The sequence below is a fragment of the Wolffia australiana genome, chromosome 7 (genome assembly GCF_029677425.1).
Source record: "Wolffia australiana isolate 7733 chromosome 7, ASM2967742v1".
Lineage (NCBI taxonomy): Eukaryota > Viridiplantae > Streptophyta > Magnoliopsida > Alismatales > Araceae > Wolffia > Wolffia australiana.
Window position 1 is genome coordinate 18399303 of NC_135841.1, and position 69352 is coordinate 18468654.

At 40.2% G+C, this 69352-nt stretch overlaps 8 protein-coding genes, 1 long non-coding RNA gene and 1 other non-coding gene across 11 annotated transcripts; 5 read left to right on the top strand and 5 right to left on the bottom strand.

Annotated features, from left to right (window-relative positions):
- The first annotated feature begins 9370 nt into the window (after positions 1-9370).
- On the top strand, positions 9371-14117 carry LOC144705911 (putative sodium/metabolite cotransporter BASS2, chloroplastic). Of its 2 annotated transcripts, none has more exons than XM_078578778.1 (7): positions 9371-9781; positions 9886-10026; positions 10302-10457; positions 11971-12092; positions 12659-12796; positions 12875-12955; positions 13900-14117. In XM_078578778.1, the coding sequence occupies exons 1-7, from the start codon at positions 9404-9406 to the stop codon at positions 13991-13993; spliced, it is 1110 nt and encodes a 369-aa protein (XP_078434904.1). In that variant the 5' UTR covers positions 9371-9403; the 3' UTR covers positions 13994-14117. The 2 variants fall into 2 exon arrangements, with proteins under 2 accessions (XP_078434904.1, XP_078434903.1); XM_078578777.1 differs by having other exon boundaries at positions 9372-9781; positions 12895-12955.
- Positions 13775-15418, bottom strand: EMB2739 (embryo defective 2739). The gene has a single exon (XM_078578776.1). It carries the CDS (start codon positions 15416-15418, stop codon positions 14114-14116), a length of 1305 nt encoding a protein of 434 aa, XP_078434902.1. The 3' UTR covers positions 13775-14113.
- Positions 15419-15451: 33 nt separating this feature from the next.
- On the bottom strand, positions 15452-19529 carry LOC144705912 (serine/threonine-protein kinase SAPK7-like). Its single transcript, XM_078578779.1, has 10 exons — positions 19301-19529; positions 17201-17893; positions 17039-17113; positions 16855-16956; positions 16695-16748; positions 16536-16628; positions 16370-16462; positions 16135-16239; positions 15961-16059; positions 15452-15879 (listed from the first exon to the last, which is right to left on the bottom strand). The coding sequence occupies exons 2-10, from the start codon at positions 17318-17320 to the stop codon at positions 15511-15513; spliced, it is 1110 nt and encodes a 369-aa protein (XP_078434905.1). The 5' UTR covers positions 17321-17893; positions 19301-19529; the 3' UTR covers positions 15452-15510.
- Positions 19530-25369: 5840 nt separating this feature from the next.
- LOC144705934 (CBS / octicosapeptide/Phox/Bemp1 (PB1) domains-containing protein) lies at positions 25370-29267 on the top strand. Its single transcript, XM_078578802.1, has 14 exons — positions 25370-25610; positions 25686-25854; positions 25942-26074; positions 26514-26684; positions 26995-27073; positions 27168-27281; positions 27413-27479; positions 27909-28014; positions 28137-28195; positions 28260-28369; positions 28439-28569; positions 28648-28730; positions 28831-28920; positions 28989-29267. The coding sequence occupies exons 1-14, from the start codon at positions 25474-25476 to the stop codon at positions 29160-29162; spliced, it is 1623 nt and encodes a 540-aa protein (XP_078434928.1). The 5' UTR covers positions 25370-25473; the 3' UTR covers positions 29163-29267.
- On the bottom strand, positions 28035-28909 carry LOC144705939 (uncharacterized). The gene is made up of 3 exons (XR_013582150.1): positions 28799-28909; positions 28437-28710; positions 28035-28334 (listed from the first exon to the last, which is right to left on the bottom strand). It is a non-coding gene; the product is annotated as an uncharacterized LOC144705939 (long non-coding RNA).
- Positions 29268-29384: 117 nt separating the features above from the next.
- Positions 29385-30593, top strand: LOC144705936 (filament-like plant protein). The gene is made up of 3 exons (XM_078578804.1): positions 29385-29509; positions 29587-30236; positions 30485-30593. The coding sequence occupies exons 1-3, from the start codon at positions 29401-29403 to the stop codon at positions 30569-30571; spliced, it is 846 nt and encodes a 281-aa protein (XP_078434930.1). The 5' UTR covers positions 29385-29400; the 3' UTR covers positions 30572-30593.
- Positions 30594-30596: 3 nt separating this feature from the next.
- TRNAQ-UUG (transfer RNA glutamine (anticodon UUG)) lies at positions 30597-30668 on the top strand. Its single transcript has one exon. It is a non-coding gene; the product is annotated as a tRNA-Gln (tRNA).
- A 240-nt stretch (positions 30669-30908) lies between these two features.
- Positions 30909-39843, bottom strand: SAG18 (senescence associated gene 18). Its single transcript, XM_078578805.1, has 7 exons — positions 39656-39843; positions 39398-39497; positions 39176-39296; positions 32229-32350; positions 32040-32161; positions 31800-31959; positions 30909-31087 (listed from the first exon to the last, which is right to left on the bottom strand). The coding sequence occupies exons 1-7, from the start codon at positions 39783-39785 to the stop codon at positions 31000-31002; spliced, it is 843 nt and encodes a 280-aa protein (XP_078434931.1). The 5' UTR covers positions 39786-39843; the 3' UTR covers positions 30909-30999.
- Positions 36922-39168, bottom strand: LOC144705935 (uncharacterized). The gene is made up of 2 exons (XM_078578803.1): positions 37368-39168; positions 36922-37032 (listed from the first exon to the last, which is right to left on the bottom strand). The coding sequence occupies exons 1-2, from the start codon at positions 38449-38451 to the stop codon at positions 37004-37006; spliced, it is 1113 nt and encodes a 370-aa protein (XP_078434929.1). The 5' UTR covers positions 38452-39168; the 3' UTR covers positions 36922-37003.
- A 7683-nt stretch (positions 39844-47526) lies between the features above and the next one.
- On the top strand, positions 47527-52789 carry TIC110 (translocon at the inner envelope membrane of chloroplasts 110). Its single transcript, XM_078579144.1, has 15 exons — positions 47527-48231; positions 48326-48385; positions 48483-48606; positions 48746-48814; positions 48920-49018; positions 49205-49271; positions 49389-49453; positions 49542-49636; positions 49708-49835; positions 49921-50021; positions 50304-50520; positions 50596-50750; positions 50848-50973; positions 51361-52335; positions 52414-52789. The coding sequence occupies exons 1-15, from the start codon at positions 47732-47734 to the stop codon at positions 52660-52662; spliced, it is 3030 nt and encodes a 1009-aa protein (XP_078435270.1). The 5' UTR covers positions 47527-47731; the 3' UTR covers positions 52663-52789.
- Positions 52790-69352: the final 16563 nt, after the last annotated feature.

The window sequence follows — 69352 nt, forward strand, 5'->3', positions numbered from 1 at the left end:
CTTTTAAAATATTTTAAAGTATTAAAATAATATTTTAATACTTTTAAAAGTATTTTCAGAAAGTTTAAAAAACATTTTTCATTCTCCCAAGTACTTTAAGATTATTTTATTTTATTTTATAGTTTTAAAACAGTTTAAAAACATAATCTTAAAATATTTTTAAGCTCTAATTATAAATTAGTTTCTTAATTATAAATTCATGATATTAATGTAAGTGTACATTAAAACACAAAAACCTCAACAGGAAGGATAGAGAAGAAACGGGATAACAATTAGATAGATTAGGGAAGAGATTATCTAATTTTCTAAAGATTATTTGGGTGATGTAGATTATAGATATAGGATAAGAGCTTCAGATTAAGAGAGAGAGAGAGAATGTGAGCAATAGAGAGAGACACATATGGAGAGAGACACCCAGATAGAGAGAGAGAGACAGAGACAGAGACAGAGACAGAGAGAGAGTGAGATTTGAATTTCTGGAAGAGTATAAGAAATCACATAGAGAGAGAGTTAGAAGATAATGTAGAAGAATGACGATAGTTAAGAGATAAGTATATATATTATTAATGGATAATTCATTTATTATATTAATATATTACATTTCATATAATTTTTTATATTTAATTTGTCATTTGAATCTTTATAATACTATAAAATATGAATAAAATTATACGATATCAACATATGAAATGCCTCAGTGAGGCTGATCAATGAAAATAGATTCAAAATAGTATTTCTGCCTTAATTTCTACCAAATCTATGTAATGGATCCAATGGACGCGATCAAGTCACATCCATGGACCTCTCTTATTTTTTGTGCGCCCCTACTGCCCCATCATCCGTTCTTCTTTGTGTGTCGTATGATGAGGTATCCTACCGTCCTCGTTAGTGGTCATGACCAATCCAAAGCATGCAAGAAGAAACACGAGAAAGTACTGTAACTGTTTTGGTTAAGTGTGAATTATTGATTTTTGAAAATTAAAAAAAAATTAGGAAAATATTGCAAAAGTATATAATAAATTCTCCCCCATTTTTTGGTGCTTCAACATGGTTTGTGGAACCAATATATTTATATTATTAAATAAATTGCAGATTTTAACTAAGTACTTTACTTGTTTCGTTAAGTGTGAATTATTAATTTTGGGAATTTTCAACAATTTTTCAGGAGAATGTTGCAAAATTCAATAAATAAAAATATATTTTTATATAAATGGTTAAGTCTAAATTTACTAGGAATATGTAACTCTCAAAAACACGCCCTTTCCCTAGGAATTTCCCCACGGCTCTGTCAGAGTGTGTGCTTTCTTGGTCATCACCTGCCTAGCGAAAGATAATAAATAAATAATGATGGTTACATAAAAAACGGAAAAAATGTAGTTCATGTACTTGATGTGTACCTTGAGCACATGCGACTACCCCATCTTGTCCATCATTGCCATCTGAATCCAGCTCAACATCGGTGTACCATCATTTGTTGTCCGCACGGAGCCAACATTTCACAGTGATGAGTGTTTCGATGCTTATCAGTGACAGACGTGATCTCCTGTACGAGACAATAGCGTTGCCCACCGAGAACATGCGCTCGGCAGGAGCGCTTGTCACACATACAGACAACAGCTCCCTTGTAACAGCTGCAAGGGGAAACGCTTCGTCCCTGCGGTGGCCCACCAAGGTAGTGGAGTGAACACTTCCTCATTAGGCACGACCTCCGTTAAGTACTGGTTGAACTCGTCCCACGCCAATCTCATTGACGCACGTGTCGGTTGGACTTTCCACATAATGTTCTGTAGCTGAGAGTCCAACTCTTTACCTCTTGAGTGCTCCTTATTAGTGTCACCTCTCGGTCCATGCATCGACGAGTCACATGGTCACAAGGTCCGTATGTATGCGATGGTTGCTTCTCGGACGCCTGGACGGAGCACTGACCCTTTGTGGAATGGATCCATCAATGTCGTGGTGGTGATTGCCTCATTCGCCCACAAGATCTCTGCATATTGTGCAAGCTTGCAATGCATCGCCTTACACGCTTGCGCCATGTTGGAACGATCTCCTTCATGCAATCGTCATACGCATGTGAAGAAATTGCCATCTTCAATTTGCTGGACGACTTCCTCCATGTGTTCTTTGAGGCCATCTATGAGATATAATACATCACATATCGCCGGCTCACCGTCTTGAAAACATGATCGATGGATACGGCGAAACGTCCAAGGATGCAACAGAACTCTTTCACCAACTCCCACTCTTCCTTCAACATCTTTGTCGCCTTCCCCTTCTGGCCAAAAGCCTTCGATACTTCATCAATTATATCATGCTTCTTCACGGCGGCGGCTAACATAGCGTAACTGCTGCTCCATCGGGTCAGACAATCTAAGACGCCACGTTAGAGTCCTCGATTTCGGGGTCGTCTTCACATGCCTTTGCATAATGTTCTCTCCGTTGCGTAGAGCTCCGAATACTGCGCACTAGTGTCCGCACCTTTGCAGCTACATCATCCAAACATAACGGTTGGAGAGCTCCATCATTGTCGTCAGATGCTGAGAACATATCTCCAAGTTTGTTGTCCTGGTCAATGTCGTAGTGGTCTGCTGTCCTGGTCACGTCGCCTTCTTCGGGCTCTACAGCTTGGGCCAAAGGAATGCTGAAGTTTTTAATTTCTGCTTGCATGACAATGTTCAGAATGTGTGCAACACATGGGACATGCCTTCTGGCGCTAAACGTCGGGTTAACGATCTTTATCTTTCTCGCCATCAATGCCAACATCCTCTTATTTTCCATGGCATTGTCAGTAGTCACGGCGTACACCTGCATAAATACCAGCCACATGTAAAGTCATAAGTTTAATTAATAAGATAAGCTTGACGATGAATGCTGACCTTCCACCGCAGACAGAATTCTTCTAAGCCCCAGGGAACGATGGACGCCATGTTGTCCCCATCGTGCTTGCCAACGATTTCTCGGATGGCAAGAACCCTCTCTCGGTACACCCATTTATCGTCCACCCAATGGACGGTGTTGCCTAGTAGTCTAGTACTGTTCTCAATAGTCCACGCATCTACGGTGAGTGACACTCGGTCCACATTCTCCCATAGCTTCTTCACATCTTGTTTCATGCGACCATGCATTTGGATGGTCCATTGCTTAATGACCTTCTCATTGGGAGGATCCAAGTCGAGAAGTTTCGCGTAACGCCACATCTCCTTGAATGCAATGTTCTGAATAATGCTGCACACTGAATCAGTGATACATATAAACCATGCAATGATATTCTTCGTTTCCTCTGGCCTATGCCCTCTCATCAGCCCTCGTCGGCTTGGCTCTCGCTATTGTTTGCTTTGCAATTTGTCACATATATGCGGCTGATCAGGGTCTTCCAACACCTTGCCCTTAAGCTCCACGTGACGAGCAGGATGGCAAGCTTTGAAATGTCGCCAAAATACGTCGGTACTTTTGTCAGCCTGCCGCTTTATCACTTTTCTCTTATTATGCAGGTTCATCTCCCGGCACAATAAGCATGCATAGTATCCATCACCAATGTGTTTGAAGTAGTCAATGATGACTGAACGGTTTGAACAAGGGTGACTCTGTACAGCATGAGAAGCTCCCACGTCTGTGCGTTAAGGACCTATAGTTCCTGACCCAGATCTGTCTTGGGTTGGGGCATTGCCTCCGGGTGGATTCATGGTTATGAAGGCATGATTCGGTAAGCAGTTATTGTTTAATATGGCAACATAAGATGCTGAACTACGTAATAAACGCAATAAACAAAGAGAGATACAATTAAACAAACGCAATAAAGCAAGTAAGAGAATTAGAGAGTGGGTGAGAATGAATGAGAGGAAAGGAGAGAGGGAGAGTTAGAGAGTTAGAGAGAATGAGAGCAGAAAGGAGAGGAGAGGGAGAATTAGAGAGTAATCGGGGGTGAGAGAAGAGAAGGAGAGTTTGAAATATAAGTTAAAAAGTTACAGAGCATGAGAGAGAATGAGAGGACAGAGGGAGAATTAGAGACTAAGAGAGAATGAGAGGAGAGAGGGAGAATTAGAGAGTAAGAGAGAATGAGAGGAGAGAGGGGGGGAGTGAGGGAGAATTAGAGAGTAAGAGAGAATGAGAGGAGAGAGGAGAGGAACGAGGGAGAATTAGAGAGTAAGAGAGAATGAGAGGAGAGAGGAGAGGAGCGAGGGAGAATTAGACAGTAAGAGAGAATGAGAGGAGAGAGGGAGAATTAGAGGTAAAAAAGTGAAAAAGAATCAGAGAGTAGGAGAGAATGAGAGGAGAGAGGGAGAATTAGAGAGTAAGAGAAAATGAGAGAGGAGAGAGCGAGAATTACAGACTAAGAGAGAATGAGAGGAGAGAGGGAGAATTAGAGGAAAAAAATGAAAAGGAATAATCATTGAGCATTGGAGGCTTTTACCAATGTACATTTACTCTCAATCAACTGAATTCAGCATTGGAGGCTTTTAACGATATTCTGTTATTCAGAACATCTATAATTTCCACATGCAAGAAACAAAGGACATCATTTATGAAATCTAACAAAGAACATCTTTTAATTTAACTATAGAATTGGGATGCAAAGCTATAGTCAATTTAACTATAGAACTGACTACTGAGAATTAGCGAATGAAGTAGGAACAAAAAAAATAAAATTTAGAAGAACCATGCGGCATAGAATATGAGCGTTAGAGGCAAAATAAAAAAAAATAAACCGACGACCCAGACGAATATGACCTAATGTACCCGCAAGTCCGCCGTCCACCGATTCCACCGACGCCGCCTTCCACCGTCCGTCGATTCCGCTGTCTGCTGTCTACAGCTCTCTTTCCGTCTTTCGTGTATTTTGGATTCAAATTTTTGAATCCAAAATACACAAAATTAACTTAAGAATGTAATTCGATGTGGATATCGAAATCCGATATCCACACCCGATATCTCATGTCGTCATCCTCCCCCCTGAGACAGAGACTAATGACGACATCGAGACGGATATCAGTATCAGATATCGGCATTGTAGCAACCGACATACGATACCGATATCCGATATTTGGATATCGAAAAGAACAGATACATAAATTGCCATTCTGGTATCCGATACAGCATACGTCTCGATACCATCATCCGGTACCGGTATTGGGACGGGCGAACACTACACTCTGCCCAGCTATTCTTGATTACTATGTTATTAAATGCAATGATAACACACTACACGCTGCCCAGCTATTCTTGATTACTATGCTATCAAAAAATTCATCTCTTTTTCTCATAATAATTGTGGTGCAAGTTACTCGAAGATGTTAAAATCATAAAGGTACTATTTTTTATTTAAAATTTCCTCTTTTTAATATGGCCCAATAGTGTGGCAGTTTTTAGCTACCCTAAATGGCTGCCTTTCTAGTGCTCAAATCAGTGCCACAAGGAAGATACATTTGTAACGATTGCCCTTATTTTTTTAACCCAGTAAACCTTGTTTCAGGTCATTGTTCAGTAGACAAAATGAGTAAAGGTTCCAAGGAATCAAATTACAAAATTCAAAAAAGCTAGCACATGTGTGGAGGAGAGATAAATGAGATCCGATGACTCACATGGCCCCAAATTAAAGACGTGATATATGGAGATCTAATGGTCAGATCGAGTACAAATTTTGAGGGCAATATCCTCTGTTGACCCTCTATCCATCTGTATCATTAGATTATAAAAGATAAATAGAAAAAATAAATAAAATGAACAAGGAATCTCGCCCTTACCCTAGTTTACAAAGAATCAACTGTTTCAACCCTGATCATCTAATAAATCTTCTAAGACAGAAAAATAAAAATTTGGAAATGTATCATTAGGAAGGCTGGTTCAAAGAGATAATTTTTTAATCCGTGATGGAAGTTTATCCTAATCATTTTAAGCGATTTTTTTGTGAATACAATAAAGAGCAATAAAAAGGTGTGATACTTAACTCATTATAAATAATTTTAAGGAAAGCTATTGAGGAAAACTGAAAATCAGAATTTGATAGTTTCATAGATGTGGGTTATTGAGAATCATGAAGATAAAACTAAGAAGTTGATATATATTAAATAGTGAGTAAATGTAGATGATAAGCCAAAAATAGGGGTAAATTTTATGCAATTTTAAACCCTTGTCGTTGTCGATTTTAGCTTATACAATAAAATTTATAAAACGTCACTTAAGATGTACAATGATGAGTAGAGGTATCGTCCAAGGGAGGCTAGTAAGGAGTTCAATTCGATGATTTTTCATTAATTAGGATTAATTTGATCTTCAATGATGATCAAATCAATCTAATTAGACAAGGAATTTAGAGAGGGAGGTAGAAGAGATGAGAAGAGTAGAAGAAGGGAGCTCTAAGTTGAATTAATTGATCCAAATGAAAGGATCAAGGAATTCAATTAGAAGGAAATTTTGATTTGGTTGGTTGGTTTTTGTAGGTTTGATAATTCAGAACCAGCTACACTATTAGATAATAATGAAAAAAGAAATTTTAATACCCTAGAATTTAAAGATTTTTTTTTTATATTTTTTTCTTTGAAATGCACTTGAATACTCAGTTAAATCTCTAAATTACTCCTCTCAATCCTAATCAGGGCTTGTACATGCCGCTGAAGCCAAGCGATTTAGAGGTTCAGACCAGGATCAAGAAGAACAATCAAGAAATTGAACTAACTTCATCCAAAATGCACAAAACTTTAAATACAATGAAGGGAAAGGTACCAAACAGGTTGATCCAGGCTGGGGCTCCTCTCTGTCTTGCAGTTGTGATAGAGAACCATCAAGAATGACCCCCTCTTCTCGAAATTTGGCTTTTATACCTAGGTAAAATGGTAAAAAATTACCATTTTACCCCTGATTAGTAATTAATTTTTATCTGTCAATTTAGGCTTGATCTCAATGATCCAACTATACAGATAGAAGGAGGGGATCAATACGAACAAATCCATAAAAAAATCATCTCAATCGGACTTCTGGATCAAAAGTTATGAATAAATAAATTTAAACCAATATTAGCCATTGGATTTAAATCATTTTTTTTAACCCCACACGCTGAGGTGTCGTCCTCTGATTGGCCGGAAACTTTTCAACTTCTCCAGGCGGGTGTGTCCTCGTTGCGCCACGTACCCCCCTGGCAAAAATAAAAAACAAAGAAAGTTTTCAAACATCGCGATTAGAATGCTTTTTGATATGCGCGTACATGTGTGTTTCTTCTTTACTCTCTCCATTCATAATTCGCCACGTCACCGCTCGTACACGCGCATTGTATGCGCCGTGCAGGCGGTGAACTTACCTCCCAGCGTTGGTCCTCATCAAGCGCTGTCGGATTCTCATCCGACGGCCACAATGAGGCCACGTCGGTCGGTCGAAAACTTCCCTGCACTTTTGTAAAAAGATCCTTCCTAAAAGCTGGAATTGTCGCACGACGCCACCCACAGGTAATCGTGTATATGGCCTTTGCGCACTCTCTCGCCTCTGGTTTTTTTCCTAAAATATTATAACAAATATTAAATCATTTGCAATAAAACCCTAGAAAAATTTAAATGACATCTTTACGCCTGCAACCACGACCGAGAGCTGTTTTTGAGGGCATCATTACAACGAAAATTTACGAACAGCCCTTCAAAGTTCGAAAATAATCTTAGTAGTCAATTTTTTCTTATGAATATATCTTTTTTCTTAATAAAAATGTATTTCTTCCTCAAATGAATCTTAGAAAAATCATATAACATCCTAAAAAATTCTAGAAAATTCACTGATTCATCCCCGTACTGATAATTCTCGAAATTAAATATTAAACTTGCCATTTTCATTCAAATTTATTAATTCAAGCTCAAATAAATCCCTTAAAATTCATAATAATTTACAGAAATTTAGGGAAAAATTAGGAATCATTTGAAAACATTAAATTTATGTAAATACATGATAACAACCCCATTTTAAGCTCTTTAAATGCATAAAATTGTGCCAATATCATGAAATAAAAACCAAATTTAGGGTGTTATCAGTAGACATAAAAAGAATTGAGGGAATACAATAAAGGGTTTTACGGAAATACAAAGAATTGAGGGAAAATTGTAGAAAAATGAGTTAACAAAAGGTAAATAGATGAATATACAAAACTATGAAGAATAAGAGGAAAAAAATAGTAGAGGTACTGAACATTAAAGTTAGTATGTACAGAAGATAAAGGACTATTATATAATTTAAAGAATAAACTAGAAAGGTGAGAAAAAGATTGGGGAGACAATAGACAGAAAGATGATTAATGATTGATTATTGCAAGAGGATATGGGGTTATGACTATTATCTGGATAAATGGAATATAATTTATAAATATTAACGATAGAAAATATTGTAGGAATACTTTGAGAGAAATAGTTATAAATGTAGAGAATGAGGTGATATACACATTTTATATGTTATAAACCAAAATAAATAATAGAAAGGTTTCCTGGTCAATCCATGTTGACCCAAGGAAAAAATGATTTATTAATATATGAGCTGAATTTCTCTATTTTCCCAACGTGGAAGTAAGTTTTCTCTCTCGAGAATGGAGTGGCTGGTTCAGTTTATGGAGAGTGGGCCATGACAGGCCAGTGGTCAAAGACTGTTGTTATATAAAATGTAACAGATCGTAGGGTTTTCCCTAAGTTATTTGACCAACTATGGTATAAAATTATTTTATACAACAAGTTATCTTGGTGATACAAAGGGAGATAATCAGTAGATGAAAATCCAAACTCAGCATTGGACGATTGGCCATTAAAAATCCAAACTCAGTAGATAATCAGACTCGACTCGGCCTAAAATCATATCCCTTTACACATTGATAATTTCATCATGCTACTCGCCTTGAAGACTTATCCTTACATCTGTATTGAGATTAAAACATTAAAGCATTATAAGAAGCAAGGACACATATTCAATTTTATTACTGATACTTTTGCATGTCATCGCCTGTTTGTCTTTATTCTGAATCCCAATTATATACCATAGTAAAGGGATCCCAGATGTCAAATAAGATCCCTTTACCCATGGATGATTTTATCATGCTATTCACCTTGAAAACCATTACTTAAATGTGGATTAAGATTAAAGCATCAGAACATTATAATGTGCAAGCTCACATATTCAACTTTTTTACTGATACTTTTCTTGTCATCACTTGCTTGTCGTTATTCTGAATCCCAAATAATATACCCTAGTAAATGAGTGGACTTAGTTTTCAGATCCTTTTATTCTACAAGAATAGCCACATGTTCGGAATAATTTCTTGATGTAGTCCAAAGGAGTAAATCAGCGATGTTGTTCAGTTGTTTGAACACGTGTGCATCTCTGATTGGCTGACCAGACTATAAATACGCGACCGATCTGAGTTCTTCAGTCGCGTTCGCTGTCAACCATGTTGCTCGCCTTCTCCCTGCTCTCTCCGAGCTCGATCGTTCTTCTCCACCCCAATTCTTCAATTCCATGGCGGGGGAAGCCTGGCGCTTGTAGAGTTTCGCGATCTTCGAAGATCAGAGCACAGCAACGAAGGGAAGAACGACCGGCGGCTCGAAAATCTACTTGGGAGGAGGTTTTGGCGACGGCAGCGAGCTTGTATCCGCTCTATGTTACCGTTGGTGGCGCCGTTGCTTGCTTCAAGCCTTCCGCCTTCTCCTGGTTCGTAGACAGAGGCCCTGGCTCGTACAGCTGTGCTCTGGGGTTTATAATGCTCTCCATGGGAATCACTCTCGATCTCGATGACTTCTTCCGATTGCTCTTCAATAGGCCTTTATCCGTGAGTTTATCTTGACGGAAAACGCCGATTTTTGGGGTCAAGCGATGTCGTGGAAGTTTTGTTCCACTATGATGTTTCAGTGATTGTTTGGTTTATCGTGGCAGATACTCTTTGGATGTGCTGCTCAGTACACCATCATGCCCGTTTTCGGAGCAATTATTGGCAAGATTATGGGACTCTCACCGGCTCTCTCAGTCGGCTTGATTCTTCTAGCATGTTGTCCTGGTGGAACAGCATCTAATGTGGTAAGAATTTCCTATAATTTTTCAGGGAGCTGTGTGGAAGTACATATATTCATAGATTATCATGGACGGGTAAAAAAATAGAGAGAGAAATGACAATCACTGTCTCCCATCTCCCTCGGGATTTTGGAATTCCGCTTCATATATATAGCATTATCCACGGAGAATCTCGATTTTTTCACTTGCGTCAAATGGCATTGCAGGTCACCCTAATAGGCATAACATTATCCATGGAGAATCTAGATTTTCTCATTTATTTCCTTCAAGTAGCATTGCAGGTCACCCTAATTGCCCAAGGAGACGTGCCACTTTCCATTGTGATGACGACTTGCACCACGCTTTCGGCAGTGTTCCTCACTCCAACCCTGACCAAGGTCCTGGCTGGGGCATATGTCCCTGTTGACGCTGTTAAGCTCTCCCTCAGCACCTTGCAGGTGAATCAAGATTCTTAGACTGATATTTTACTCGATTGAAATTCGGTCCACGTTCTAGGTTCTCTTATTACAAGCCTGGTTCCGCCAAGAATCTATTTTTTTATCTTGGAGGAAGAAGGAAAGGGAGGACTGAGTCCATTTGAATTTATTTCTAATCTTAAGGAAAAAGGAAAGGTCGGAAGAATCGAGTCTATTTGAATCTATTTGTATCTTTGAGGAAGACGGGTAGGGTGGAAGAATTAAGGCTATTTCAATCTGTCGCTAGATCGAAGAAGAAGGAAAAAGAAGATGTTTTAAGTGTATTTGAATCTACTATAAGCTTGGAGAAAGAAGGAAAAAGAAGTCTCAAGTCTATTTGAATCTAATACTAGCTTGGAGAAACAATTTTTGAGGCTATATGACTCTATTACTAGATTGGTAAGAGAAGGAAAAATAATTTTTGAGTCTATTTAATATATTACTAAATTGGTTAGAGAAGGAAAACGAAGAAGTTTTGAGTATATTTGAATCTATCCCAAGCTTGGAGAAAGAAGAGAAAAGAAGTCTAGTCTATTTGAACCTATCACTAGCTTGGATAAAGAAGGGAAAAAGGAGTTTTGATTTTTGAATCTAGCACTATCTCGGAGGAAGGAAATGAAAAAGTACCGAGTCTCGTTGAATCTATTACTATTTACGAGAAAGAAGTTTTGAGTCTAGTTGAATCTAGCACAATCTCGGAGAAAGAAGGAAATGAAGAAGTATCGAGTCTAGTTGAATCTATTAATAAGTTGGCGAAAGAAGGAAAAGGAAGTGTTGAGTCTATTCGAACCCAGTGCTATCCCGGTGGGAGAAGGAAAATCTTAAGTCTATTTGAAATCGAATGAAATCTAATCAAATCTATCAGTATCTCGGAGTAGGGGCTGAACGACATCGATGTTTGACTTTGATGTTGACTTTGACATTGGTTGACGGTTTACCTATGATGTCATGAACGTCGATGGGTTTCAATGTTGTCATCATCATCCATACTTGAAGATAATTTCCATCAGTGTCATTATCATCGTCAACTAGGCCCACCGACTATGTTAAAAGTTATAGCTGATCGCAAGGGTGATACTTTTCATCTTTAAGCAGGATATTGTTCTTCAACATAGGCATTGATGAGGTTGAAGATTTTTTAAACTAGAATTTTCCTTGAGTTGACTCCTGACAGATAACATCAACTGTCTGTGATACCCTTCATTATTGATGTCTACTTTCTATGGTAACCTTGTCAATGTCATTGTCATCATCATCTTCAACTACCCTAAAATACATCAACGCCAATGAGGGTCGATGACACTGATGAGTACCAAACCTTAGCTCTGTACAATAACGAAATGAAGCATTGATTTTATCGGAAGCTATGGTGTACGAAGGAAAAGTATGAAGGCCTGAGTCGATGTACTCCCTGGCATCATTTCTCTGTTCTTCGATCCAAACAAGATTTTTATGTTGTGCGATTTTATAAAGATTATTTCTGGGTTTTCCTCAGGTAGTGGTTGCTCCGCTCCTGCTGGGTTCCTACATGCAGAAGGCCATTCCAGGGTTTGTGAGAGCAGTCACTCCATTTGCTCCTCTTTCTGCCGTCCTAGCTTCCTCATTACTGGCAAGCAGGTAGCAAAACACCCCGAGATCTGATTCTTTGCCATCAATTCAATAAGTCAGTGATTTGGATCGGATCAGATCTGTCCAGATCCAAAATTTTGATTGATTGGAGAGCCAGGATTCTGATCTGGTTGGTCTGATCCGATTGATGAAAAAATCCTGACTATGTACCGCCCATTCATTGATCAGATCTGATCGAGAATGCCGATCCATGGTTGTCATCTGATCGACCCAGTAAGTGGAATGGGTGATTAATCTCTCTCCATCTATCTATCTGTTTTTCTTTCATGCTATCTATCTATATTTCTTTCTTTCTATATATCTATCTATCTATGCACCGATCTACCTATACTATCTAGCTAGCTAGCTACGTCGTGTTTTCAATGGAGGGAGATTGCGGAGGCGCAGAACTGCTCCTGCTAGATCTAACCAGAATACCAGATCGTGACCTGATCAGAATATTCTAATCATTGCATTGTGACATTATCGCTGGTTGATAAAATGGAGATTTCTGATTGATCCACAATAGAAATGCGCATATCTCTGAATTCGTTCATGTCTTCTGCCTTCAACAGCGTTTTCTCCGAGAACATTGTTCGTCTACGGCAATCGACGGCCACTCCAACCCTTGGGCTTAAAAACTTTCTGAGTGGAGATTTAGGAGCCGTCGTCATTTCTGTGATCTTGCTGCACCTCGCTGGGTATTTTGTGGGGTAAGTAAAATTTCCCATCTCTTCACGTTCATGAGTTGATTAAACATCATTCAAGTCGAGGTAGCTACACATCAAAAGTTTCCCATTCCGCATGACAGGTATGCTTCATCAGCGGTTTGTGGGTTCAGAGAGAGGCAGCGCCGTGCAATTTCAATTGAGGTATTGAACCCATGTCATTTTGCTGAGATATTGGTAGAAATCATGCATAACGTGAGGCTGTGTGTAGGCAGAGATCATCCCCCGACATTATGTATGTGGTTAAACTGGTAGAAATCGTACATAACATGTTGCTGTGTAGATAGAGATCATCCATTGTTATTATGTATGTAGTTAGATAGAAAGAAATCGTACATAACGTGCTGCTGTATGTGGATAGAAATCATCTCATGTCATTTGTAGGTAGAAAAATAGTTTTTAACATGCGTCTTGTAGGGAGAAATCATCCCATGTCACTTTTGATGTTAGATATATAGATAGAAATCATACATTACATAACATGCGGCTGCGTGTGGATAGAAATTATCCCATTTTATTATGTGGATAGAAATCGCACATAACATGCGACTTGTAGTGAGAAATCATCTTAGGTCATTATATATGCGGATATATAGATAGAAATCATACATAAGATGCGGCTGGGTGTAGATAGAAATCATATCATGTAATTATGTATGCGGATATATAGATAGAATCACACATATCAAGCGGGCCTGTGCGTAGATTGAAATCGTCACATGTCATCATATGGATAGAAATCGTAGATAACATGCGGCTGTGTGTAGATAGAAATCATCTCGTTTCATATGTCGATAGAGATAGAAATCATCCCATGTAATTATGTACGAGGATATATAGGTAGAAATCATACATAACAAGCGGGTCAGTGTGTAGACTGAAATCATTTCGTGTCATTTTGTTGGTGGAAATCGTACATAATGACATGCGTCCTGCAGTGAGCAAAATCATCCCATGTCGCTATTTATGTGAGATAAAAGAGATAGAAATCATCCACCGTCATCATGCATGTATACAGAAAAAACGATACATGACGGGGGGGCATATATACCGGTCGATTAACATGGGTAAAAACACAATTTCGTCAGGTGGGGATGCAGAACTCATCCCTGGGCGTGGTTCTGGCGAGCTCCCACTTCACATCTCCCATGGTCAGCCTGCCATGCGCCATCTCAGCCGTGATCATGAACATCATGGGCAGCTCTCTGGGCTTCATCTGGAGACACGTCGACCCATCCGACTCCGACTAACTTTTCCGCACAACTCCCAATCTCAATCAATCAATCAATCAATCTTCTTCTTCTAATTTGAGTTTTCTTCACAGAAGAGCGCCGCAAAGCCGGCACGTAGCGCCGGAGAGATGGCGGCGCTGCCGCAGAGCACGTCCAGGGAGCGGACCACGCCCTGGCGCACCACGGCCCGGAGCGCGTTCGCGACGGCGTGGCGGATCCCCAGCCGTCGATCCTCATCGTAGTGGCGGACGAGGAGGATCAGAAACTCCATCAGGGACTGGGTCAGCCCGGGGTAGTCGTCCAGGGAGCGGACCATCAGCAGCACGGCCGGCTCCACGTCCATGATACCGTCAACGGCGTCGTCGAAGAAGAGCCAGTCGTAGAAGAGCGCCAGCTTCGCGTTGGCGGCGAGGTGCTGGCGCCGGCAGCCCATCAGCAGCCATCCGATGAGCATCCAACGGGGGAGAACCTCCGACCGTAGCACCTCGTTGGGGGGATGATGGCAGCAGCAGACGAACCGGACCAGCTCCGCCGTCTCGTGGCCGGGGAGGTGCTTCCGGGCGAACCAGCCCAGGTAGCGGGCCCGGGACGGGGCGTTGACCCGGGTCAGCAGGAACCTCAGCTTCTTCTCCGCGTCGGGGCTGACCGCGGTCAGGAGGAGCTGGGGGGGGGTCTTGCGGCGGTAGAGCTCGGGTAAGGTTTCCTCGCGGCGGAGGAGGTCTCGCCAGACGGCGGCGATCTCGGGGGCGGCGGCGAGGTCCTGCAGATGCCGGACCAGGTCGCGGCCCGCGGCGGCGGCGCAGAGAGGGAAGTGGCGCCGGAGGAGGCCCGCGCAGAAGCGGAGCTCCGCCGCGCCGCGGCGGCGGAGGAAGCGGAGGAGGGCCGCGCCGAGGAGGCGCGGCTGGCTCAGGAGGTAGTCGTGGTTCCGGGTCAGCAAGCGGAGGAGCTGGTCCGGTAGCCACCGGTCGCCCGGCTCGAGCCACCGGAGGAGAGAGATTAGAAGGAGGTCGGCGCCGGCGGCGCCGACGCCGGCGAGCTCGCCGGCGGCGGCGAGCAGCCGGGATTTCGCCCCCGGGAGAAGCCGCGGGTACGCGTCTAGCGTAAGGCGGAGGAGAGTCGAGGAGAAGAGCGCGTACCCGTCGGTGACCGTCGCGTGGAGGTGGGTCAGGTGCGCGGACCGGGCCGGCGCCGGCGGCTCGGTCAGGACTCCGTAGACCAGCGCCTGGGTCAGCCCCCGGTGGTCCGCGGCGGAGGTCGGGATCCAGAGAAACGGCGGCTGCAGCCGCCGGCGGAGGACCGTAAACGCTTCTCTCAAGCACCGGTCCTGCTCGTCCTCCGCCTCGTGCTCCCCCCTCTTCACTAGCAAGCCCGCCATCGAACGCACAACGATAGAAACAGAGACTAGGGATGGGTAGAGACTCGCTTCCTCGTTATAGAAATCACCGTTTTTTTTGGGGGGGGAGGCATTTACTTGATAGCGACGGCGGCGAGGCAATCGCTGAGGCAGAACTCGCCGCTGGCGCGCGCTTCCTTCACCTGGCGATCGTACTCGTCTTCTTCTTCGTCGTCGTCGTCGTCGTCTTCTAGCCGGAGGTGTCGGGTTTCTTCGTCGTCGTCGTCGTCGTCGTCCGGGGCGGACCAGCCTAGGCCGGAGATGGTCCGGGAGGAGGGGAGCACGGTCCGAGCCTCGGACACGATCTTCATGATCTGGTCCGTGGTCTGGTGCGAGAAGGCCGAGCTCCTCTGGTAGTAGGCCGCCTGCGCCGACTCGGTCAGCTCCCTCGGCAGGTTCTTCAAGAACCAGGGGTGCCCCCTGATCTCCCTCATCGTAATCCTCTGAAATCCGGCAATTATTAACTTTCTTAATCCGATTTTTAGAGCTAAGACGGAAGGTTTAGCGAAGAGTAATTTCGTTACTCTGGCGGGGTTGGCGACGAAGAGGCGCCGCAGCAGGTCGCGGCAGTCGTTGGATATGTGGACGAACTCCGGGATCCGGTATTGGACGGCCATGATCCGCTGGAGAGCGAGCTTCCTCGTTCGTTAACAGGATTAAAGACAGAGAAGGAGAGGAAGACGAGGGGTGCGGCGTACGTGGATCGTCTTTCGGAAGTTTTTCGGGTCGTTCGGATCCTCAAACGGGTACGCGCCGACGAGCATGACGTAGAGCGTCACCGCGCAGGACCAGACGTCCGCCAGCTGACCGAAGCCAAAAATCAGAAATTTCAATCTGTTCGTCCTAGTTTTTTTATGGATTTCAAAGAAACGGTTGAATAGAATAAACCAGGAATTTTTAAAGAGATTATTTTTTAGAGGAATTTCGTCTGACCTTGCCGTCGTACTCCCGGCGAGAAAGAATCTCCGGCGCGATGTAAGCGGGGGTGCCGACGGTGGACTTGGGCCGCGAGTGAAGAACCGAGGACTGCTCCCTCGAAAAGCAACGGCTCAGATCGATTTTAGAAGCAGACATCGAGGAATTTGGACGGCGATCTGACCTTGGAATAGCCGAAATCGCATATCTTCAGACGGGGCGCTGGGCTCCCGTCTAGCAGTGTGTTTTCCAATTTCAAGTCCCGGTGGCATATTTGCTTTAAAAAAGTAAAAAAAAAGGTTATTTACATCAAACCCCCTTGAATTTTAAATATCGGTATTACCATGTGATGACAATAGCTGACTCCGCAGATGAGCTGCTGGAAGAAGTATCTGGCCTGAAAAGACGCCCTTCCGCAGATTAAAATAAGACGGAGGGCTTCCCTAAACTTTTCCCCCAGAAGAAAAAATAAAACAAAATAGAAAAAAATATATATATTGTACCTCGTCCTCGCTGAACCGGCCGGCGCTGCAAATTCGATCGAAGAGCTCGCCGCCGGCGGCGTACTCCATCACGATCGCCAGATGCGTCGGCGTCAGCACAACCTGAGAGAATCGAAATATCTTCAATTCCAATCGAAATTTCTCGATCCGATCGCGGAAACGAACGAGATCGGGGATGGATCACCTCGCGGAATCGGATGATGTTGGGATGACGCAGAGACCGGTGATTGATGATCTCTCTCGCCACGTTCTCGTCGATCTCCGGCGGAAAAATTCATCGAGAATAGATCTCAAGACCGGCGGAAGAACAGGAAAACCCGAGGAGATTTCAAAAATTCAAACCTACCTTGCGGCCGCGCTCGATGTACTTCATGGCGACGAGCTCCTTGGTGTTCTTGACGCGCATCAGCCTGGCAACCCCGAAATTCCCCGAGCCGATGTCTCTCACCGTCTCGTACTTCTCCATAGCTCGCGCAATTCCTTCAATTCCTTCGGATCAGGCCTCCAATTCCTTCGGATCAGGCCTCCAATTCCTTCAGATCAGGCCTCCGAGGCTCGAAGCCTCCTGCCTCGGAGAAGCTGTGGATACGAACACAACCCCGCCCCTTTTTCTATATATAGCCTCCTCTGCAACCAGACCGAGATCTCTGGACATAGAGAGAGAAAGAGAGTGCTAGAGAGAGAAAGAGAGTGCTAGAGAGAGAAAGAGAGTGCTAGAGAGAGAAAGAGGGTGCTGGAGAGAGAAAGAGAGCGCTAGAGAGAGAAAGAGAGTGCTAGAGAGAGAAAGAAAGAGCTAGAGAGAGGAGATAGAGAGAGAAAGAGAGTGCTTGCCTGATCTTTAAGAGCGGCGTTCTTCGCCGGTTTTCGATCGGACGGTTGCTTTCCGGGGAATCTGTGCTCCACATGGTAGACCCCCCCCCACCCCAACCTTTTCTCTCTTTCCCGTCGCTGTCTTCACGAAATCAGTGCACTCCAAGTGTTCGACGAAACAGACCTCCGTACAGCCTTCTTGGAATCAGCAACAACCATTGTTGGCCGCCTAGTGCATCAGATTTCTTTGATCATAATCGTAATTTGTACATCTCGAGGTGAAGAATAAATAACTTAATATCGGGTGCTAACTAATCGATGTGACATAAAGGTTAGTGCACTTAGAACAACCAGCATTCACCAAATTTTTGATATTTTTAAACAAGATCTTTATAATAAATATTCTGCTAGAGTAGACTAGTCATCCGTCCGCCGTCGAAGCCGTCTGTGTCGTCTGTTGACATCACACAGGGAATTGTCCGTCATAGGCCGACGACCTCGAAGGTGAATGACAGACGAAGACGGACACTAGGTGGGCTGGACGGAACGGAGGAGGGTTGTAAACCTAGGGTAAATCACCGGAACCTGATGACGGGACGGGACAGAATGTATGAAGGCTTCCATCCCATTTTGTCTCAAGATTAGGATGGATGACTGATGACGGAAGGACAATATGGATAAGAACTCATCATCCGTCAGGTAGGCTGGACAGAACGGAGGATGGTTGTAAAGCTGGGGTAAATCACGGGCGCCCAATTATGGGACAGGACAAAATGTAAGGAGGCTTCCGTTACATTTTATGTTCCAAGGTCAGGACGGATGGCTGATGACGGAAAGGAGGACTAGGATAGCAGCTCTTCCTCCGTCAGGTAGGCTGGACTGGAGGAGGATGGTTGTATACCTGGGGTAAATCACAGGCACCCGTTGATGGGACGGGACGGGACGGAAGGTACGAAGTCATCCATTCCATTTTCTGTTCCATGGTCACGACGGATGACTGATGATGGAAAGGATGATGATGGAATAGTTCTGTTAACCTCTAGGGAAAATCACAGTCAACCGATGACGGGACGAGACGGGACTGAACGAAAGTATCGTCATCCGTTCATTGACCTAGGTTTCTTGGGCTAGAAGCTTCTTCTCGATGTGACTCAGCGTTGAACGTTGCATGGATCTCGTGGAATCTGAATCACCTTTCCAGATGAAAAAGACGAGAGAAACAGAGTTCCTGGATAAGAATTTCGAAAAAAAAACTGATGGAGTTATCCGATTTTTGTACGATCTTGCGCAAAACAGCTGAGATTTGAACTGATGAGGAATCTTTTCCCTGCGGAGTGGAGGAGATTGGTACGATTCGAGTACGATCTAGAGGAGAATAGTTCGGATTTGAACAGACGAGCTATGAATGGTAGGATAATTGGAGTGCACGGAAGTTGCCACAGTGGGAGATCCCGAGAAATCTGAAAACGCGGAGGACAGCGAAGAACGGATGTCTGTAGCGGACAGGGGAAGCGCCTTTTGCGTTGCTCGGAGTAGGTGGATGAAATCGTTGTTCGCATGAATCTCGCCTAATTAATCTCTTTTGCGAACGGATTGCGAACAGATGGAGATATTGATTGAAAGGCGTTTGGATTACCTGTCAGCCGGAGAACAATCGCACCGAAAGATGTGAAAATCCGAGAGATTGAACACCGCGAAACGTGGAGACGAACGATTGATCGGACTCAGCCAATTGGAATGGATCTTTGCCGGATCTTCAACCACGTCAGAGATCAGGATCGACGCCAGGCATCCAGCTATTCTCCACTGAAAGGAATCTGACGATGGAATTTGAATTTGTCGAGAGAGGACGAGGCCCTCTTCGATCACTCCGTCGATCTGATCGATTTCTTCTGCCGTTTTATCTCTGCTACAGTGAATTATATGGATTGCTATCTTCGATACTCCATGTGACAGTACTAAAATTACTGTCCATTAAACTGGAATTGATCATCTCCCAGATCTGAGGTGGGGTTTAAGGTAGGTGTTTTCTACAGCTCAACTATTTTTCAGCAAACTAGTGCAGTAATATGTAGTAATGTCTATGCAATATTATTATATATAAAAAACAGAGTTAAAAAAACATGATCCTCAATTTTTTAAACTGACTAAGAGTTATATAGGTCACTGAATAATGATGACTTTTGACTAAGTCAATGTTGACTTAGTCCAACAGTCTGTTGGGTGAATCAACAGAGAAGAAAATTTATATGTTTGTTTGATTTCTCGCAAATATCATTCTAGTTTGGCATTAGAATCTACTATTTTATGCTTGTATTATTTTTATATTTTTTAATGGAAATCACAAAAATTGATGGGTTTTTATTTAATTCAAAGTTGGTTTCGGGGACAAAATTAGGTCAAACTCAAGGTAGTTTTTTGGTCCATGTCCCTCTAGCTTTCTCCTTTGATGGCCTTTTTAAGCACAATTTCTGGCCATTCCCTAAACTGTGACCAAAGTTTCTTAAAAAATATAAGCAGCCCAGTCATTATGCACCAAGACTAGATTGGAATTTCAACGGGTCACTATCGTGAGGTTATCAAATGACCGCTCTTTTGCACGACGTTCATTGAGGTGTTGCGTCCTCTCTAGTTCTTCCACTAGGTCCTGGAAGTAAGGGTGAGTCATTTGGATCTCCAAGGGTAAATTATTTGTGATTTGACTTGAGATTTGTTCAAAATCCCCCATTGACTCTTGAGGAATTTGTCTATCGGAATGTAAGAGTTGAGGAATTAAATAAACACGGATGTAGGCAAGCTTTTTGAGACTAGAAGTGGTAAAGGTTTATAGAGCAATATATTTTTTATGGTGATTTATTAGTGCATCAGTTCTAATTAGCGTGACTGCTTAGAATTTGATGGTTGGAAATACTATATGCCATTGAAGGTGCATAGCGCAGGTGCGGGTATGTGAGTACATGGTAATGAGTGACAAAAAGGTTCCATGAAAAAGTTGATGAACTCCTTCCTACCTTTTGGATCATGTAATGTAGCTTGACACCTCGTTTGTTGACAACATGACCTATCGATAACAATTAATGAATATATTATTGGACATAATTAGTTAATGGGGTCAACTGATAAATATTTATTAGGTTAGACGAGTCAATAAATTGGCCTAATACATGGGTCCAATGTTGCAATTAAAGTATACAATTTTATGAAAAAACATTGTTTGGTGTAAAATGATCCACAATTCTCGTTGATTAAACAGTCATGCAATTTTATTCGTAGGCACCTCCTTCTCCCTTCTAGAGAACCACGTCATTATATTTCAAGTGAAATTGTGAGAAGATCATCTCAGATCTATTGGGCACCTATCCAAGTGGAATTGTGAGACGAGGCATTGTGATGTGTTTGATTAGCACGTGTATATATCTAGAGGCGTGACATGTGTGGGGATTGAGAAGATCATCTCATATCTCGAAAGGAACCAAGTGGTAGCACAATGGATTACGTACAAGTTTCTATAGACATTGAACGGTTACTTTTAGTTTTAAAGTTGTGATTTGATTCATAGTTATTATGTTGTTTGAACCTCATCTCAAGCTGTCGATTGTGGCGGAACCCAGCAATGAGATACAAAATTATAGATAAGTAATTAGAAGCTGAAAATTCCATTTATGAATTATCTCCAAATTTCAGCAAAAAATATAAGATAAATAGAGCGAATTAAATTCATACATTAATATTTCATAAAGTGTGAATTCAAATCTTATTCAGATAAATAGAATTTCATATCCCTTGGTTTAAATATATTAATCGAATTATATAAGATCTTATATTGAAGTAAGCTGCCAAATGCATATTTCTATGATGTGAAAACCTAATTTTAATACCCGACTACACTCACCCCTTGAACTTGTCTAATTCAATTTCTTCAACGTAGAGCTAGTTTCCCATGAGAATCCTTTTACGGTAGCCCAGCCACAAAACCATGTCCCAAATTTCTATGAATATAATGTGGGTTCTGATATATGAGGTATGCATATCCTTCATATAATATTTTTTAATGATATTTTTCTCTAAGTTAATAGGATCGATTGACATGCTGCTTTGGTTAGGTATAAGACTATACATTATAAAAAAATTTGGTGACCTCGTTTAGTAATTCTCTTAAAATTTATGATATATTGGTTAAAATTTTTAACACATTTTTTTTAATTTCAATATATCTCCACGTGTAAAATAACTCCAGTAACATCTAAAAATATTTTTTTCCCTTTTGATGTAGTTGACTTTTCAAGGTTTCATTCTCCATAATTAGACACCATAGAAAAAGTTGTTGTGATGATGTGTGAAATTATATTCTCCATCAGCCAAATTGGTTTTGGGAAAGTATAATGATTGAATTCCCTCCAAGCTCTATTTATATTCTCCAAACAGTTCATCGTCAATCCTTTTGTATCTGTTTTCCCTTTTACAAAAAGTTATCATCCTCGTAAACAAATCATGAGTAATGGAGTCATTATCATTGATGAATAATTTTTTAAAAATGTTTTGTGAAATATATATGGCCTGCAAACTTACCTCATATTCCATTCCTGGTTTTACACTAACTGATACAAATACATACACATATATGTATATATATTCCCTCTAACTCATGCATAGTGCTTATAAAAAACATTGTGAATACATGTAACGACTAAGGGAATTATAATAATATCATAATAAAATAATCATCAGCCTTTAAACATGTGTTCTAAAAATATATGAGCGGAGTAGCATTATCTACCCCCCATTTGTATGATGTATATGGACAATTGTCACGCGGTCAAATCCCGAGCTAAGTCAATCGCTCGAATCTGGCCCTGTGCTGGCCTCAGTGCTAGGAGCAGAACACTGAGCAGCCTTGATCTCTTGCAGTGGAAGTCTTTTGCAATAGCTTAAGATCGCATAGAAGGGGTTAGAGGAGAGTGTGGGGACGCAGCCCCGTCGAGGAATATGGTCATTACACTGATATCATAAATGGTTACATCGTAGTTATGATCATTACATGGGGGAAGACCAGGGATGATAAAAAGTACAAGACGGGGCGCGTCGCACCAAGGTAGTGTCGCCTCTCCGCCTCGAGGCCCGTCGCTCCACGCGTGCCCCCGCAAGCCATACCGCTACACATGTGCCCCCAGGCCAGGCGCTGCGCGCTCGCATGCGTGGCAATCACACACGCCACCCCCTGCCTTGACGATCACCCATGCCACCAGCACCCGTGTTGACACTTATTGCGCAGAGACTGCGCGACACCACCACATTCGGTGCCTCAAGCCGAGCGTTGCGCGCCCGGCACTACCCGGGGGGGCGCAACACCCCCATGCCGCCTCAACGCTCACTATGCGCCATTGCCTTAGTCTCTTGGCAGGATGTCTCCCGGCCCGTGGCCCACACACGCAATGCGTGCGCTGCCCGCGTGGCCGCTGCGCGGCACCCCGCACAACTGCGTGCGCTACACCCGCGGCACGCCGCCCGGCTTATGCATCTCGCGCCTGCGCGCGGCGCTTGGCGCTTCGTGCGGTGCTTAGAGCCCGCGTGCTCACGCTTGTCAGTCCGCACGCCCAGCACGTGCGAACTTCACCTGATCTGTCCCGCCTAAGCATGAACAGGCACGCGCACCATCCGTAGTGAATCACCACTATAGGGGCGATGGCCTGAAAGATCAGCTTGGGCATCTCTACCCTTAGTGCATCATTGCACTAAATATGACTCAGTCATTACCAATAGTGAGTCTAACACAAAAACACCCTCCCAATAAGCATGCAGGCCTCTGGGAAAGGAATGCCGCCTAGTTAAGGGCCTACCAACAATCCTTAGGCCGTTAGTATGAAAATATTGAGGACAAATAGTGGGTGCTCTCTGGGGAAAGAGTTCATTAAATTGATGTGTATAAATCCCTAGATGATTATATCTTTAACCGATATAGTTGATTCATGTCATGGTTGTGTAAGTGGTCCTTTGGCCATAAGACGCCAAGTCCATGATGGTGATTCTGTGGTCAAGATGGAATTTTTTGCCCTTGGTATTAGACGAGATTTACTCAAGGAAGATGATGCAGTTACATCTTGGCCAGGTCAATGGAAATATCGAAGAAGACATTCTCTAATGATTTTTGCATACAGTAGTGCTAACTAAAATGATCAATTAGAATTTGACGATTAACCATGCCCCATGTCATTTGGGAGTCTTATATAGATGAGGGATTACACACATGATAACCAAATGATGATAAAGATTCCACAAGAGAGTTAATACGCTTCTATATGTCTTATCGGGAATGATGTGTAGCTTGGAACCCCATAGGCCATAAACTTAACAAATCAATTGGGTTAAATAATTCCTTGAGTAATTAATGTATATGTAATATAATTAATTAAAATGGTCCGCCCAATAAATGTCATTGGATCATTTAATTTATTAACTTGAATGATACATAGGTCTAGAGGATCGCAAAAATAAGGTTTTTAGACATTAGTCGATATAATCTTAGTTAGTCAACTTATAATCTTTGTTCCCAAATATAGGGAATTTTGCAAAAAAATTTCCGACTTCGATGACAATTTTCTATTTGGTTCTGCCACGACTGGCTCTCAAAATGAGATTTACGCAATCGAAGAAAATATGAATTGAAGTAGGTATTTGGAACTAAAAAACCACATCACTTGATTATCATACCATCTAGTATGGAATCGATTTTGCTACCTTTTGGTCCTTAAACGAGTCCCATCAAGATAAACATCCAAGAATTGATCTGCACAAAAAAATGGTTGTTTAGGAATTAAAGATCAAAATATGAGATGCATGAATCATCATGTCCCAAATCGAATATGCTACAGCTTGGTTTTTTTGAATGAGACATATCAAGCCACACATTTATCACTTCTATATATGTACCCACAATACCTTCTACATGTTAGATTTCCTCACCTTTTTGTTTTCCAAAGCTGTAATAATTTATGAGGACTTCCTCACCATTTTAGTCATAATATGGCAGGTAGGCCCTCGAGGATAATGGAGAACAGCAGGGAATCCAAGGAGAGACTCTGTACGGCATGGATGTTTCTCACTTAGGACTTAAATGTATTTTCATCCCTGTTAGAGCAGACCTCTGATTTCCGAAATCCTTTGAGCTCCACTGGCCCATTGCATGCAATTGTGATCTGTTCCACCAGTCCCACTAAACCTTCTAGGTTCCATCCTCCATTCACAGATTTACAAGCCATAGTCTCAACAAAAGAAATAAATTTAAGAAATATATTCAAATTTGAATAAATAATTCATTTACCAAATAAAATACCATTTTTGGAAAATCCCAAAAGATATAGGAAAATCACAATAGCTCCAAGAAAAATTCAGAGTAAGTTTGGCCTTCATTTTCATGCATACCATTTATAGTTCATCATTGAAAAAAGAAGATACAAATAACAAACATTTTTTGCGCGTATAAATATATATAATTATTAAATAAATATCTGCAAATGTATAGGCAGGTGATTGCGCAATATTATTAGTTTAATCCGTCTAAAAAGTACAATATTATATTATTTTCACATGAATAAATTCATTGCCGCCCCTGCGTGGCTGAGATTGTAATTAAAAGACTTTAAGAGGCTAATTTATAAATGCATTGTCTAGTTTAAACTCTTGAACCAGCTAGTTTGAATTTGCACTGACCTAGGCAAGAACAAGAACTGCGGTTCTTCGAGAAGAAGAAGATCAGAGATCAGCTCGAAGATCAAGAGAAGAACTCCGCCATTCGATCTTGTTCTTGCGCAGATGAGTGCCAACGCAGTGCAACCTGTCAGGCGGAATGGCGCAGTCACCAGGCGCGCTCCGTCGGGGTTGAAGAAATCAGTGCCGTCTGATAACTCCAATGGCACCTTGGCGAAAACCTCCGCGACGAAACAGTCCTCGTAAGTTTATAATCGAATCGCGATCTTTGTTTTGATTTCCGATCGCGTGTTCTTGAATGAAATTTCGATCTGTAGGATGAACGGAGGGGAGAGGACGGTGAAGAAGCTGAGGCTGACGAAGGCGCTCACTGTTCCCGAGAGCACGACCGTGTCTGACGCTTGCCGAAGGATGGCTGCTCGCCGAGTCGATGCCGTGCTTCTCACGGATGGTAACGGCCTGCTTTCTGGGATTCTGACGGACAAGGTGGTGGCTCGCTTCATCGCCTATACTTTTGGCGATCTATGTCGTTGAATCATTATTATTATTATTATTTTTTTTTGAAATTTTCAGGATATTTCCACTAGGGTTATAGCAGAGGGTTTGAGACCGGAGCAGACTTTAGCTTCCAAGATTATGACGAGGAACCCGGTTTTTGTCACATCTGATTCTCTTGCCATTGAAGCTCTGCAGAAAATGGTTCAAGGTTAATTTCACTCTAAGTTTCTACGATTATTGAATATGTTGATAGAATATTAGGAAGGCTTGCTTGGATGCTTCCGTGTCAAGAAGTAAACTTAATTGGAGATTATTATGTAAAAAATACCCGAATCCGTCGTTATTTAATGTTTAGAGGTAAACTTGATCCTCTTATTTTTCTTCCAAAATAGCCCAACACTTTACGCAAATGCATAACCCCGTACTTCAAATAGATGTCTTGTTTCCCTTGATTATCAAATCAATCGATATAATGGGATTGCATAATTGCGATGAGACGCAATAAAAAATTACAAGTGCATTCATGATGAGTCAGCTTATTGTCTGTCAGATTCATTGCATTCTCTTTTATTTCTCATGTCACTGAGGATTCTGCTGCAATATTTTTTCGATCAAAGTTCTAGTTGGAATTATTGTAATCTTTGCAGGAAAATTCCGGCACCTACCGGTTGTGGAAAACGGGGAGGTAATTGCATTATTAGATATTACAAAATGCCTATATGATGCTATTTCGCGAATGGAGAAGGCAGCAGAACAAGGAAGTGCAATTGCTGCTGCGGTCGAAGGTGTTGAACGCCAGTGGGGAAACAACTTTTCCGGTCAGTTTTCTTATATCAATCTTCAGTTTTTTTAGTAATATACTAATCCCCTGTTGGTATATGCAAATAATGTATAAGTTTGTTTTAAATTATGTTATTCAATCTTTGCTCATCATTTCGCAATTTACCTAAAAATGTGCCTTTACATGCATTGTTTTCCTAAAAAAGTATATTATTTTTTAAAATATATAATTATTTTTACATTATATATTTTTATTTTATTTTAAGAATCTCACTTTGACCATTCATTTATCGTAATTGAAATTGAAATATAAAGATAGCATCTGATGCATCGTATTCTTTTCTCCAGCGCCATATGAGCTCATAGAAATGCTCAGAGAGAGAATGTTTAAGCCGTCTCTTGCAACCGTTATCAACGACAATACAAAGTAATTCTATTTTGGCCTATTAGTGGCATTAAATATTTTAATGGGCTCTTAAACGGATAATTGTTAATGGGCCCATAATTGATTTCTTAAGCAGATTGGCAATGGTTTCATTGTCTGATCCAGTCTGTGTTGCGACGAAAAAGATGCGCGATTATCGGGTCAACTCGGTGGTAATTGCGTCTGGGGGCAGGCCTCAGGGAATCCTGACGTATGCAATTTTTTTTATTAATCTTCAACTCCTATCGCTTTTTCAAAGAATTTTTTAATTAATCCAGCATGCATTTTTTAAATCTTTATTGTTTATTATAATATGGGTTCTGATTAAAGAATTCATTCCAGGTCCAAGGACGTTCTCATGCGAGTGGTTGCTCAAAACCTTTCGCCTGAACTCACGCTTGTGGAGAAAGTGAGATCCGCCTTTACATTTTTTTATTTATTATATTGTTGGTCCGCCTAATTACGTTTTACTCGTTACTCTATTTTTTGTAAATTAGGGCATTTTTTGGTTTTCATCCCTCATCACAAAATCTATCTCGCAGTATTTTGTTGTTTTTATATTTTTGGTTCTGTTCCGCAACATATTCATTTCTTAATGTTTTATTGAAACATGTTTTCCTTGAAATTCTCTCCTGCCTATTATATTATTAAGCTTCCCTAGAGATTTTCAATCAATCTACAGTGCGTAATTTAAGGATCTCGAGAGTTCTGTATTCTACTTGGAAGACATTGTTATTGTCAACTTGGAATTTATGCTTTATTATGATGGTTATATATTTAACAATTTTTTTTATCAACTTGGAATTTATGATTGATGCTGATGGTTATGTGACAAAAGGTCATGACACCAGACCCGGAATGTGCCACGTTGGAAACCACCATCCTGGATGCGCTCCACATCATGCACGATGGCAAATTCCTGCATCTTCCAGTTGTGAATGCAGGCAAGCCCCCCCCCCCCCCCCTGATCTCTCTCTCTTACTCTCCATCTATCTCTCTCTCTAGATTTCTTCATCTATCTCTCTCTAGATTTCTTTGTAAGGCTTGTAAGTTGTGCACCATACAGAGGGATGCGTTGCTGCCTGCGTTGATGTCCTCCAGCTGACCCACGCAGCCATATCGATGGTGGGCTTGTGATCTAATCCCAGCCGTTGATTTCGCTGCCGCTCTCTCATCGTTTTCCCCACAGGTGGACGGTGGGTCAAACGCGGTCAATGGCGTGGCGATGACGATGCTGCACAAGTTCTGGGACTCCGCCCTCTCCCTTGACCCTCCCGAGGAGGACGATGACACCCACAGGTGAGCCATCCATATTTATAAATTTTTAAATGAATATATAGATTTTTTTTAATGAATAATAACTCACAGCGAGGCGTCGGCTCTGATGTCATCTGACGTGGGCGAGCCGGGCAAGAGCACGTACCCCTCTCTGGGCCTCGGCAGCTCCTTCCCCATCAAATTCGAGGACGCGAAGGGCCGCGTGCACAGATTCAACTCCAGTTAAGTTTCTGTGAGTGTTTCACTGTCGTCATCGTCATTATCATTATCATTATCATTATCATTATCACGATGGGCAGGTACTGAGAGTTTGGGGGAGCTGTTCTCCGCCATAGCCCAGAGAGCGGGCCCCGACATTGTTCCTGAAAATCCTCAGCTTCTAGTGAGTGAACATTCGGGTCGTATGTACTCGGCACCGTGTTTCTTGCCAATAAGAAATAATTCCTCGACCTCGGTAATTCATCATCTTCTCTTGCATGCAGTATGAAGATGACGAGGGAGACAAGGTGCTGATCTCCACGGACGGAGATCTGGCCGACGCCATCGCCCATGCAAGAGCCGCCGGCTGGAAGGTGATAACCACGATGATCATGATCACGACGACGATGATTATAATGATGATGATGAGATAATTCACCAGGTGCTGAGGTTGCACGTGATGAGCTTGTCGCGGCGAGCCGAGAAGAAGGCAGCTCTCGCCGTCATTCCAAATGGGGATTGGATGGGTCTCCCCGCCGGCGTCGTGGTTGGCGGTGGCGCCGCGCTCTTCGCCGGAATATGTCTCCTTGTTCTCCTGAGGCGGCCCAACCCCTGAAGATGCTCCTCTATCTCTATCTCTCTCTCTCTCTCTCTCTCTCTTTCAACTCCTGCAAGTGTATAGAAATGGAAATGGCACCTTGATTGTCTTGGTCTTAGATTAGATGGTGGGCCCGCTGCGTATCGATGTGGACCCGCCGCCCGACGACGTTGACTCGTTATCTTCTTCTTCATCATCATCATAATAACTATCATCATCATGATCATGATCATCATCATCTTCTTCTTCTTCGTCGATGGACTGCGAGTCGTCTTCTTCATCATCCGCGAGCTTGGCGGAGCAGCTTCGCGCCAAAGATGAGCTGATCAGAGAGCACGCCAGAGTCTCAGAGGAAGCCGTTTCCGGTAGTTTTGAAAATCTCCAATCTCTCCAATCCGTCGATCATGGCTGACAAAATCCTTCTCTGTTCTTGATCATGGAGGCTGGGAGAAGGCGGCGTTGGAGGCTTCGTCTCTGAGAGATCAGCTGGAAGAGGCCGCTCGAGAGAATTTCGCCCTCAAGGATCTTGTTCTGGATCGGGAACAGAGATTTCTCGATGAACTGGCCGAGAGGACCGATCAGTGGGGGTCGGAGAAGTTCGGGCTTGAAGATCTCGTCATCGATCTTGAGAAGCAGCTGGAGATGGCGGAGAAGAACGGCGGTCTTAGGAGCAAGATCCGCCGCCTGGAGATGGAGAACGGCCTGCTCAGGCTGGAGATTCTCTCGCTGGTTGAGCAGCTCGAGGTGCGGACCGCGGAGAGGGATCTGAACTGGCATCGCCTGCTGAATATTAAGAAGGCGATGGCGCTTGAATCGGAGTGCCGGAGATTGTCCGAGAAATTGCAGATGGAGAAGGTTCTCAAAGAAGCTGAGAGGAAGTCTGACGATCTGAGGAAGGAGTTGCTTCTGGCTGGCGTTGCAGCGGAGGAGGCTGAATCGAGAGCGCGGGATATGGAAGGCGAGGTTCGATGGCTTGAGAAGAAGCTCGAAGAAGAGAGAGTTTTGTCCGCGGATTTGAATGACAAGTGCCGGAGGTTGGAGAAGAAGCTTCTTTCCTCGGCGACTCCCACCGGAGATTTGACCGTCGATCCGGTGATTCCTTCCATCTGAAATCTGGTTGAAATCGTATATCGCGTCTTCTCCCATTCGAAATCTTTCTGAAATCGTAGATCGCTTCATCTCCCGTTCGAAATCCGGTTGAAATCTTAGATCGCTTCGTCTACCGTTCGAGATTTGGTTGAAATCGTAGATCGCTTCTTCCTTCTGTTCGAAATCTTCTTGAAATCGTAGATCGCTTCTTCGATGATTCGAAATTGACGTCGTATCTCGCGTTTCTGCAGGATGCAACCGCGAGGAAACTTGAAAAGTGCAAGAACACCATTGCTTCGATGCAAGCATATTTAAATTTGCTAAACGGTTTATATTAGGTTTACAACGTGCTACTTACAATTCGGTTCTATGGTGTAGTGGTTAGCACTCCAGACTTTGAATCTGGCGACCTGGGTTCGAATCCCGGTAGGACCTTCTTTTTCTTCCTTTTTCCTTTTTCGTTCTCCTTCGATCAACGGTCCCGATGAGATCTAAGAAAGATCAACTGTATCGATGGATCGACGATTCAAGACTTTCTCTTGCGGCTAAAATATATTTTAAAATTTGTACAAATTTTTTTACATCAAGGTCAGGCGTTATCATGGTACTTGTTCTTTTTCCTTATCCTTCGATCAACGGTCTCGATGAGATCAACGGTCGCGATCAGATTGGGGATTCAATAGTTTCTCTTTCGGCGAGAGTAAAATATATTTTAAAATTTGTATAAGTTTTTTTACATCAAGGCAGACATTATAGTGGTTGTTCTTCAAGAGACCACAACATACTCGCAGTCAAGAGTCTCTCTTCTGAAGCCCTTTGCCCAGTTCACTCGCCACACCTCCAGCAAAGTCCTCCTGCCCAGAGAAAAGAAGAGAACTGTTGACATAAATTATATTTGAAAACATTTATCTCAATGCCATCTTCGTAATCATATTGTCATTTTAATATCATATGTGGTTATCCATGGTCCCGATGGCAGTCATCATCTATAATCATGTTTACAGCCACTCATATCAACATTGTAACATAGCAATCTTTTTCATTATTATCTCCATTGTTGCTGTATTCCATGATCATTCGTAGTTGTCATCACCACCATCATTCCTAATCTTATTTATTGTTCTTCGACCGACATCATAATGTAACAATGATAAGACCCAAATCCCGTCCATGATTCGTTTAGTCATGTTAGCCCACTGGGGCATTTCAATCATTTGGCTTTCATGTATTTCCTTTGAATAGGCCTTCCGCTTGATGTCTAACTCTTGTCTCTCCCTCTGTGATCCTTATCCCTCGTGATTGTCTCTACTTAACAGCATTTTCAGGCGGCTCGTCCCTGGTCGACTGTCTCTTTCGTCCGACCTCTCCTCGGATCATTATCATCCTAATCTCCTACCCCGGGAACCTCTACCCTCTTCTATTCCTCTTCCCTGATACAAACCTAGATCAAGGTTTGTATCAACGAAGGCAGCAATGAAAATCATGGAGATGGTCATCATGACATGGTATCATCATAGGGATCACGAAGAAGATTATGATGATTATAGAAATTGGCCAAGGTCATACCTGTTGGGCTCAACTGTTCTCTTAGCCAGCATCAAGGTCAAGAAAACAGGTACCATGGCGGCGCTGAGATGCTTCAGAGTGTGCCCACTAACAACATGCGCAGTCCATTCATAGACCACTTTATCCTCAGCCTCAATAACCTTCGCCAGAAGATAGAATCCTATCGGTTCAAGGAAGAAACGAAATATCTAAATGGGCTTCTCCTAGCATCCATGAATTGGAAAATGGGCTTTTGCTAACCTGCGGCCCAAAGCCAGTATGATGAATGTGTGTACATGGGGGGCATCAAGATGGCCATCAGAGGTATGCCGACGCAGGGGGCAAACTGTACCAGTGCGTACGGGCGAAGATCGTCGAATAACCTGCAAATGGCATAAAATGAAATCAAATAAATGAAAATAATAAAGAAACCTGCCAGAAGAAGATCACCTCCAGTATAATATGCTGATTGCGCCCGCAAAGACAAGAGGCAGGATAGAGACGGTCCCAGTCTTCTCGTTGACTCTCTCAATGATGAAAATGGCAACGATGGACGTGAACGCAATCGTCATCTGATTGCATGAAAAATAGGGGTTTTTTTAGTCATATCTGTGATAAGAACCTCGGTCTAGGTTCGTATCGGAAGGAGGGTAGAGGGCGAGGTGAGGTAGACATTCCCGGGGTAGGAGAGTCGAGGCGGGAATGATAGGAGTGGTCGAACAGATGGGGCAGGGATCGACCAGAGACGAGCCGCCTGATGATGCGGTGAAGGGTTGACGATCCCGGGAACGGGGATCGTCGGAGACTAGAAGAGAACCGAACGGCAAGGGTAGGGATCAAATTGGAGGGGAGCCGGCTGAAGATCCGGAGAGACGATCACGGGGAGAGGGGATCGCTGGACGGTCAAGGGGGACGGGACCAAGACAGGGAGGATCGAGATAGTGAGCCACGAGGCCGATCTTACCATAAGTCTTGACTCCCCTCCTCCAGGGAGGGCTACACATATTTATAAGAAATGGAAGCAATCTACCCTAAACATGAAATGACTAAAATGCCCCTAGCGGGCTCAACTTCCTAAGATACCCTTTGGGGGTATAGGATCGTATCAATCTGTTTCAGGGTATGACCCAAAAAACCATATTCGTTTATCTTGAATTCAAGGGGAATTTATTATTCATAAACAGAAGGGACTTTCCTTTCACCTTATCGAGCTTAAATTGGGCAGGACTTACCCCCTCTGGAAGTGTTGGGTTGTCTACATGATTTTTCATCCCTGCTAATGATGAGGGGATGATGAGGAGTTGTCATCGTCCTCCTCAATTGTGCAATGATGATGACAATGATGATGACGACGATGCTAATGATGACAAGAATAGAGATAGAGTAGAGAGAAAGGACGGAGAGAACGGGGAGAGAGAGAGAAAGAAAGAGAGATTTAGGAGGGAGATAGAGGAGAAAGTAAGGGAGGTAAAGAGAGGGTTGACAGAGAGAGGGGAAAGAACATGAGAGTGAGAGTAGTAAGACAGGAGATGTGGCTTGAACATCTTTAGAAAAAAAAATTGCATTTTGAAAATTTTAGTAATTTTCGTCCCCTTATCATCTAAAGTCTTCTGTCATCATTGTCATCCAGTTCTCAGCGCTCATCATCGGCATTGTTAGATGATGACCATATGAATAGATGAAGATGATAAAATCATCATCGTCCTTGAACCCGAGTTATCTGAGCAGCTCTCATCCTATTCCTTTTCAAATGCTAAGAGATGTGAAGAAGATCAGGTTCAAATCAATGCTGAAACTATGCGAAATGCCAATATAGCGGACTCTATAAGAAGTGTTTGATAAAGCCATCTTCATCGGAGTAAATTCTGATTGGCCTTAAGATGAGTTCGGAAAGGCAGAAAGAAGTGTTCATTTGCATCCGACCGAAATGCTATCGATCTATTTCAAGGATATAAATTTCTGTGAAGAATGCAGAGAATTCTGCCTTTGGGAACAGATAGGACAAATGAGGCCTTTTTGAGACAAATGAGAAAGATGCAGAAGAAGTTTATTGAGATTTTTGATACAGAGAAAAGGGGAAAAACTCACATATAAACAGGTTGGGAAAGACTTTCCTTTATAGGCTAAGTCCTTTCTCAAGATAGCCGTTGGGGGCAACGGTCATATAGCCGTTGCCCCAACGGCTATTTTAAGGGGCAAAAAGGTCATTCTTTGGGGAGCGATAGAAAAAAGAAAGAAAAAAGAAGGAAAAGAGAAAGGAAAAAGGAAGAGAAAGTAGGAGAGAGATAGGTGGGCCATTTATAACTCATGGCCCACCTTTTTACATGTGTGTCAAAATAGAAAAGGATGAAATTAGATGTTTAACACTCCCCCTCAAGTTGGGCATAGATGTTAATCATGCCCAACTTGGACGCCAAATCTTGAAACTGTCTTCCTGGTAGTCCTTTGGTCAGAATGTCAGCCACCTGTTGCGGTGATGGTATGTATTCTGGACTGATGAGTCCAGAATTAATCTTCTCTTTGATGTAGTGTCTGTCAATTCTTGCATGCTTAAATGCGATCATGATGCACGGGGTTCTTGGCCATAGCAATAGCTGATTGACTGTCAGAATATAAGATGATTGGCTTTGGAGGAATGAGTTTTAAATCAGTTAGAATATCGTTAAGCCACATTCCTTCGCAAACACCTTTCTTTAAAGCCCTGAGTTCTGCTTCAGCACTCGATATTGAGACTTCCGCTTCTTGCTACGCCAGGTGATTAAATTTCTTCCCAAAAAACTGCAGTATCCAGATGTAGATCGACTATCATCCAGAGAGCTTGCATAATCTGAATCGGTGAAGATTTTAACCGTAGGGTCTCCCCCTGCCTGAAATAGAAGACCCTTCCCAATTGTCCCTTTCAAATAGGAGAGAATACGGTCAGCTGCTGTCTGATGAGACTGTCGTGGATCTGACATATACTGACTTAAAGAGTTCACAGCAAAGGATATATCTGGTCTTGTGTGGTTTAGATAGAGTAATCTGCCAATCAATCTCTGAAATGATGTCTTATCGATGGGGTCGTCCTTGTCGCTCTGCTTGGCTTGAAGTTTGACATTTGTATCCACTGGAGTGCTTACTGGCTTACAATCCAATTTACCTGTATCCTTGAGTAGATCCAGGACGTACTTGTGTTGAGATAGGACAATGCCGATCCTGGAATAAGCTACTTCAATACCAAGAAAATAAGTGAGTTGACCTAAAGATTTAATATCAAAGTTGCTGGTCAGATGACGTTTAGATTTCCAATTTCCTTGATATCATTGCCAGTAACGATAATATCATCAACATAGACGATTAAAATAGCCAGTTTGGAGTCTTGGCCATGTTTGAAGAATAGGGTATGATCACCCTCACTTTGTGAGTATCCAACTGATATGAGAGTAGATGAAAATTTCTCAAACCATGCTCTTGGGGATTGCTTTAATCCATACAGAGATTTCTTTAAGCGACACACATATGATGAGTTTTCATGCAATAGATAACCGGGGGGAGGAGCCATATATACCTCTTCTTGCAGTTCTCCATGTAGGAATGCATTTTTAACATCAAATTGCGAAAGATCCCACTGATGCATGGCTGCAAGTGCAATTACTAATCTTACTGTATTCAGCTTGGCGACTGGAGCGAATGTCTCATGATAGTCTATTCCATAAGACTGGGTATATCCTCTGGCCACCAGTCGAGCTTTATACCTTGCAATAGAGCCATCTGAATTATATTTAATCGTATATACCCATCTGCTACCAACCAATTTCTTTCCTTCTGGGAGTGGGCCCATATCCCATGTACCATTCTTCCTTAATGCCAACATTTCGTCATCCATAGCAGTTTTCCATTCGGCTTGAGACATAGCTTCTTGAACATTTCTTGGAATGACAGTGGTCAGTAGTACCTGAACAATCTTTCTGTAACCTGAGGACAGACGATCATAAGACACATAATTGCATATGGGATATAATTTCTTACTGCGGCATTCCAGTACCCTTGCTGATGGCAATAGACCAACCTTGATTAGCTGGTGCGAAAGGTCTTCATGAGTATCTTCCTCGTTCTCCATCTGAGTAAACTCTTGTTCTCCATCTAACTCTGGATTGTCCTCAGCCGTTTCCGCTCGATCCATAGCTGGAGAGGAATTTTCAGATGGATTAAATCCCAGATTTTCCGTATCTAAATCTGTTCCTGTTTCATTTACTTCCAAATAACAGTCAGATCGATGTCCCTCATTGTAGAACATGCTGTATTCATCAAACTTCACGTCTGCGGTAACAAATGTTTTCTTAGTAAGAGGATGGTAACACACATAACCTTTCTGAGTAGATGAATACCCCACAAAAATGCACTTGAAAGCTCTGGAGTCCAATTTTCCTGCAAAGTGGGAATAAACATATGCTACACACCCAAATACTTTAGCAACCAAATTTGTATGAAGAGATAATTCTGGGTGACTTGAGGCTAATAGATCAATCGGTGACAGTAATGACAGGGTTCTAGATGGAGTTCGGTTGATAAGATGTACAGCAGTAGCCACAGCATCACTCCAATAAGTCTTGGGGCAGTTTCCTTGAAATAATAGAGATCTGGCTGAAGACATAATGTGCCCAATCTTTCTTTCAGCAAGTCCATTTTGCTGAGGAGTGTTCACACATGAGGATTCATGGATAATTCCATGATCATTCATGTATTGATTAACTTCAGAACTGAAATACTCCCTTGCATTATCAGATCGAAGTATTCTAACCCTTTTCCCAAACTGGTTATTGATCAACTCGATGAATCTGATGATCACGGTTGGGACTTCTGATTTGTGTTTAAGCAGGTAGATCCAGGAATATCTTGAGTAATCATCCACAAAGATTATAAACCATCGGTGCTGCGATCTTCCTGTAGTAGAACAAGGACCCCAAACGTCACTATGAACCATATCGAATGGAAATTTCTTCCTATGATCAGTTCTTGAAAAATGAGATCTTCTATGCTTGGCAAATTGACAAGACTCACAAACCAATCTTTGGATATCAATGTTTTTAAACAAATCAGGGTACACTTGTTTCAGAAGATGAAAGGAAGGGTGTCCAAGTCTCCTGTGCAGTAAGAGAATACTGTTTCTTGACTGAGTGTTGAGAACCATCTTCAGAGTCCTCTGTCCTTCTAGTCCGTCCACTAGCAGGAGTCCCCCTTGCCTTCTAGCAGATAAAGTCTTCTGGCCGGTTTCCTTTTCACACAAAAAACAGTTAGATGAGTCAAATATAAATCTCCAACCTGTGTCGTCCACTAGTCGTTGTAGTGACAACAAGTTGGCTTTAAGTCCTGGTACATGAAGAGCACTTTGTAGTAATACATCTTTAATCTTTATTTTCCCAATTCCTGCCACTTTTAGAATCCCACCATTGGCAGTAAAGACAACATGATTATCATCTATTACTTTATATTCCTCAAAGCATGATTTATCAGGTGACATGTGATCTGTGGCTCCAGAATCTACTATCCATCCATGTGATTCTGGTTGAAGATTTTCATATGTAGTAAATGCAATACTTTTATATTCACCTGATTGGGCGAGAGACGTGGAGCTGAATTTCTTGAATACTTTCTCGACTTCTTCAGCTATGAGCTTTTGAATATCTCCTTCTTCTTTCTTTGGTGCTTCTCCCACTTGACTGCTGGAGGATGCAACGTAGGCTTTATTCTTTGCTCCTGGGTTCCATAACCCTTTCTTTTTGAGGTCTTCCTTCCATGCCAGCTTCCGGCACTCCTTAATATGATGTCCTGGCTTGGTGCAGAAGGCGCAGACTACGGGTTCTGTGCCGGTTGCTTCCTTAGACATGTGCTTAGACGCTTTTTCTCTTGACTCTTCTTTTTTAGCGGCATGTGCTACTGAGACAGAGGGCTCAGTCGATGATTGTTGCTTTTGGCCTTCTGGCGGCTTGATCTTCTTTCTACAATCGGCACTTGTTGCCTCCGAGATCGCTTCTTCCAATGTAGGGAATTTCTCCCGATGGATTAGCTGGGATCGGAGACTTTCATATTCAGAATTTAAGCCCATGAGGAAGGTAAGTGTTCTTACTTTAATCTCCCTATGCCAGTACTCGAGATTCTGAATTGAGACTGGCCATAGCTGATCAATTTCCCTCCATATTGCCTTGAGTTGGGACGCATATGAAGCTACTGATAATTCCTTCTGCCGGATGAACTTTACTTGAAGAAGGAGGTCATACACCCTCCAATCGTTTTGCATTTCTGCACAGGATTTACGGATTTCCCTCCATATATCTGCAACAACATCCATTAGATAATACTGATTTCTTTGTTCTACCTCCATATTTCTCACCATCCAGTTGGTGATGTATGCTTCTTCTGCGCGCCAAAGCTTCAATCTGAGCCTATCGGTAGGTGGTGAATCATCAGTAAGATGGTCACCCATGAAGGCGGCGACCAGTGACCTTTCGGTCAATTTCATCCAACTATATCCGTTTGTACCATCATACTTAAGATCCAGATTTGGTATGACCAGTCTGTTCTTAGTATAATCATATATATGAAGCACTTCGTCTGCAGAGGATTCTTCTTCCGAGCTGTATGCAGAAGCTTTGGCCTGCTTGGAAACTTTCCTGGAAGCAGCCTTTTTTCCCATATGATGATAGAACTTGCTTGCAGACTTGCAGACTTGCAGACTATGGAGCTCCTTTCGTCAGGGAAGGTTGAATGAATCAACCTTGCTCTGATACCATGTGAAGAATGCAGAGAATTCTGCCTTTGGGAACAGATAGGACAAATGAGGCCTTTTTGAGACAAATGAGAAAGATGCAGAAGAAGTTTATTGAGATTTTTGATACAGAGAAAAGGGGAAAAACTCACATATAAACAGGTTGGGAAAGACTTTCCTTTATAGGCTAAGTCCTTTCTCAAGATAGCCGTTGGGGGCAACGGTCATATAGCCGTTGCCCCAACGGCTATTTTAAGGGGCAAAAAGGTCATTCTTTGGGGAGCGATAGAAAAAAGAAAGAAAAAAGAAGGAAAAGAGAAAGGAAAAAGGAAGAGAAAGTAGGAGAGAGATAGGTGGGCCATTTTTAACTCATGGCCCACCTTTTTACATGTGTGTCAAAATAGAAAAGGATGAAATTAGATGTTTAACAATTTCCAATCTAAAAATTTTAAGAGTAGGTAAGTCGCTTATCTGAAATTTGAGAATGAAGTGACATGATGACAAAAATAGAAATCTTCCTTGAAAGCACAATGAAATTGGCATCAAACAATATCTAGATAAAATATGAAATTACATACGAAATTAAATTAAAACAACCGAAAGGTAGAAGCAGCGTAAAAGCAAATTTACTGAGAAAAGAGGATAAATTCACCGGAAGACGGTCCCAGACAAGAGTTGCATCATCCGGGTAAAGATGGTAGTAGGAAGAACCGAATGCTACGGCCGCAACTCCGAGGAAGAAAGACGTCCAGCCCCAAATTTCGCCTTCCAACCTGACCAGAAATCATAACCGACGACTAAGAACGATAAGAAGATCGTTCAGATGTCCTATTCCAGAGACAAAATTTGTTGCTAGGGTTGTAGTAAAAATTACCTTAACATAAAGTAATTTCCCCAATGACAAAGGATAAGCCCGATTAAGCCGATTACGAGGAAAGGAAAATTTGAAATCACGTTCAATGTATTGGGTATTCCTGTGCCGGGAACGAGAGATTTAAGTAAACATACGACAATCGACGTCCCAGGGAGCGTACCCCAGAAGATAATTACACGATTGATGCGCCACGTAACAAGATTCGCTCGAAGAACTGAATAAATTAGGGAATAATACAAGAAATTCTCCCAAGATCACCTAAGAAAAGCCGGCGTTGATCCGCGAATTGATGGTATTCTTGGGACTGTGGAATGGCGGGAGTAATGATCATCAGAATCACGAAGCAGATCACTGCTACTGCCCATACGTACATAGTTTTCCTTTCCATGATCTTCTCTTTCGCCCCTTTCTCCGTAGCCAGATGTTAACAAATGAATTCAGTCAAAGAAATTTTGCCGTGTTTAATATGAATGATCTTAATTGGAAATATTATCTTATTTCTCTCATTCTGGGTTGATTAACTATAAGGCATTCATTTGTTATTGCTAAATTTCATTTTAATGAAATAACAATCACAAACCATCGATTTTGTAGAGTTATAACTCATCTCCAAGCATGTGATGTGTGTATATTTTGTTTGTCTGCTTGTTGCTTCATACAATGGGTATATCATATGAATTAGTTATCCATTAATCTGTGCCTTCAAATGTTTTTCTAGTATCTTCATTAATTTAGACAACATTCTATACATGAATATTGCATAAGTTATAATGGCATTTTTTGTTTGGCTTAATCCTGCAAGTAATGCTCACATCATTTGAAATGATTGTCTATTAATCAACCTATTGAGATACTGAATTATATCTTTAAATGTTTGCAATATTTTTATTCGTTTTGGTGTGCAATAATTCAGAAATGACTGTTGCGCTGGATCCTGCGCACAATTCTTGCCTCATTTGGAATAATTGTCTAATAAATAAGCTAGGGGGAAGATTGATTTATGTCTTCAGATTTTTTCCTTAACTTGGCAATAATTTACACAAGAAACATTGTGTAACATTTACAATACCCATACATGTATTTGAACTTCCACATAATCCTTATATCATTGAAATGTTGAATTATTTATTTAAATGCTTTTATAATGTTCTCATCGAGGTCATTAAGTTCCATGCAACCTATAAAAGCTCAACACCAAGACTCATGGAAAATTTTATGTCACTTGAGGAATGACTGCTCAGATGCCTAACAACCAACATAACTCGGAAAATTTTCCCTGACATATCATTTTGAGAATTGATCTTTAAAAATCAACCATGTGAGAGGTATAAAGGAGCCGAATGGTCACCATTCAATTTTAAAGATCCAGAGTCATAGTCTATTCTCTATAGAGATCATTTTCAGGACACCATTGTGTAGGTACGGTTATATTCCAATTTTTAATACAAGTTAGTAAGGGTAAATAAGTCTTTAATATACATATTTAGTATATAACTTTAAGGATAGAAGATTGTGTTGAGGGAATTGTACACATTCCTTCTCTCTCCTCTCTTAATACATCCTGTTTGTAATGGAGGGATGGTATCCACATCATCTGAATACCTCAGTTGAATAACTATACAGATCCACATGGTTTTGTTGATATGCGGCTTAATTATGGCCGGCATTAGATGAATAAATATATATTTACTCCCATCCACAATTAAACACTTATGATGCTTGAACTTACATATGGAATCATTTATGGCCTGCGAGCCAATATCACTTTCCATGCCTCCTTAAATATTAGTCGATAACAATTTATTCATATAATTAGCTTCGTGTGTTTATCATGAAGTCCAACTTATATCTGCAATGATGAGTGAATTTTGATGATATGATAGTATAATGATCACCAATCTGTAAACATATATTCTAAACATTCCTTATTCATAGGAAGAATATGAACAAATTATGTTTTCCAGATTTTGTTACCGACCCTGTTCTTCGTAAAAAACATATGAGTGAATGGGACTGATAGTGTAATCATGATGATGATGAAATGTGAATGGATGATTGAATGATTGGATGTTCTGTCCTATGTCATCCATGTAGAACTGTAGTGATATTATTCAAAATACCATTGAGATGTCATAAAATATTCAATGAACTATTACTGAGTGAATGTTTGAAAAGGCGTCCTTTGAATTGAGAGGAATTTTCAAAATAAAACACAAATACAAACAACCCAAGTGAACATCTGAAACAAAAATTTAATGAGTATATAAAAGATGTTTTGTTGATTCAAACATAGGAAAATATGAGATATTTTGGGCAAACGCTAAACATTTGGACAAAGTTGATGGAAATATATGTGGTCGGCAAGCCAATCACACATTTCACATCTCATTCCATGTTCATTAATAAAATATATTCATTATAATTCACGGGTAATGCTTATAATGAAATCCATGAATACATGATTAGACTTAGTGAATTATGATGAGATCTTAATATGGAGATCACTAGTCTTTAAGTATGTGTTCTAAAAATTCATATTTGAAGGATACGTGAGTAGGACATCGAAGTATCCGGCTAGAATAATACTATCTAGCCTCACTCATATGATGAGTATGGCCGATCCCGTAGCCGTTAGTGTGGAGACACTAATGATAGATAATGGGTGCTCTTTAGTGGAAAGAGTTCACTGAATTGATCCGTACGAATCCCTAAATGGTAATTTACCAAACTGTCAATCAGGTCAATTCATGTCACGATTTTGTAAGTGGTCCTTGACCTGAGACACCAAAGACGTCTTGTGGACGGATGGTTGTACTTTGACTATGGCCAACGAGTCTCTAATCATGGGATTCCAAACGATCATAGTTCGAGTACATAAAGAACTCCATGAAGACAATTGAGTGGTCAAGATGGGATCATCCACCCTCGGTACAAGAGGTGACAGCTCAAGGAAGACGATGCAATGAAGTCCTTGGCCAAGGTAGTGAAATATCAGAGAAGAGTTCTTCGATGATTTCCGAATGCATTAATACTAACTTGGAGGACCGATCAGGGTTTGAAAATTGATCATACCCTAAGTCATCCAATGAGCATCAAATGGATGAGGGATTATACATACACGATAACCGATGTTGAACATGTTCCACGAGTGAGTCGATGCATACTCCTTTGTATCTTCTAGAGCACGAGGTGTAGCTTGGCACCCTACGTGTTGGAGACTCGACTTATCGATTGGGCTAAATCAATCTGATGTTAATTAATCTATATGATGATATAGTTAATTAATTCAGAAGGCCAATATAGGTTATTGGGCCACTTGAGTCATTAACTAGACTAATGCATGGGCCTAGAGGGTCACACGCAAATAGTCTTTTGGACGTCAAAAGATATACTTAAGTTTAGGCGATTTTTATGAAAAATACCCACTAATTATAAATAGTGGAAGGCACTGAACTAAATTCACCCAGGCCAGAATTGTTCATGGACCTTTCCCCTTCTTCTCCACTCTCCCCACACCCATTCTCCATCCCCGATGTGATCAGGATGACTTAATGATGATGACGGAGAAAGAACGTGGCTCGTCAACAAGAAGGAGGAGATCCGACGTGCCGAGGATCGCGTGGATACATCTAGAGGCTGCACATTTGAGTAGCTCGACTCGGCTCACTCTAGGATCCAAGAAAGGTACTTCGTTTCATGATTTTATCGGTGCCGTTCAATTTCGCAAAAGTCTTTCGCTGCGGAATGTTTTGATTTGTTCATCCAGATCTAGGCCTGTAGAACCCAACAAAAGTTTTGTGAATGAGGGGGGTATTTCAATGGTTGTCGAGTAGCATTAATGTTAATCATTAAATCTAACCGAATGGAAAAATATGAATCAGAAGAAATTTAGTGTGACCTATTTCACTAAATGTCAAACCAAATATTAAATTGTACAGAAGAAGATAGAAAAAAACTTAAAATCAGAATATATGGTATGTTCATTTATGTCTTTAATTAAAAATATATTTTATTAGAACCCTTAGATTCAATTGGGTAATCAATTCAAAGTGGTTACATAATTTGTTATCATTTTTGTCAAAGTAGTGAACGAATTATGAAAAAATAAATAGTAATGTTTAAAAAGGCATACACTCATCGTCTTCTTCACACACCCCCCCATCTCTTTTCTCCTCACTCTCTCTCCATCTCTGAATTTATCACTTTCACTTGTTGGGTTCTAGAGGCCTAGATCTAGATGAAAGACTTAAAGGAATCATAATGACATCAATAAAAACAAGAAACAAATAACTTGTACACGGATCACATCAGCATTTCTTGAATCCTCAAATGAGTCATGTGTTTCATTGTGTGGAACTGCTCATGTGTGTTGTCTCTAGAAGTATTTACGTGGTCCTCACCATGTAAAGCATCCTCCTTCACATTGACGAACCCCGTTCAACCTTCGACGTTGTCATTACACCGTCCCCACACACCGGGAATGGAGAGAAACCATGGAGAGAAGGGAGAAAAATAGGAAGCCCCCAAAACAACTCTGTCTTGGGTGAATTTCATTCAAGGCCTTCCCTTATTTATGCTAAGTGGGTATTTTTCATAAAAAAACCCAAAAGTATATCTTTTGATGTCCAAAAGACCATTTGCATGTGACCCGCTAGGCCCATGTATCAGTCTTTTAAACAAATTTAGTGGCCCAATAACCTTTATTGGCCTTCCAAATTAATATATATTAATTAATGTTAGATCAATTTAACCCAATCGATAGGCTGAGTCTCCAACACATGGGTTTCCAAGGTATATCTCACTGGAGATATAAGGGGGTTGCTCTAGAAGATATAAGGGAGTGCGTATAGACTCACCCATGGAACCTGTTCGTCATCAATTAACGTGTATGTATAATTCCTCATCCACTTGACACTCCTACAATGACTTAGTTTATGGTCAACTATCAAACCCTAATCGGTCATCCTAGTTAGTACTGATGTGTTTGTAAATCATTGGAGAACTCTTATATGATATTTCACTGCTTTGGCCAAGGACTTCATTGCATCGTCTTCCTTGAGCTGTCACCTTTTATACTGAGAGTGGACAATCCCATCTTGATCACTCAATCGTCTTCATGAACTTCTTGATGCACCTGAACTAAGACTATTGATCACTCAATCGTCTTCAAAGTAAAATTGTTCGCCCATAAGACGTCTTTGGTGTCTAAGGTCTAAGGACCACTTACACAAGCTTGACGTGAATCAACCTGATTGACAGTTTGGTATAATATCATTTAGGGATTCATGTTGATAAATTAAGTGAACTCTTTCCACTAAAGAGCACCCACTATCTATACTTAGTATCTCCACACTAATGTCTATGAAAACGACCATACTCATCATACAAGTGAGGATAGATAGTGCTATTCTATCAGGATATTTCAACTTCCTTCTTGAGTATCATTCAAATATGAATATTTAGAACACATGCTTAAAGACTAGTGATCCACATATTATAATTGCATCATAATTCACTAAATCCGATCATGTATTCATGGACTTCATTATAAGCATCACACGTGTATGATAAGGAATATGTTCTATTAATGAACATGCAACAAGATATGGAATGTGTGATTGGCTTGTCGGCTGCATATATATTTCCATCATCCCTCTCATGGTGTTTCTCTATCACTTTCATGATCTCTCTATTTCCATTTAACTCTTTCCCTCTATCATGGTTAATGTCGATGGTGGATGGTGAAGGGGCATGCACATTTATTTTTGTATTTTGCTTATTTTTGAAAATTTTCAGCTTTCAGTTCATCACTCATGCTCATTATTTACCTATTCTTCTACATATTTTTACCTGTTTTATTTCAGGTATTTTTATTTAATTTAAAATGATGTAGATGACACTTTTGTCCTAGTGATGCATTTTCGATGACTGTCAACAGATGCAACAAATAGTGGATGTCACCAATGATCATAATGATAGTCGTGGAAGACATAATCAAAACATGTAGAGCACGCCAAGAGAAAAATATTTGAGTACTTCATGTCATTGGGTAATTCGAGGTAGATTTTTGAAGTGTGTGATGCAATCAATTCATGGCCTCAATAAACTCGATCTTAAATCAACTCCATAGTCAAAGACCAAAGTGAAACTATATCTTAAAACCAAAAATAAAGATGATCATATCAGTTGGCACGAAACAACTTCTGCAATCACCCGATTCCTTAGATGAGTCTCTTCAAGCTGTTATGATGTCTGCCCTCTAGCTGTATCCACAAGATCTCTTGGTCATTCCCTTCAACTATGCTGTCATAAATTTGAGTGGAATTGATTTTGCAACTTCTGCAACCAGAAGCATCCTTTATTTTCAGAATTGATTTTTTTAATAAGCCCATTTCACATTCAGGAAACTATGAATTTATGTGAATTGATTCAGAATATTAAAATAGACACAAAGAAACTACATTAACGAAATAAACATGCCCAAATAAAGTCAGTTATTTTCATCTAGCTAATGGATTTGCATTCAGAAAGTCAGTTATTTTTAACTAATAACCCAAACAATGATACCTTCATTACTAACTATTTCATCAGCACATAACATGAAAGTCAAGATGTTAACTTGCAATTACGCCAACAACCAAAATCACTACTAAATCAGTGACACCAGAAAAATTCCAATTTATATTAGACACACAAATCAAATAAATTCGTGCTCCAAACGATTTTTTTTTTGATTTCCCCCCACTATTGCATCAGCTGTCCTCCAACCCTAACTGAGGTGATATTGCAAGTAGGTGTGATAAGGGGATTTTTTTAGGTGAACCCTGATTAAGAGAACTGAAATCCTAAGTAGGTCTGATTAGGGGTATTTATACAAACCCTGAATAAGAGAATTGATATTCTAATTAAATGTGATCAGGGTATTTATATGAACCCTGATTAAGAGAACTAATATTGCAAGTAGGTGTGATTAAGGGGTATTTTTCAAGGTGAACCCTGATTAAGAGAACTAAAATCCTAAGTAGGTCTGATTAAGGGGTATTTATACAAACCATGATTAAGAGAACTGATACCCTAACTAGGTGTGATCAGGGTATTTATATGAACCCTGATTAAGAGAACTAATATTGCAAGTAGGCGTGATTAGGGGGTATTTTTTTAGATGAACCCTGATTAAGAGAACTGTAATCCTAAGTAGGTGTGATTAGGGGGTATTTATTTTAGATGAACTCTAATTAAGATAACTAATACCCTATTTAGGTGTGATTAGGGGATATTTATTTTAGATGAACCCTGATTAAGAGAACTAGTAACTAACCCGGTGTGATAAAGGGGTATTTATATGAACCCTGATCAGGAGAACTAAAATCCTAAGTAGGTGTGATCAGGGGATATTTATTTTAAATGAACACTGATTAAGAGAACTGAAATACTAATTAGGTGTGATTAGGGGCTGGTATCTAAAAAAACCCAGCTTGGAAATTTCATTCTGGGAAGGTGAGGACCTACATCCACACTAGGTGTGATTAGGGGGTATTTATATGAACCCCGATTAAGAGAACTAATATCTTAAGTTGGAGTGATTATGGGGTATTTATTTTAGATGAACCCTGATATCCTAATTAGCTGTTATTAGTGGGTAGTATTTATAAGAACCCTGCTTGGAAATTTCATTCTGGGAAGGTGAGGACATACATCCAAATTAGGTGTGATTAGGGGGTATTTATCTGAACCCTGATTAAGAGAACTAATATTGCAAGTAGGTGTGATTAGGGGGTATTTTTTAAGGTGAACCCTGATTAAGAGAACTACTATCCTAACAAGGTGTGGTTATTGGGTATCTATTTTAGATGAACGCTAATTAAGATAACTAATATCCTATTTAGGTGTGATTAGGGGGTATTTTTTTTAGATAAACTCTAATTAAGAGAACTAATATCCCAATTACGTGTGATTAGGGGGTATTTATTTCAGATGAACTCAGATTAAGAGAATTACTATCCTAACTAGGTGTGATTAAGGGGTATTTATTTTAGATGAACTCTAATTAAGAGAACTAATATCCTAATTAGGTGTGATTAGGGGGTAGTGTTTATAAGAACCCAGCTTGGAAATTTCATTCTGGGAAGGTGAGGACTTTGGCCCATCACCTGTGACGAGGGCCCCGGTGTGGAGAAGAGCTTCCGAGGATAAGCCCGTCTCCCTCTCTCGCCACCCTTCTCCTCTCCAACCCTTCTCCCTCCCGAGAGAGAGAGAGAGGACGCCGGCCTCCATAGCCGAGGAAGGCTCCTCCCCAGCCAAAACCCATCTCAGGAATCCACCAAGGAAGAGGGGATGGACCGCTCCCTCCTCTGCACCACCCCCTCTCCTTCCCCTTCCCCATTTCTCTCCCGGAAAAATCCTCTCTTTCTCAGTCCGCCATTGAAGACCCGCCGAGTTCGCTACCGTCTCGCCCATGTCCGGAGCTCCGCGGCCGACTCCGGCGAGGAGAAGAAGGGGGCTTCGAGCTCTGCCCTTGTCTTCGGCGGCAGGAGGGAGCTCGCGGGGTTGCAGGCTGTGGCTGATGGGTTGTCGCCTCCGGTCAGATTGGTGTGCTCCGCTGCAATCGTTGCTGGAGCTTTGGCAGCGGGATATGGGCTTGGATTGCGGTTTGGGGGAAGCAGGAATGTGGGTTTTGGCGCGGCGGCGGTGGCCGGGGCGGCCGGCGGCGCCGCCGCTTATGCTTTGAACGCTTGTGTTCCTGAGGTGGCCGCGGCGAATTTGCATAATCTGGTGGCCGGACACGACGATCCCACCAGTTTGAGGAAGGAGGATGTGGAGGAATTGGCCAAGAAGTAGTCTCCGATTCTGATTTTTTGTTGTTCTTCTTCTTTGATTTGAATTTTGATTTTTGAATTTTGAATCCTTCGTGTGTGATGATTTCGGCAGATATGGTGTTAGCACGGAGGATGACGCCTTCAAGGCGGAGCTCTGCGAGTTGTACAGTAGGTATGAAGCTATTTGGTCAATTGTTGGATGGAATCTGATGTTTATCCGTTTTCGGGGAATTGAATTTTTTATATATTTTTTATATTTTTGATTTCAGGTTTGTGATTTCTGTTCTTCCTGAGGCGGGTGATGATCTCCGGGGTGACGAGGCTGAAACTATCATTAAATTTAAGAACGCGTTGGGAATTGACGACCCAGACGCTGCAACTGTTCATGTCGAGGTATTGATTTTTTTTTAATCCCTTTTTTTTCCTGGTTTCCTCGTACTTTTCTGATCGTTTATTTGCGAAGAGGAAACAATTGTCAAATTTTTTTACCAAGATAAAAAATATTAAATTCAAACCTCTTTTTGCTCATCAGATCGGAAGACGTATATTCAGGCAGAGATTGGAAGCTGGGGATCGAGATGGTGACGTTGAACAGCGGCGGGTGTGCCCATATTCTTGAATTTATGACCGTTTTCTCGGATTTCACGCAGATATTTTCTAATTCCGTGCAGTATTAATTAAATGTAATCATCATTACCCGTTACAGGCTTTTCAAAAGCTTATTTACGTTTCCACACTCGTATTTGGGGATGCATCCAAGTTCCTGCTACCTTGGAAGCGTGTCTTCAAAGTGACTGATGCTCAGGTATCTTTTTTTTTCTTTGACAGATTTATGGACCTGAGAAATTTAACTTGAATGACTGAAAGTTTTGAAAAATTCGGGATATTTCTGGCGCTATGGCTTATATATTTCTTTTAATTTAACCTTGTTTGCCCCCAATCGATGCGTTCGTTGAATTTTTTATGATAATTTGTTGTGGTTGAATTTAAGGTTGATGTTGCCGTTCGAGACAATGCTCAGAGACTTTATTCTTACAAGCTAAATTCTATTGGAAAAGGTGATATTCATTTTTAGGATTTTACCCTCTTTTAAATCATGTGCTCTTTAATTTGAGAACAAATAGTAAATAGCAAAACACATATATTTTTTTTACTTACTAGCGATCCGTCTTCAGATGTTGATGGGAAGGAGCTCATCCACTTGAGACAAGCGCAGCTGCTCTATCGTCTCTCTGATGAGGTTCATACTTATTAATGACTTTCCAATTATATATTTTTCTTTTTTATAATCTTCTCACTATACTATTTTTTGACTTAAATCTCTGAAGATTGCTGGTGAAATGCTAAGAGATCGTACACGAAAATTAGCTGAAGAGAACGTCACCTCAGCTCTGGAAATTTTGACGTCTCGCACAAGAGCCATGTATGCTGTACAGTTATAAATCTTTAAGTTTTAGTTGCTGAGTATCTTCATTTTTTTTCTGTATTTCTCAGCAAGGGGATGGGACAAGTCGTCGAAGAATTGAACAAAGTCTTGGCTTTCAATGCTTCTCTTATTTCATTGAAAGAACATGCTGAGGCAGCGCAGTTTGCTCCTGGGATTGGCCCGCTCTCTCTACTAGGTTGTCCAAGACTCGATAATGGACCGATTCTTATCAAAGAGCAGTTAATTTACATCGATTGTTTTTATATCTGGGTTTTTTTCAGGTGGGGAATATGATGGAGACAGAAAGATGGATGACTTGAAGCTTCTCTATAAAGCATATGCAACCGAAGCAGTCTCTGATGGACGCCTTCAAGACAGTGCAGTGAGTGGCAAACACAGACAACACCTCAGTATCTAGGGATTAAAAATTTGATTAATTCTAATTAGAATTATCTCAAATATTCACGCTTTAAAGATTTTTCTGCGAACATCCGTTTGCATAGTACCACGTAAGGTGCAACACACATGCTGGGTTTGTTGAGTTTAATGATTATCAAACGCTTAGGTGATTTGTTTTGTTGGGTCTTTTAATTTTTCCACTCATGTTCTTTTAATACTTAAAATTAATATATTTCCACACTTTTTTGGGTACTGGTCTGTCTAGATCTCAGCTTTAGGTCAACTGAGGAACATATTCGGGCTGGGCAAGCGTGAGGTAGAGACGATTATGGTGGAGGTGACGTCCAAGGCATACAAGAAGCGGCTCTCTCAGGCCGTCACCAGCGGAAGCCTTGAAGCGGCTTCCAGCAAAGCTGCGCTCCTCCAAACTCTCTGCGACGATCTGCACTTCGACCCTCTGAGGGCTAGCGAAATCCACACAGGTTGCTTTCAACCATTGTTGACTTTTGTGATGACTTCGGATCCATGTGGGTTGACCCTTGCAAACTCGTTTACAGAGATCTACAGGCAGAAACTACAGCAGTTTGTGGCTGATGGGGAGCTGGGCGAGGATGACATGGCAGGGCTTCGCCGCCTGCGTGTTCTTCTTTGCGTGCCCCAAGAGACTGTAGATGCTGCCCATGCTGACATTTGCGGCACCCTCTTCGAGAAGGTCTGCAGTTGATGTCCCAGAAAGAATTTGCAAAAGTCAATACTCCCCTTTCATTTAGGCGGCCTTGGTTTCTGAAAGCGCTTGCATTGACTTGCAGGTTGTGAGAGATGCTGTGGCCTCTGGTGTCGAGGGCTATGATGCCGACATGAGAGCTGCCGTGAGAAAGGCCTCCCAAGGCCTGCGGCTGACGAAAGATGCCGCCATGATCATCGCCAGCAAGGCCGTAAGAATCTTGTTTTCCCTTTATAGATCTGCCAAGAAACCATCATTATTAGCGTGCTAATTTTATGAACAACCAATCCTTGAGTTTTGCCTTGATATGGACAAATAATTCACGGGTTTTGGATATCGCCTGCTAGGCTAAAAAATCTTAAATCCATAACCGGGGTTTCTCAAGGAACCATTTTTTCTTCAACCGTGATGATTGGACAGAACTATAGTTGGGGTTTTCAATCTTGGATTTTGCCTGGATCAATTGCCAGCATGAAGGAGTCTCATTTTCCTTCGCTTGGGCTGTCCCAGACACCATCTTTACATTGACGGTGCAATGTTATGAACAATAAGTGGGTGATTTTAATCTTTTTTACCTTGAATTTTTTTGGTGTCGCAGGTGAGGAGGGTGTTCGTGAACTACGTACAGCGTGCTAGAGGGGCTGGGAATCGGATTGAAGCCGCAAGGGAATTGAAGAAAATGATTGTCTTCAACACTCTGGTTGTCACTGAGCTGGTTGCAGATATCAAGGGGGAGGCCTCTGCTCCTGCCGCAGAACCCACCATTGAGGAGACCACTAAGAAGGTGGAGGAAGAAGAAGAAGAATGGGAATCTCTGCAGACCCTGCGAAAGACCCGGCCAGGCAAAGAGCTAGAGGTCAAGCTTGGGAAACCTGGCCAGACAGAGATCACCCTCAAGGAGGACTTACCAGAGAGGGAGAGGACTGATCTGTACAGGACTTACCTGCTCTTCTGCCTTTCTGGCGAGGTCACCGTTGTCCCGTTCGGAGCTCAGATCACCACCAAGAAGGACAACTCTGAATACCTTCTTCTGAATCAGCTTGGGGGGATCCTTGGCTTGTCTCCAAAGGAGATTGTGGAGATCCACCGCAGCTTGGCGGAGCAGGCATTCATGAAACAGGCTGAGGTCATCCTCGCCGACGGGCAGCTGACTAAAGCCAGAATCGATCAGCTTACTGAGGTGCAGAAGCAAGTTGGCCTCCCTGGGGAGTACGCACAGAAGGTCATCAAGAACATCACCACTACGAAGATGGCGGCCGCCATTGAGACTGCGGTCAGCCAGGGGAGGATTGGGATCCAGCAGGTGAGGGAGCTCAAGGAGGCGAGCGTGGACCTCGACAGCATGATCTCAGAGCGCCTGCGGGAGAATCTGTTCAAGAAGACGGTGGATGAGATCTTCTCCTCGGGAACCGGTGACTTTGACAAGGAAGAGGTCTACGAGAAGATCCCCAAGGACCTGAGCATCGATCCCGCCAAGGCCAAGGGAGTTGTGCAGGAGCTGGCTAGGATCAGGCTCTCCAATTCTCTTGTCCAGGCAGTCTCTCTCCTTCGGCAACGGAATCGTGCTGGAGTGGTAAGCCCAAGACTCAGAACTAGAAATTAAGGTTTGTACAATTGGGTAAGAAATTGACCAGGAAACTCTCCTGTGCAGGTGTCCTCTCTGAATGACTTGCTTGCCTGCGATCAGGCTGTGCCGTCAGAGCCTCTCTCCTGGTCATCATCAGAGGAATTGGCCGATCTGTACTGTGTTTACCTGAAGAGCATTCCAAAGCTAGAGAAGCTCTCTCGCCTGCAGGATCTGCTTGGCATCTCCGATTCCACCGCAGCGGCTCTGCGCGACACAGCTGCAGAGCGCGGGGCACTTTCCCTTGCAAGTGAGGAGGAAGAGTTAGCCTTCTAGGATGCCCCTTTAAGGGTTTTTGCTAGCATAGTTTATCTTTCTTGGCTTGTGCCCTCTGTTCCGGTTGGTGTTCTTCTGTATTGGACGGCATCAATATTTGAGTTGCAGTAAATTCGTTTGAGATAAATTCGGTTTGTGGGCTTTGGCTAGGTTTGGTGGTTGGGTCAGCCCAACCAACTCATGGGTTGACTAAGGCCACCTGTCTAAGAGGACAATTCCAGGGAAGACTAAATGGCCGCTGACTTGACCACCTGGTGAAGAGTTGTGGTGAACCCAGGGTTCAGTCGAGTCAAGCCAGGCTATGGGTAGAATAATTCCCAATAGGGCAGGTCAGGGCTAGGGTTGACTTGGGTCAGGCAAGGTTGATCCAATTGACCAATGGATCAACTAAGATGTACATGAGGGCAACTTTTGGTTGGCCCATTGATTCAACCACTAGACCTGCTCCAGGGTTGAGCTGGACCTACAGTTTCACAATCTGGTCTGGTCAACCCCAACCTGTTCATGACAGCATGCTGGAACCTGGGTTGACCTGGTTTCAGGTTGGGTTGGCCTAACCTGACCTGTGGGTCAACTGAGATCTCATCCAATAGTGCGGGAAAGGGTCTGGGTCAACTTTCGGTTGGGTCAATGGGCCATGTAAATAAACAATATCTCGAGTTTACATGAATTTATATTTCATGAATACCCAGGGTACTTGGTCAAATTTAAGTCAACCTCGGGTTTTACACTGAAATAATGCCATGTTTAGCCATTTAGCTTGTTTGTTCTATTGAAATGATAAACTTGTCACTCCAACAGTTTGGCCAATTTAATCACTTTTTAGAGCAAGGAAATAATAATCAATAAAAAAATAAGTAAGCTTTTATATGGAGAAATTACACAGACTTTGCCAAAAAATGCTACACACCAAGATAATTGGATTTAACAGTTGATACACAAAATTTATTAGTTCTAGTGCTATTTTCAAGTGGTACAAGAAATATCATATCTAGTTGGCAATTTTACAGGTGCATGTGACAACTAAGTTTGCACTTGCAAATTTCACAAACTCTGGGATTGAGAAAAGACCATGTAAATACACAATATGATCATATTGTAAAATTGTATAGCTAATGATCAGTTTCCCCACCAAAACATGAATGATAATTATATAAAGTAATATACATGAGTATTATTTAAAATAAATAGCTGAGACAATTATAAAGAATGAAATTCCCATACATCAACACATGCATGCAATTATGGCAAATCATGAGGCTATACTGAGGTGAGAGAGAAAATATGGCTAATGTGAATTTTGAGAGAGAAGAAAACTTCCATCAACATATGCTCACAACTAAAAATGAAAACTATGAAAAAATGAACGTATTACAAAAAACATAACATTGTAACAATTATATGAATCCTACACTAGAAGCTTGACTATATCACATGATAGAAAGAATAAATATAATGCCAGTATTAAAGGGGGAGTTCACCATATTAAGACTAACAATGATATCTGTATAAATAGTTTCACTACCACGACATGCTTCATTCAACTAGAAAAGTTATACTTTGTTGTATCACCAAATTTTGGAAGTAGGTTAGGTGAGGAATTATAAAAAAGAACTCCTTATGGATAATAGCCTGATCAAGTTCGAATAGGAGAGTATTAGCAACCAACGTACATGTAATGAATAGGATCATTAAAAGGAGAAATATTTTTAGGAAGAATGGTTTCCGATGGTGAATTTCAAATTTTTTGAGGATAAATAGAAGCCAGATCAACATCATCAGTTGAATGACAATCTCCTCAGTCAATACATAGAATCCGGAATGCTCTAGAACCTCCATATGAATAAGTCATGGTGGAATATAACTATTCGACTGAGGATGATGAGGAAATTAAACCCTTACAATGGTAAAAAAAAATTGAAAACAGAGAGATGATTCAATGATTAAGAATGATTGATTTTATGTGCATTTTAAAATCCTCTTTTTGTTGACTCGAATGAAATATGCCTCTTTCAGCCAAATGATGCACACAAAATTAATGCCACTCAGGGGGTTGAAGTCATATTATGTTATTTTCAGGAGAAGTCTAAATATAATATTTCACTAGGTATGAAGTATCAAGAGGCATTTTAATATTAAACTATAAAAAAACAGATCCGAAGGGAATTGTATAGGATGATATGCACTTTGATCCACAATGTTAGGTCAATATATTTCTAAAGTCAACATTAAAATATAAATATCTCCACGAGGGCTTGGACTACTTTATTAAGAACTTTATGAAATCGATGACTGACGATTATAATCTCATTGCTCTCTAATAGAGATCATAAAATATCTAAAGTTATTTTATTGTATTTATGATCCTCAGCAGGACCACACATGGTTATATTTTACTTTATAGGTTTGGATTTTTCATATGGATATTTTCTTATTTTCATCAATAAAGATCAACATAAACTTGACTAAAGAGACAATATTTGAGTAGGTTTGTATCTATTTTGTGCTACTTTCAAAAATCATGGTTTACAAAAGAGTTAAGGGGGAGGTAATCTTTTCCATTGATTAAATTTATTAGAATATGCATCATTTATTGAGGGGAAAGAATGTTTCTCATGTGCTCTCAGTGAATTTCATTCAGGGTCTTATCTATTTTACACTTTGAGACCATGTGTGACCCCCTAGAGCCATGTATCAGTCTAATTAACAACTCTGATGGCCCAATAAACTTTATTGGACAGCATAATTAATTATCTATACTTCCAAATAGATTAGATAACCATGCATCAATTTAACCCAATCGATAGAATGAGTTTCTTGACCATGGGGTATCGAGCATCACCTAGTGATCTAGATTATACAAAGAATTATAGTGACTCTGTCATTAAACCTTACTGTCATTTGTTATATGTACATGTAGGCCCTTGTCTGCTTGAGGCTCCTTGGTGGACTTAGGGTATGTTCAATTGTGAAATCTCAAAAGGTCGACCGAGTTAGTATTGATTAGGGATGGAGGATTTGATTTGATTGATTGAATGCTTCATCATATTGATATTTTAATCGATCCAATCAAAACCTTTATCATTCTGGTGAAAAAGTCAATTGGGTTTGATCCAACCATTTGGTTGGATCAAATTAAAATGATACGACCTAATATATGGATCAAATAAATTGAATCAATTTTATTCAAACCATACAGTTTTAATGGGATTAGGTCAAACTTTGAAAATTCATTAAAAAAATAAATATTTATAATAAATAAAATGAGAGGAAAGAGAGATTGAGTGATAAATATATAAAGATTAATATATAGACATATATATCTAGAGAGAGAGAGTGAGTGAGGGAGATATAATATACAGAGAGATAGAGAGAAAGAGAGATAGATAAATAGAGATAGAGAAATAGAGATAGATAGAGAGAGAGAGAGACAGAGAGAGATAAAGAGATAGAGATAGGTAGAGAGAGAGAGAGAGAAAGAGATAGAGAGGGAGAGAGAGAGAGAGAGAAAGAGAGACAGAGAAAGAGAGAGAGAGAGAGAGAGAGAGAGAGAGAGAGAGAGAGAGAGAGAGAGAGAGAGAGAGAGAGAGAGAGAGAGAGAGAGAGAGAGAGAGAGAGAGAGAGAGAGAGAGAGAGAGAGAGAGAGAGAGAGAGAGAGAGAGAGAGATGAGAGTGATGTAGTTTGATTTTACTCATTTTTGATCGAACAGCTTGATTTTGATAAATTCCGATTCATGAAATCTAATCAATCGAGTCTCTAGATTGAACTCAAACCAAATTGTTATTTAATAAAAAAGTTCAATTTTTTTGATTGAATTGAATTTTTTCGATTAAAAAATTTAAGCTAATCTGATCCCATCTGATTTGATCCCTGATACCTAGTACTGGAGTGTTCAGAAATCACCACTAATTCTTCTTCGATATTTCATTGCCTTTGGTCAATGACTTCATTAAAACATCTTATATGAGCTTCTCCTCTTATAATGAGGTGGAAGATCCCATCCTGACCACTCAATCATCATCTTGAATTTCTTGCAGTAACCGAGATAAGAAGATTTTGAATTTCATGATTAGGAAATGGTAGGTAATGACGTCTTTGGTCTCTCAAGTCAAAGGAGAAGTTACACAACTGTGAAGTGGACCAAAGGAATTGACAGTCTCGTATAACTTACTGAGGGATTCATATGGATCAATTCAGTAAATTCTTTTCACTATAGAGCACCCACAATCCATTCTTTGTGTCTCTACAATAATGGCTGTGAGATTGTCAATGTTCATCATACGTAAGGAATGTTATTCTATTAGGATATTTTAATGTAATTCTTGATTATCTTTGAAATAGGAATAGTTAGATTTACATGCTTAAATACTAGTTATGATCTCATCATAATTTACTAATTAAGATCATGTATTCATGGAATTCATCATAAGCGTCATAAATGCATTTTAATGAATATATAATATATTTATAAAGATTGAACAATATATGGAATATGTGATTAGCTTTCTAACCACACAAATTTACATCATAAATATCATGGAGTGAAATAGCCAATTCATAGAATGATATTTTATGAATCATGCCCAAATATAAATATTTTATGACACTCTCTTTACCTCATTACATATGTGCTATAGTAGTAGTGATAATCACAAATAACATGCTAATTTCATATTAATTTCATGTGTTTAATGTGTATGTTTTCATTGAAATGATCATAAATCCATGTTATTAAGGCTTATAATTTATTATATTTTTAGAATGAACTTCAAAATCTTCTATATTTTAACATAATTTTCTTAGTTTTATATAAAAATACTTTTAAAGTTAGAAAGTATAAATTTGGATTTATTTTTGGAATGAGACTCTGAATTTTTGGAATTTATGGTATTTTTATGGAGTTTTCTAATATTAAATTCATAAATAAATTAGTTTTACAAGTAAAAAAATCTAAATATAAGTTTATTTAAATATTTTAAATGAATCTGATTGCTTTTCCACTGCTATAATTGCGTGTCACCTTGGCAATCTTCCAAAATAATTGGAGGAGAGAGAAAAATAGATGGCTCAAATGTCTCAAAATTTAAATGTTGATGTATAACAATCGAAGAGATCCAGGCTGAAGATTTGAGGATAGTTCCATATTTACCTCGTATATCCGTGCACCTTCTTGGATATAGAAATATATTCCCCTATCTTTGTAAAGAAGGTGCCCTTGAATCAATGGAGTGATTTGTGCATTCAGAACTTCCTGAAGGAGTGATGCCCAGATAAAGACTCATGAACAAAAGGACCATTCGACCAGTGGGGCATGTGACAATGAGGTTAGAGTGATATTTTATCTTTTGTTGACTCACGTCCTCATATTTTTTCCAAGGCTTTTGTTGGCAATAGCCTAGGTTTTCACTATCACTCATGTCACCTCGAACTCTGTCGTTCGTTGACACATTTTTTCCTCCATCTCCCTCATCAGTATGTAGCACCTACGACGATAAAATTGTTATCATTCACCCTCTCTCCACCACTGATTGGCATGTATCCTCCATCATCTTTGTTACAATTAGTGGTGGTATCTCTTTCACCCATTCCACTCCACTCACATCAATCATCGTCAACCATCATCCAATGTCTTCAGAGTGCCAACTAAGGTATTTAAATTAGAATTAATTGGTATTTTTACTGTAAACTTATATTAAAATTACCAAAATTGTTCTATAAAATTTGAATGAGCTAGGATTAATAAGATTAATATTTTATGAGTTGAATAAAATTATTTTGAAATAGATTTGTTTCCTAAAATAAATATAAAATACAGATTACAAAATTAAAGTGAAAATTCTGTTTTGCTCTCTATGGATTTGACTTGTACCCAATTTATGTGCGTACGAAAAATTATAAATATTATTTTATAAACCAGAAGCCTGGAATGACATAACTAACCTTAGTTTTTGGTTCATCAAGTATCTATAGGATATTTTTCCGATCCTACTTTTCTTAATGAGAAAAACATCTAATTCTTGTGAAATATAAGGATCAAAATTTAGGAAGAGTAATTGGATGCTCAAGACACAAGCATTAGTAACTAGATGGACATTTTCACCAACACTCCATGCATTTCCATCATTTTCCAACCTTTTCTCTTTAATTGCCCATTTTATACTACTTTCTCACTCTAGAATCTAGAATTTGGTCTCTCTAAATTTAAAATTTATCTCTAATTTTATCCCTAAAAAAAGATATGAAAAACATGATCATGGTAGTATATAATGATACAAGTGAGTTTTGTACACACATTTTCATCTTTTCACTGATATAAATCATATTCAACCACATCATCAGTGGCTAATAATGCCATAATTATATCATCCATCCATTTTACCATGTCATTATCAACCAAATCTATTTGTATTATAGTTATACCTAAACATATATCTATATATGCTTCACTACCTTCTTCTCTTTTCATCATTCCTACACTCAATGCTTGTCTCTTTTATGAGGTATCTATCTAAAACCAGGACACTCTATTTTACCACGTTCGATATCAATATTCAAAGTATTTTTAAACAGTAACCCTCACATTATCATCAAAATGGATTGTATGATTGTATTGGTGTAGATTGCAAATCAATTAGTATCTAAATTGTTCTTATCATCTTTCAGTCGGTTAACCTATTACTACATTTTGTAAATTTCCTTATGAGGTTTCACAGTAGGAAGAGGAGGCAAATACTAATGAATATCATGTTGTTTGAAGTTCATTGAAATAAATATTTATTCATGGTTACTCATGAGATTTTAATAATGAAGTACCTGATTATGTGTAGAGAATCCATGAATCATGATGATATCATAATTCAGTGATCCCTAATTTCTAAAAATGTATCCTATTTGATAGATATCCGAGACATACATCAAACTATTTGCAAAGAATATCACCATATTATCATACTTCTATAATATGGCTGATCCCATGGCCATTTGTGTGGAGACACTAATGAAATATAGCAGTTGCTCTTTTGGGAAATAGCTAATTAAGTTCTTTCATTTAAATCTCTCAATAGTATTATACCTTAACGTTAAGGAGGTTGATTCATGTCATAATCATTTAGCTTATTTGTTGACCTGAGACACCAATGAGATCTTATGGATGGACCTCAATGTTTTAATCACGACAGTAAAACAAATCTTGTCTTGGATGTAGCAAGAAATACATGAAGGTGTGATAACACCCTAAATTCGGTCTTTGTTTCATGCTATCATCTCAATTTTATGCATTTAAATAGCTTAAAATGGGGTTTTTATCATATATTTACATATATTTAATGTTTCCAAGTGATTTCTGATTTTTTCCTAGTTTTCTGTTAATTTTATGACTTTTTTGGGATTTATTTAAGCTTGAAATAATTATTTTTAAATGAAAATGGCAGGTTTAAAATTTAATTTTGATTTTAATCAATGTGGGGACGAATAACTGAATTTTATAGAATTTTATGGAATTTTATTGGAATTTTTGGGAATTTATTCGAGGAAGAAATGAATTTTTAACTAAGAAAAGGATATATTTATATGGAAAATATAAGTTTTTAAGCAATTTTAAAGGTAAAAGGGGTTTTTCTTAAAGTTTCGTTGCAATTATGCCCTTAAAACAGCCCTCGGTTGTGGATGTAATCAGTTAAAATAGTTACAAGGTTTTATTGCAATTAATCAGCAATTTTTAATGGTTTTTATGAGAAAAAAGAGGAGAGAGAAAGCGAAAAGAATATATACGCAAATATCTTTCGAGCGGCGTCCGTTTGCATGCCACTGTTTAACTCACCTCCTGTGCTGTGCATGCAAAGCTCATGCATGGGAGGTGACGTGGCACAGTTTGAATGGATTAAATTATGAAGCGTGTATGGGCACGTGCAAATTTCCTAGTATCATGTTGGTTTTATTGTTTTTTTCTTTATTTTTGATTCCAGGACCAGGGGTACATGGCGCTCAGATATTCAACCCAAAAAATAGATTCAAATTGCGCCAGCCAATCCGCATTCGACACATCATGGTGTGTGGAAGAATTAAATAAATAAATAAATGGATTTAAATCCAATGGCTAAAATTGATTTAAATTCATTTATTAATAGCTTTTGATCTTGAAGTCTGATTGAGATGATTGTTTTATGGATTTGCTCTTCTTGACCTCCTCTTTCTATCTGTATGGTCAGATCATTCAGATCCATTTAACCTAAGTACTGATGGATAAAAATTAATTACTGAATAGGGGTAAAATGGTAATTTTTACCATTTAACCTAAGTACAAAAGCCGAATTTCGAGAGGAGGGGGTCATTCTGGATGGTTCTCTATCACAGCTGTAAGACATAGAGGAGCTCCAGCTTAGATCTACCTATCTGGTATATTTTCTTCATTGTATTTGAACTTTTAGTGTATTTTGGATGTTGTTAGTTGAATCTCTTAATCGTTCATCTTGATTTTTGTCTAAACTTCAAAATCGCTTGGTTTGAGCGGCATGTACAAGCCCTGACTAGGATTGAGAGGAGAAATTGAGAGATTTACCTAGCTATTCCAAGTGCATATCAAGAAAAATGTAAAAAAAACTTATAAAAGGGTTAACTTTCAAGGAAATGAAATTTCCCATTTCATTATCCAATAAAGTAGTAATTCCTGTATTATCAAACCTACAGAACCAACCAAAACGAATCTAAATTTTCTTCTTAATCTCTCTAATTGAATTCTTTGATCTTTTTAATTGGATCAATTAATTCAATTTAGAGCCCCTTATTTCTTTTACTCCTCTCATCTTCTACCGCCCTTTCTAAATTTCTCCTCTAAGTAGGGTAATTTGATCTCTGTTGAAGATTAAATTAACCCCAATTAGGTTCAAATTATTCAAGAAGAACATCTATTGGATTCCTTACTAGCTTCCCTTGAACGATACTCGTACTTATCACTACATATCTTGAGTAGGGTTTTTATAAATTTTATTGTATAAGCTAAAATTGACAACGACGAGGGTTCAAAATTGTATAAAATTCACCCCTATTTTTAGCTTATCAATTGGCGCCATTGGCGGGGAAGCAACGCTAAGGAAATTCAATTGGTTTTCATTTCTATCAATTGAGTGCTTTAAAATTGTATTCAAAAATTTTTTTGTTTAATTTTCTCTAAAGTGCTTATTATTCATCTAATCTTTATTATTGCACTACATTTTATTGCTTACAATAGATAATATTTTCTAAGCATATGAAGCAACCATGTCACACTATTATGGGAAAAGTTCTTATTATCATGAGTTGCATCAAAATTATCACCATGATCATTGTGTTTATGAAAATTCACAATCTGAATATTTTCTTGATCATATAGATTCCTTGCATCATGATGAAAAAATATATTGTGGCATCAATCCTTATACGTATGATTGTGACAATTCAAATGAGGCCCTCCCCAATTTTCATGAGCATTCATATTATCTTAAATCTATTGAGCCAAAAATCCCTAAATTTTCCCTTCATAAATTAATCATTCCTTTTGAGTTTATGATGTTTCAGGAGCCAGAGTAAAAGAACTAAAGAAGCAATGGTCATTTTGTTCAAAGCGTGAGCAGAAAATTCAGAATAGAGTGCCTTCTTTGGCACCATTTTTAACTGCCTTAAGGATGAATGAAAAGAAAACCCTCATAAAATAACTATTGGGTGAAAATTTCACCCAATTCAGACAAGCTGATGAGCGTCAGAAGATTCAGACCGTTGGGTGATGGATTGTTCATGATGGATGGTTGAGATCGTGAGCTGGACCATCTTGGTATTCTCTCTCATTTAGACACAATCTACATGGCACGTGTTAAAGCATTGACTAGAAGTCAGACGGGAAGCATTCTGATGCCTCCGCCTGACCTCGAGAACCATTCTGATGCCTGCTGCCACCATGCCATACCAGGAGCGTCACCACCTATCCTCGAGAACCGTTCTGACGCCTATCACAACAATGCCATACCTGGAGCCTTTGTTGTCTCTATTCGAGAGACGTACTAACGTCTGACACTGTCTTACCATACATGAGCCATCATTGGCTCTTCTCAAGACTTGCCTCAATGCCTGACGCAACCCAACACGTTAAGTCATATGTGGCATCATGGCGCCGGTCATGATAACACTCAGGTGGTGGTGTATCATCATAAATATCTAGATCTTCTCTGATTAACCTCATCCCCTATATAAGGATGGACATACACAAGTTTTATGGTTTTATGGTACTTTCTTATCTTGTCCCGATTTCTTCAAATTCTTCTTCTCTCCTCTCTGACAACTCTTCTTTATCTAACATGGTATTAGAGAAACATGAAGCAACAAGAGCCTATGTTGAAGCGACGCTAATGCCTGCTGAAGTCTTGTCCGATCGCAACCAGCAGGATGATCAAGCTACGGTCAAGCTCACCATGTCTACGATGCCAGCGATGACGATCAAGCTCACCAAGTCAAACTATTTGATCTGGAAGATTCATAGTTTTGATAATCAAGGCACAAGGTCTGGGTCGACATCTCACTCACACACTTTCGCTGGCATACGACAAAACACTCCATGGAAAAGGAGTGATCAACATGTATTATCTACCATTATTTCTTTGATGATTGCTGAGCTTCTTCCCATGGTCTCAAGCTGTCTTATAATGAGAGAAACTTGGGAGAAAGATGCTACGGAATTATCCTCTGCCTCTGAATCTTGTATAATGGAGTTAACTTCATGGTTTCACTCCCTTAAGAAGGTAAATCGATCCCAGGATGACTATATTTCTGAGTTTTGACAGGTCTTAGCTGAACTTGTTCATGCGGGCGAACATGTTGCTGAGCGCACTATTAAACTTTTTTTCCTTCGCGGACTTGGATCTAACTTTTGCTCCTTTCGTACGGATGTGGCAACCCAGAATGAAATTTTTTCCTATGATGACTTACTAGCTGCACTTCGCTCTGAAGTATCTCTTGAAAACTTCACAAGTGATGATGAAGCAATGGAAGCATCTCCTGAACTGATGATGACAAATCAGGTTCAAACCTCTCTCTCTAACCAAACTTCATGTAATACTCACCACTCGAACTCTCTTCAGGAATGTGGCGCTCGCTACGAAGGACACAATGGAGATAGTCAAGGATGTGGAGGATGAGGTGGATGTTTTATCCCATGATGTCAACTTTGTCTCAAACAAGGGCATCGAACTCCAAAGTGCACGTTTGCTTCTCACAATTGCCTGACCCTGTTTAACCCTCTCTCAACAATGTTGAGACGTCCACTTCTGCAAGCTTATGCTCCACCTCTACAAACCCATGCGTCTAATTTTGGAGGATCGATGTCTCACCCTTTACGTCAAACCCTTGCTGCTCAAGTTCATCCTTACTATGACACTGCGTGGTACCCATATAGTGGTGCCACTCATCACGTTACCTCTGATGTCAGTAGCCTTATGGAGCCATTCCATATGAAGGATCATACCTACTCTTCATAGGAGATGGTTCATGTCTGTCTATAAAATCTTGTGGTTCTTCGTGAATCTTATCACATAATCCCAACCACATACTCAGTCTACATAATGTCCTACATTTTCCAAAAAATTCTAAAAATATTCTTTCTATTCAGAAACTGACTTCTGATAATCATGTGTTTGTAGAATTTCATCCTAAATTTTTTTATGTTAAGGATCACGCGACATGAGAGCTTCTACTCACAGGAACGACATGTGAGGGCCTCTATTGCATTGAACCTGAATGAGCAAAAGTTTTTTTGGGAGAACATCACTCTGCAAGTTTGTGACATCTCTGTCTAGGATATCTGACCTTTCTTGTCCTAAAGCAGATCATTTCACGTTTTGGTCTCCCCTTATCTCAAACATAAACAGCTTTTGTTTGTTCAGCCTGTTGTTTGGCTAAAACTCAAAAACTTCCATTTCACTCTAATAAGTGTACATCTTTAACACCACTTCAAGTTGTTCACTCTTAACTATGGGGCCTGGCGCTTGTCAAATCTTATTTTGCTTTTTCCTACTAAGTTACGTTTCTTGATGAGTTTATGAGGTACACATGGCTTTATCCACTTATGTCCTGCCTACATTCATTCAATTTCAGCAGTTGGTGGAATGATAATTTTCCACTAAGATCAAGACATTCCAATCAGATTGGGGAGGTGAGTTTCAATCTCTTAACAAACATCTTCAAACTTGTGGCATAATACATCAAGTCTCATGTCCACATACACCTGAACAAAACGAGATGGCTGAACATAAATACCCTCACATTGTTGAAACGACTTTGAGCATGCTTTATCAAGTGTCCATGCCAGAATTTCTGGGATGACGCAGTTGCAACCGTAGCATGACCTCTCCAGTGCCGATAAATCTCCGTTTGAACTTTTACATTCTAAAATACCAAACTATAGGTTTCTTAAAGTTTTTGGATGTTTATTTTTCCCTAATATTTGCCCATATAGCAAAAATAAACTCTCACCCAGATCTGAACATTGTGTTTTTGTTGGATATAGTTCATTACATAAAGTTTACCACTATTTCTCTCTAGCTAATTATCATCTCTATATTTCCTGAGATGTAATTTCTGATGAATCCATTTTTCTGTTTTCACATTCTTCCAGTGTTACCTCAACCACTCTAAATGTTATTGGGGACTTCTCCCTATGATTATCTCCCTTTAAATGTTACCTAAACCACTCTATCTAGCCCGCTCTTGCCACTGGCTCCAATGGTTTCCACTGATTCTAATGTTCCTACTTCTCTGCCTTCGGCTTCACCCAGGTCTCTTCCATCTTTGCCCATACAAACTGCCACTTTAGGTACAAACTCATCCACTCCACCCCTACGTATGCATCATATATAAAGTCTGCTGAACATGCCAGATTTTATCTGTGAATGACAACATCTTCTTCGTTCTTCCAATGTTCTTTACACTAAGGTACGTAACAAACACTATGCCCTTTCATCTTCTGAACCAACCAGTGTGTCACATGCCTTAAATAGCCCAATATGGAGGAAAGCTATGGAGAATGAAATTTCTGCTCTTCATCAAAATAAAACTTGGGTCCTTGCAATCCCTCCATCAGGTGCCAATATTTTGGGCTTGAATTGGGTATTTAAAAGAAAACTCTATACTGATGGTTCTCTAGATCGATTGTAAGGCAAGACTCAAGATTTCAGTCAAGCACCTGGTGTTGATTATCAACATACATTTAGTCCCATTGTTAAAATGACAACCATCTATCCTCGAGAATCATTCTAACACCTGTCACAGCCATACCGTACCAAGACTCATTGTCGCCTCTCCTCGAGAGACATACTGACGTCTGACACTGCCTTATAGTACGGGAGCCATCGTCGCCTCTTCTTGAGACTTGTCTCAATGCTGGATGCATCCCAACATGTTAAGTCATGCGTGGCATCATGGCCGGTCATGAAAATGCTCAAGCGGTGGCATGTCATCATAAATATCCAGATCTTATGTGATTCTCCTCATCCCATGTATAATAATGGACGGACACAAGTTTTATAGTTTTATGTGACTTTCTTCTCCTATTCTAATTTATTCAAATTCTTCTTCTGTCCTCTCTGCCAACTCTTCCTTTTCTATTAGCACCACCTGGACAATTCTACCCAGATCGAAGGGTGGAGAGAAGGTGGCATACAATGTTTGTGCACTATGAAACACACACACACACACATACTAGGTGATCTTTCTTCTCTCCTCTCTCTCCATCCCTTCACATACTGATTACATGACAGGATCATAGCTGTTGCGCTAATTATCTGCATCCATTTGACAGAGGGTGTTCAGATGATCTAGTGGTCTGCATTTCTCACTTTTAATTCTCTCTCTTTTCCCCTTCTTGATGGGCTATTAAGTGACGATGAGAAGCAGTGATTGCCACAAAATGAAGAACTCACCATTTTGGCCTAGGAATCTTCATTTTGATATTGATGTGTATTTTTTGGAGGAAATCTTACATGTTCTAGGATCGCTGACACTTGACGAGTCTTGGATGAAAACCTCTAAGTAATGTAGGGATTTAGTGTAGAGTGCGTGGAATTTGAAGGGATTCATTAGGATCCTGAACTGGGAGCTTCAGGGACAATGCCTTAGTGAAAATCACTGATCCAACATCAATTGGATCGCCTTATCCCTACATTCAGTTAGTTTCTCATGCTTTGATGAATTAAACACATAATTAGTCTTTGATTTTTTGAATTACATTAGAAATCATGTTATAATTCTGGAATTTCTCTCTCCTTCATTCCAAATTCCCTCTCTAAACTTCAAACCTTGTTTTCTCCCTCAATTTAAGTCCGATTTGCCCAAATTTGGGCTCGTTCAAAAGATCTCTTCATTTTCTTCATGGTTCAATATTCAATTCACTCTTTTTATCATAATGCATCGTTAAATTATCTGAAATAAGTATGAATACTCCAAAATCAAACATATAATTCCTCATTCTCCTTGGATTAGACCTTGACTCACCACTGTGGTCTGTTTTAATTGCAATTTGAGCGAGTTTGACTTTTCTTTTATACTTGAGAACACATGTTTCAACAACCACAAATTCTTGATTTTCACCCATGCCAGTCAGAGTTGGCTTCCCTTTCTTCTCCTCCACTCGAAACACTACAACTATTGGGTGTTACTTGATGGCCATAAGATCTACTCAATTTTCAAGAGGAGTTAGATAAGTAGAATGGGAGATCCATCATTGCATCGATTGCGTGGATACATCTAGAAGTCAGAGATGTGAAAAGGCTTGAAGAAACTCTTCTAGGGATCTACTAAAATATGGAATTAGTTCCCCACAAGGTGATAGGATCACCATTGAGGTTTTAGTTTATTCATGCATGATTTACACTGATTATGCTGTAATTTTCATATTTGAATGATCAATAAAGCCATAGAAAATCCAAAAAAATTACTGTCAAGGTTAATAGAGATCACCTCAATTTGATTTTATTGCTCACATTTTTTCATGCTCTTGCCCTTTACTGGTGGATTTTTGCTCGAGGCCTAGATATACAGTTAGTGAAACAATGTAAACCCTAGGTTAGGATATCACCAAAAATAGGATAAAGGGAAAATTTCAAATCTGTATAATAAATAAATGAGTTATCCTTGTCTTCTGCCCCATTCTCTAATTTGGCTAAATATCTAATTTTGACTGAAAATACTTGTATAACTTTAGATACATTTTTTAAATATCCAATTCACCCATCTCTTATCATTAGATATCCTAATAAATAAACATACTTTGGTTTTTGAGTTTCTGATTTTTCTTTGATTTATTTCAGAATTTGATCATAATTGGTAGAAGTCTTCATGTCAAGATTTCTATCCTGTCTACCCCATATCCTTTCACTTTCAGAAACATATCAATTATCATTTCAAGTTTTTCTCAATTCCTTGATGACATAACCCCTAAGGACCCTAGGTTATGAAGACAAGATATGTGAATCATAATTTGTCACTACTTATACACCATATTTCGTTTAAAACTTTTTGGTAAAAATAAAGTGTTACCGTGTATGAGTGATTTCTTGTGAACTCTTGCTCACTCTACATCGTTGACACCGTTTCAAGGAACACCCATGGAAGGCAGGGTACCACTTGGGACTAGATTTGGGAATTGCTCAAACAAGAATCAAAGATTGGTTCCATACTTCCTATCATATAACCCACCCATTAATATATTAATTTTAATATAGATTGGTTCTCATCATACTTCCTATCATATTATCTTCTAAAAGTTGAAAAAGATTGAACTATGCTAGTACTATGTGAGTACACGAAGTATTATGCATCAAATATCTATTTATCACCAATTAAAGGTCAATACACACTTGTTTAGTCTCGCAATGATCCACTCTGAGAATAAGGAAGCTAGGAAAAAAATAAAACTGTTCTATTAAATATCAATGAAGTTATGGTGAATCTGCTCATCATCCCCTTTGCTCATTTTATGATCCTAAAATGAAATTGCCCCAAATGTGAGGACTCAAAATAACTCTAGAACGAAAATATACACTTATGACATCAAAGTCCATTGAAGTAGTAGACAGCTGGAGAACGTGAAAGATTTATTTCCATGACTCATGTTAATGATAATCAAGAGCCCTGAAGTAATCAACTTTGAAGACTTTGCCATAATTCATACCACGCGATAGATTTATTCAGTATCAATGTTTTATAGCGGATAAAATAATCAAACAACGTTGTGCCTCATATAAAAGGTGATCTAACTTTCGATGGAAAGTTATCATTGTGCGACATAGTTTTGAATTTGAGAGAAAGAACCAACGACCTAAAAGTATCGTTAGCAGACATGTAAAATCAAAGAACAATGTGTCAAAGCTGTTGAAGAACAGAGAATTGACTCAGGATCGCCAACAACTTTAAGAGTATGAATTCCTTTATGCACTAACCAGACTGCTTTTTAGCAGCCCTTTTAATCTTATACTCCAAAAGCAAATTCATTAGCATTTAACCCAAACTTCAGAAAACTATCAATCCCACAACCTCTGGGTAATTATCAGAGAATAAAAGCTGCCCTATAAGATGCATAAATACATAATTATAGCATGTTTTTCTTCACTACATTGGGATTTTCTCCTTCTCCGGTGGGAATATTTCCAAAAACTGACGCATTTCAATAAG

Bases quoted from the DNA above. Each gene is read 5' to 3' on its own strand.
- EMB2739 (XM_078578776.1), bottom strand. From the start codon at position 15,418: ATGGCGGGCTTGCTAGTGAAGAGGGGGGAGCACGAGGCGGAGGACGAG.
- SAG18 (XM_078578805.1), bottom strand. From the start codon at position 39,785: ATGGAAAGGAAAACTATGTACGTATGGGCAGTAGCAGTGATCTGCTTC. The intron at 39,498-39,655 runs GTGATCTTGGGA...TTCCCGGCACAG, and splicing joins TCAACGCCGGCTTTTCTTAG to GAATACCCAATACATTGAAC. The intron at 31,960-32,039 runs GTTAGCAAAAGC...TTGAACCGATAG, and splicing joins ATACTGGCTTTGGGCCGCAG to GATTCTATCTTCTGGCGAAG.
- LOC144705934 (XM_078578802.1), top strand. From the start codon at position 25,474: ATGAGTGCCAACGCAGTGCAACCTGTCAGGCGGAATGGCGCAGTCACC. The intron at 28,015-28,136 runs GCAAGCCCCCCC...TGCACCATACAG, and splicing joins TCTTCCAGTTGTGAATGCAG to AGGGATGCGTTGCTGCCTGC. The intron at 28,370-28,438 runs GTGAGCCATCCA...AATAACTCACAG, and splicing joins GAGGACGATGACACCCACAG to CGAGGCGTCGGCTCTGATGT.
- LOC144705911 (XM_078578777.1), top strand. From the start codon at position 9,404: ATGTTGCTCGCCTTCTCCCTGCTCTCTCCGAGCTCGATCGTTCTTCTC. The intron at 9,782-9,885 runs GTGAGTTTATCT...TTATCGTGGCAG, and splicing joins TCTTCAATAGGCCTTTATCC to ATACTCTTTGGATGTGCTGC. The intron at 12,093-12,658 runs GTAGCAAAACAC...TGCCTTCAACAG, and splicing joins TCCTCATTACTGGCAAGCAG to CGTTTTCTCCGAGAACATTG.
- LOC144705936 (XM_078578804.1), top strand. From the start codon at position 29,401: ATGGACTGCGAGTCGTCTTCTTCATCATCCGCGAGCTTGGCGGAGCAG. The intron at 29,510-29,586 runs GTAGTTTTGAAA...TTGATCATGGAG, and splicing joins CTCAGAGGAAGCCGTTTCCG to GCTGGGAGAAGGCGGCGTTG. The intron at 30,237-30,484 runs GTGATTCCTTCC...GCGTTTCTGCAG, and splicing joins GAGATTTGACCGTCGATCCG to GATGCAACCGCGAGGAAACT.
- TIC110 (XM_078579144.1), top strand. From the start codon at position 47,732: ATGGACCGCTCCCTCCTCTGCACCACCCCCTCTCCTTCCCCTTCCCCA. The intron at 49,019-49,204 runs GTATCTTTTTTT...GTTGAATTTAAG, and splicing joins TCAAAGTGACTGATGCTCAG to GTTGATGTTGCCGTTCGAGA. The intron at 49,272-49,388 runs GTGATATTCATT...ATCCGTCTTCAG, and splicing joins GCTAAATTCTATTGGAAAAG to ATGTTGATGGGAAGGAGCTC.
- LOC144705912 (XM_078578779.1), bottom strand. From the start codon at position 17,320: ATGGAGAAGTACGAGACGGTGAGAGACATCGGCTCGGGGAATTTCGGG. The intron at 17,114-17,200 runs GTAGGTTTGAAT...TTTCCGCCGGAG, and splicing joins ACATCGAGCGCGGCCGCAAG to ATCGACGAGAACGTGGCGAG. The intron at 16,240-16,369 runs GTCAGACGAAAT...GGCTTCGGTCAG, and splicing joins GCCGGGAGTACGACGGCAAG to CTGGCGGACGTCTGGTCCTG.
- LOC144705935 (XM_078578803.1), bottom strand. From the start codon at position 38,451: ATGGGAAAAAAGGCTGCTTCCAGGAAAGTTTCCAAGCAGGCCAAAGCT. The intron at 37,033-37,367 runs GTGAATATAAAA...TTGTGTGAAAAG, and splicing joins CACGTCTCTCGCCCAATCAG to GAAACCGGCCAGAAGACTTT.